Raw genomic sequence first — 72,089 nt, 5'->3', positions numbered from 1 at the left:
TAAACTGTGAACTTGAGACATAGTTAATAAGAATACGCCAATATATAAGACAACAAAAAGTTTTCAGATTCTTTCACACCACTTTCCAGCAACTTTTATAATTTATATAAATTATTTTAGGCAATAATACATAAATTATATATTTAAACATGATATTAGTGTTTAGTGGAATGCATAAGGAGTCAAATTGTGTAAAAAGAGCGATTTTTAGAAATTTGGAAAACTACTTTTTTCTGATCATATATTATTACTAAATGGATTTTGAACGTTTTACTGAGCCAATAAATATCATTCACAATTTATTAATGAATTTTACAAAATAACACTATAAATTTTATATTTAAACATGTAAAAACTATTTGTAATACATTAGGAACAAAATAGTTGTAGAAAAACAATTTATTATAAAACCTTTGTGTTTGGATTTTTTGATTAAAAGTTTCTCAAAGGCTCTCCTGCACCATTCTCAATGCAAATCATTCCCACACCTATGGGAAGAGATAGACGAACGTTTCCTAGATGATTTGTGTTTGCTGGGATATGACTGAACCTAACCTACCCTAACCTAACCTAAACTAACATAACTAAGTCAATAATTTATGTTGTTATTATAATATAATAATAATAATTAAAATAAACCAATTGGAAACAATTTTTTGAAAATAAAGAAAATCACTTTTTCCTATTAGGCAAATCGGGCCTTGTATAGCAGGCCGAGAAGTGCGTTCTGGCTACTAGGTACGACATATGTCTATATATATATGTATATATATATACATATATATATATATACATATATATATATATATATATATATATATATATATATATATATATATATATATATATATATATATATATATAAATATATATATATATATATATATATATATATATATATATATATATATATATATATATATATATATACATATATATATATATATATTAGTATATTTTGGTAGCAGTCTTTCCTGTAGACATATATTATTAAATATGACCGAAAAAGTAAGATTAATAATTCTAACACGAATTTTCTCAATCTTTCGTACATTTCTTTTCACTGTTGGTGGTAATTCAAAAATCAATTCTCCAAAATTCATTTTTATTTCTAGTCTGACGCGACACTTGAGCGCGTTTCGTAAAACTTATTACATTTTTAAAGACTTTAGTTTAAACATACGCAACTGAATAGAACTTACACATCTCCGATTTGTTTATATCTACATTTGAGTGAGGTGGATGGGGTGAGGTGGTATTTAATAAGGTATTAATTTCATCAACACAAGACAGAACAAGACAATGGGTATTGAATAGAAGTGATTGTAGAAAGCCTATTGGTCCATATTTCTTGATGCTTCTATATTGGAGCAGAGTCTTGAGGTGGGTAGAATATAGTTGTGCATTAATTGGCTGTTGATTGCTGGTGTTGACTTCTTGATGTGTAGTGCCTCGCAAACGTCAAGCCGCCTGCTATCGCTGTATCTATCGATGATTTCTGTGTTGTTTACTAGGATTTCTCTGGCGATGGTTTGGTTGTGGGAAGAGATTATATGTTCCTTAATGGAGCCCTGTTGCTTATGCATCGTTAAACGCCTAGAAAGAGATGTTGTTGTCTTGCCTATATACTGTTTTTTTTTGAGCTTACAGTCCCCAAGAGGGCATTTGAAGGCATAGACGACGTTGGTCTCTTTTAAAGCGTTCTGTTTTGTGTCTGGAGAGTTTCTCATGAGTAGGCTGGCCGTTTTTCTGGTTTTATAGTAAATCGTCAGTTGTATCCTCTGATTTTTGTCTGTAGGGATAACGTTTCTATTAACAATATCTTTCAGGACCCTTTCCTCCGTTTTATGAGCTGTGGAAAAGAAGTTCCTGTAAAATAGTCTAATAGGGGGTATAGGTGTTGTGTTGGTTGTCTCTTCAGAGGTTGCATGGCGTTTCACTTTCCTTCTTATGATGTCTTCGACGAAACCATTGGAGAAGCCGTTGTTGACTAGGACCTGCCTTACCCTACAGAGTTCTTCGTCGACTTGCTTCCATTCTGAGCTGTGTCTGAGAGCACGGTCGACATATGCGTTAACAACACTCCTCTTGTACCTATCTGGGCAGTCGCTTTTGGCATTTAGGCACATTCCTATGTTCGTTTCCTTAGTGTAGACTGCAGTGTGGAAACCTCCGCTCTTTTCCATGACTGTTACATCTAGAAAGGGCAGCTTCCCATCCTTTTCCATCTCGTAAGTAAAACGCAGCACGGAACTCCGCTCAAATGCCTCCTTCAGCTCCTGCAGATGGCTGACATCAGGTACCTGTGTCACTTAACGAATGATGATTGGAAGTATATATTAAGTAGACAGACTATGGATCACATATCCAAGAAAGGTCAAGGGATTAAGACCGCAGCTGCTTAGCCAAACTAATAATTCCTGGAGAGAGGACTCAGGCTTTTAGGAACAAGGTTACCGCTTCTAGGGATAAAGTTAATCAGATTATACCTTCCTTGAGAGGCGTGGTGAAATGTTTGAGGCCAGGGCAGACTGGAGGCAGTCTTGTTGTGGGAGTGGAACTGGCAAGTCCTCCGAGGTCTCCGTTTGTGGCAGCAGCGAAGTGTAGCAGACAGCTATGCGAGAGCCTGAGGTGATCTTAGTGACCAAGTTAAGTCTGCAGTATGTGAGTATTGAATGAAAGACTAACTGGGTGTGGAGCGTTGTAGTAATTATTCCGTATTAGGGACTTAGGCGGAAGTTACGAGTGTGGGTGGTGACCACGGAGGTCAAGTGGTCTATGGGTATTGGAAGTGTATTTACCTAATAGAGTATGTTAATATGTTATTATTTGTCAGAGTCTATTCTTAGTAATTAAATGACAAAACCCGACGGCCTTTAAATATCTTCCATCTGTCCCCTCATAGTGTTCCTGGTTTGGTTGGTGAGGGAATGTTAGGGAATTGGTAGACGACATATTTGGTGGCAGCGCAAACAGGTTTTGGAACACTTTGAGGGATGAAGGAAGAGTGTTACTGGTTTAGTTGGTGAGGGAATGTTCGGGAAATGGTAGACGTCGGGTTGTGTTGAGAACGGTGGTTACTAGACGAAGGAAAGAAGGGTCAGGTGAGACCAGGTCAGAGGAGTTAGTTAATTAAAGGGACTAGGCCATTGTGGGGCACATGTGGGGTTTATTTCCTTCTTTCCAGATTCCTGCAACGAGAGACGGCTAAGATGCAAGTCTGGATCACTGAAGCATCGGGAACCAAAACAAGTGCAGTGTTCGTAGTGCTGATTATACAGAGTGGTGAGGGAAACTAGCGCGGGTGAATGTGGGCCAGCGTGGGCCATGTGCGGGCTAAGCGATGGGTGGGCCAAGCGAGCCACACCATGGAGTTTGTTTTATATCGTCGGTATGGTGGTAATAGTGAGAAACTGTTGCTAAGGACAAATCAAGCGTGAAAACTACTGAAACTGGAGTCAATTAAATATCATGTAAAGTGTAGATCAAATATTTTAAAGATAATTAAATATTACGTAAAGATTTGAGCGAGTTCCGGCGTTGTCAGACGTAGATACAGAAAATAGGCGCAGTGAATTATGGACGCCTGGGCATAGCGAGCGATGCGTAATTTGCCGTCTGGGGTTCGACGTCTAGAGTACCGTGGAGCGGTTCATGGAGATTTTTTGTAGGTGCAGGTAGCATTATGGAGAGTGTTACAGGGGGACACGGGGAGCGTGTCCCGTTCGTGGGGGTGTGTGGCGTCCAGAGGTGGCGACGCAGTGTGTACTGGCGTTTGGACACCAAGTGTAGTGCATGGTTGTGTATTGGCGTTTGTACGCCGGGGTATGTAGTATAATGCACGTGTAGTGGCTTATTAAACGTAATGCATAGTATTTACTGTAGTGAAATGTGCATGTTTTGACTGTTGATATTATGGATGTAGTATAGTGCATGACATTGTTGGCATTGTAGCGATTAGGTGTAGCATGTGTAGCATTAATGGTAATTGTAACGCCTGGTGTTGTGTTGATGGCATTGGGGACGCCGTGTGTTGTGTTGATGGCGTTGGGGACGCCGTGTGTTGTGTTGATGGCGTTGGGGACGCCGTGTGTTGTGTTGATGGCGTTGGGGACGCCGTGTGTTGTGTTGATGGCGTTGGGGACGCCGGGTGTTGTGTTGATGGCGTTGGGGACGCCGTGTGTTGTGTTGATGGCGTTGGGGACGCCGTGTGTTGTGTTGATGGCGTTGGGGACGCCGTGTGCTGTGCTGATGGCATTGGGGACGCCGTGTGTTGTGTTGATGGCGTTGGGGACGCCGTGTGTTGTGTTGATGGCGTTGGGGACGCCGTGTGTTGTGTTGATGGCGTTGGGGACGCCGTGTGTTGTGTTGATGGCGTTGCGGACGCCGTGTGTTGTGTTGATGGCGTTGGGGACGCCGTGTGTTGTGTTGATGGCGTTGGGGACGCCGTGTGTTATGTTGATGGCGTTGGGGATGCCGGGTGTTGTGTTGATGGCGTTGGGGACGCCGTGTGTTGTGTTGATGGCGTTGGGGACGCCGTGTGTTGTGCTGATGGCATTGGGGACGCCGTGTGTTGTGTTGATGGCGTTGGGGACGCAGTGTGTTGCGTTGATGGCATTTTGGACGCCGTGTGTTGTGTTGGGGACGCCGTGTGTTGTGTTGATGGCGTTGGGGACGCCGTGTGTTGTGTTGATGGCGTTGGGGACGCCGTGTGCTGTGCTGATGGCATTGGGGACGCCGTGTGTTGTGTTGATGGCGTTGGGGACGCCGTGTGTTGTGTTGATGGCGTTGGGGACGCCGTGTGTTGTGTTGATGGCGTTGGGGACGCCGTGTGTTGTGTTGATGGCGTTGCGGACGCCGTGTGTTGTGTTGATGGCGTTGGGGACGCCGTGTGTTGTGTTGATGGCGTTGGGGACGCCGTGTGTTATGTTGATGGCGTTGGGGATGCCGGGTGTTGTGTTGATGGCGTTGGGGATGCCGTGTGTTGTGTTGATGGCGTTGGGGACGCCGTGTGTTGTGCTGATGGCATTGGGGACGCCGTGTGTTGTGTTGATGGCGTTGGGGACGCCGTGTGTTATGTTGATGGCGTTGGGGACGCCGGGTGTTGTGTTGATGGCGTTGGGGACGCCGTGTGTTGTGTTGATGGCGTTGGGGACGCCGGGTGTTGTGTTGATGGCGTTGGGGACGCCGTGTGTTGTGTTGATGGCGTTGGGGCCGCAACTGGGTGGTGTAGGGTGGTGGCGTTTGGACGCCTGGTATGGAGTGTGGTGTTGTGGAGTATATAATGGCGCAGGGGGGCCAGATAGTGCACCATCTGGTCACCACTTGGTCCGGGAGACATCTCCCGTCACGCTGGGTGCAGTCGCACCTCCACTGATCTCCAGTATCATCTATTGATACTGGTGATGGCTCAAAAGGGCCACCACTTACGAGCTATTCATGCCCGTGCCACCTTTTGGGTAGCTTCATCTTCATCTTAACACATTCACAAGGGAGACATCTCCCGTCATGCAGGGTGCATTCGCACCTCCACAGATCTTCAGTATCAGCTCTTGATACTGGTAATGACTTAAAAAGGCCTCCACTTACGGGCTATTCATGCCCGTGCCACCTTTTGGGTGGCTTAATCTTCATCAATCAATCAATCAATCAATCCAGATAGTGGTCGGTAAGGTGAGTATCGGCATAGCAAGGTCGGTGCATTAGGACGCAGGAAGTGGTTGTGGGGATGTGTGGCGTTATAATGAGGTCATGAGTGGTAATGATGACCAGAGGTGATGGTGTGTCGGAGTGGGTAAGTCTTATGGATAAGACGCAATGTGGATAATTGCAGGAGTTGGTGGCTGCAGTAGGCGAGCCAAGTTGATATATCTAGCAACACTCATAAAAGACTAACAAAAATTCATTATTTTCATTAAAATTTTCATTAATTAGTCGGAGTGGGTAAGTCTTATGGATAAGATTACAAGGTAGAATTTCAAAATTTCAGGTGTTGGTGGTTGCAGTGGGCGAGCCAGTGGCAGTATGATGCTTTAGTGACATTAGTTGTGGAATTATTTTAATGAGGTATTTATTGTGATAATGTATGTGCATGTATATACTGTATATTACCTCATCGGCACCATTACTGAGTGTTAGGCTTGAGAAGGTCCCCGGGATCATGTCACAGAGCTTCAGGTAGAGTAGAAGGGAAGCCATGAGGCTACACTCAGTAATTCTAGAAAAAAAAGGGGGAGGAAGTGAAGCCAACGTGACGTTATAGGCGAAATTCGCCCCCTGACATCAATGCAGGGATAAGGGTCAGCTGCAATGGCTTTGCAGTTGCGCTCAGGCTATGTACAGGGAGAGAGTAAGGAGCCGAGGGGGTGTCATGTAATAATGGGATCGAGCCAGGGGGCTCCGATGAAATATTTTGCAGGTACAGCGGTCGGGAAGGTGTGAATACAGGTGGACACACTCTGGGCAGATGGGCCTAAAGTAATGTGCTACAGCTGTGGTGAGCACAGCAAGGAAGGATGACCAGAGAGCTGTGAAGTATCTACATCGTTCTGGGGTTGGTGGCCTGGAACGAGACGGCAGGATAGACCCGAGGGGACATGACCCTGGGGTAGGAATCTTCGTTGCTCTGGGGGCCAGGATCACGTTAGCTCAGAGCAACGATGAGACATTGACAACATTCACCAGGCTGGACTGCCTGGGTTTTGTCTGGGTCATGGAGGATCTATGACCTAGCAACCATTGGACACGAAGACAAGAGAAGTGATGCTGCCAATTGTGGAGGAGGCCAGGAAACATTGTGTGACCATTGTAAGCCCTTATGTCAACAGTACAGGGCAAGATGTTAAATTGTTATTAACTTGTTACTAAGGATGAAGAACCTTAGATATATATGTGTTGTGTATATATTAATGACTACTGTCATTTCTGTTTAAGTGCCAGCATTCTGGTCCATGTAATTTTATGGTTATGTTTGTATGTAATTATATGTCAGCAGTTTAGGTATATGTGCATTGTTAGAGATGGGAAAAAATATTACAGACTATTTTACCTATGCTATGATGTGAATATAATGTACATGTTGTAGAAGTGTTGTGAGTCATGTCGGGGAAAATTTTAATTTAGTTCATCGTGTGCATGATGACCTTATTGGATGAATTTTTAGTTGTACACATATGGTGGGTGCATCCTCCAGGTCCTTGCACCAATGGAACCATTGCAATGATGCATATGGTGACATATGCGTGTTTAAGGAGGGGAGTGGTGTTGTAATCCACAAGTTAGTAGGGATTATTAGCTAGAGGATCATTACTACAACACTTAAGGAATGATGATTGGAAGTACATGTTAAGTAGACACACTATGGATCACATATCCAAGAAAGGTCAAGGGATTAAGACCGCAGCTGCTTAGCCAAACTAATAATTCCTAGAAAGAGGACTCAGGCTTTTAGGAACAAGGTTACCGCTTCTAGGGATAAGGTTAATCAGATTATACCTTTCTTGAGAGGCGTGGTGAAATGTTTGAGGCCAGGGCGGACTGGAGGCAGTCTTGTTGTGGGAGTGGAACTGGCAAGTCCTCCGAGGTCTCCGTTTGTGGCAGCAGCAAAGTGTAGCAGACAGCTATGCGAGAGCCTGAGGTGATCTTAGTGACCAAGTTAAGTCTGCAGTATGTGAGTATTGAATGAAAGACTAACCGGGTGTGGAGCGTTGTAGTAATCATTCTGTATTAGGGACTTAGGCGGAAGTTACGAGTGTGGGTGGTGACCACGGAGGTCAAGTGGTCTATGGGTATTGGAAGTGTATTTACCTAATAGAGTAAGTTAATATGTTATTGTTTGTCAGAGTCTATTCTTTGTAATTAAATGACAAAACCCGACGGCCTTTAAATACCTTCCATATGTTCACTCATTGTGTTCCAGTACAGACCTAGTGGTACGCCTCAAGGGTCTGGTGTGTGTAGGAGTACACGGTGGTAGTAACGGTTGCTGAGGCAAGGTGTTATGTGTTGTGTAATCGCTGTGTTCGGAATGAACCGGGGTTCAGCGTCACGACAATATATGTCGTACCTAGTAGCCAGAACACTCTTCTCAGCCTACTATGCAAGGCCCGATTTGCCTAATAAGCCAAGTTTTCATGAATTAATTGTTTTTCGACTACCTAACCTAACCAAACTTAACTTTTTCGGTTACCTAACCTAACGTAACCTATAAATATAGGTTAGGTTCGGTCATATATCTACGTTAATTTTAACTCCAATTAAAAAAAAAATGACCTCATACATAATGAAATGGGTAGCTTTATCATAAGAAAAAAATTAGAGAACATATATTAATTCAGGAAAACTTGGCTTATTAGGCAAATCGGGCCTTGCATAGCAGGCCGAGTACGACGTTCTGGCTACTAGATACAATATATATATATATATATATATATATATATATATATATATATATATATATATATATATATATATACATATATATATATATATATATATATATATATATATATATATATATATATACATATATATATATATATATATATATATATATATATACATATATATATATATATATATATATATATATATACATACATATATATATATATATATATATATATATATATATACATATATATATATATATATATATATACATATATATATATATATATATACATATATATATATATATATATATATATATATATATATATATACATATATATATATATATATATATATATATATATATATATATATATATACATATATATATATACATATAAATATATATATACATATACATATATATATATATATATATATATATATATATATATATACATATATATATATATATATATATATACATATATATATATATATATATATATATATATATATATATATATATATATATATATATACATATATATATATATATATATATACATATATATATATATATACATATATATATATATACATATATATATATATATATACATATATATATATATATATATATATATATATATATATATATATATATATATATATATATATATATATATATATATATATATATATATATATATATATATATATATATATATATGTCGTACCTAGCAGCCAGAACTCACTTCTCAGCCTACTATGCAAGGCCCGATTTGCCTAATAAGCCATGTTTTCATGAATTAATTGTTTTTCGACTACCTAACCTACCTAACCTAACCTAACTTTTTCGGCTACCTAACCTAACCTAACCTATAAAGATAGGTTAGGTTAGGTTAGGTAGGGTTGGTTAGGTTCGGTCATATATCTACGTTAATTTTAACTCCAATAAAAAAAATTGACCTCATATATAATGAAATGGGTAGCTTTATCATTTCATAAGAAAAACATTAGAGAAAATATATTACTTCAGGAAAACTTGGCTTATTAGGCAAATCGGGCCTTGCATAGTAGGCCGAGAAGTGCATTCTGGCTACTAGGTACGACATATATATATATATATATATATATATATATATATATATATATATATATATATATATATATATATATATATATATATATATATGTCGTACCTAGTAGCCAGAACTCACTTCTCAGCCTACTATGCAAGGCCCGATTTGCCTAATAAGCCAAGTTTTCAAGAATTAATAGTTTTTCGACTACCTAACCTACCTAACCTACCTAACCTAACATTTTCGGCTACCTAACCAAACCTAACGTATAAAGATAGATTAGGTTAGGTTAGGTAGGGTTGGTTAGGTTCGGTCATATATCTATATTAATTTTAACTCCAATAAAAAAAAATTGACCTCATACATAATGAAATGGGTTGCTTTATCATTTCATAAGAAAAAAATTAGGGAATATATATTAATTCAGGAAAACTTGGCTTATTAGGCAAATCGGGCCTTGAATAGTAGGCCAAAAAGTGCGTTCTGGCTACTAGGTACGACATATATATATATATATATATATATATATATATATATATATATATATATATATATATATATATATATATATATATATATATATATATATATATATATATATATATATATATAACATTAATTCATGAAAACTTGGCTTATTAGGCAAATCGGGCCTTGCATAGTAGGCTGAGAAGTGCGTTCTGGCTACTAGGTACGACATATATATATATATATATATATATATATATATGTCGTACCTAGTAGCCAGAACGCACTTCTCAGCCTACTATGCAAGGTCCGATTTGCCTAATAAGCCAAGTTTTCATGAATTAATGTGTTTTCGACTACCTAACCTACCTAACCTAACCTAACCTAACTTTTTCTGCTACCTAACCTAACCTAACCTATAAAGATAGGTTAGGTTAGGTTAGGTAGGGTTGGGTAGGTTCGGTCATATATCTACGTTAATTTTAACTCCAATAAAAAAAAATTGACCTCATACATAATGAAATGGGTAGCTTTATCATTTCATAAGAAAAAAATTAGAGAAAATATATTAATTCAGGAAAACTTGGCTTATTAGGCAAATTGGGCCGTGCATAGTAGGCTGAGAAGTGCGTTCTGGCTACTAGGTACGACATATATATATATATATATATATATATATATATGTCGTACCTAGTAGCCAGAACGCACTTCTCAGCCTACTATGCAAGGCCCAATTTGCCTAATAAGCCAAGTTTTCATGAATTAATTGTTTTTCGACTACCTAACCTACCTAACCTAACCTAACCTAACTTTTTCGGCTACCTAACCTAACCTAACCTATAAAGATAGGTTAGGTAGGGTTGGTTAGGTTCGGTCAAATATCTACGTTATTTTTTAACTCCAATAAAAAAAATTGACCTCATACATAATGAAATGGGTAACTTTATCATTTCATAAGACAAAAAATAGAGAAAATATATAAATTCAAGAAAACTTGACTTATTAGGCAAATCGGGCCTTGCATAGTAACCCAAAAAGTGCGTTCTGGCTACTAGGTACGACATATATATATATATATATATATATATATATATATATATATATATATATATATATATATATATATATATATATATATGTCGTACCTAGTAGCCAGAACGCACTTCTCAGCCTACTATGCAAGGCCCGATTTGCCTAATAAGCCAAGTTTTCATGAATTAATGTTTTTTCGACTACCTAACCTAACATTTTCGGCTACCTAACCAAACCTAACGTATAAAGATAGATTAGGTTAGGTTAGGTAGGGTTGGTTAGGTTCGGTCATATTAATTTTAACTCCAATAAAAAAAATTGACCTCATACATAATGAAATGGGTTGCTTTATCATTTCATAAGAAAAAAATTAGAGAAAATATATTAATTCAGGAAAACTTGGCTTATTAGGCAAATCGGGCCTTGCATAGTAGGCTGAGAAGTGCGTTCTGGCTACTAGGTACGACATATATATATATATTATATATATATATATATATATATATATATATATATATATATATATATATATATATATATATATATATATATATATATATATATATATGTCGTACCTAGTAGCCAGAACGCACTTCTCAGCCTACTATGCAAGGCCCGATTTGCCTAATAAGCCAAGTTTTCCTGAATTAATATATCTTCTGTAATTTTTTTCTTATGAAATGATAAAGCTACCCATTTCATTATGTATGAGTTCAATTTTTTTTATTAGAGTTAAAATTAACGTAGATATATGACCAAACCTAACCATCCCTACCTAACCTAACCTAACTTATCTTTATAGGTTAGGTTAGGTTAGGTAGCCGAAAACGTTGGGTTAGGTTAGGTTAGGTAGGTTAGGTAGTCGAAAATACATTATTTCATGAAAACTTGGCTTATTAGGCAAATCAGGCCATGCATAGTAGGCTGAGAAGTGCGTTCTGGCTACTAGGTACGACATATATATATATATATATATATATATATATATATATATATATATATATATATATATGTCGTACCTAGTAGCCAGAATGCACTTCTCGGCCTACTATGCAAGGCCCGATTTGCCTAATAAGTCAAGTTTTCATGAATTAATTGTTTTTCGACTGCCTAACCTACCTAACCTAATCTAACCTAACTTTTTCTGCTACCTAACCTAACCTAACCTATAAAGATAGGTTATGTTAGGTTAGGTAGGGTTGGTTAGGTTTGGTCATATATCTACGTTAATTTTAACTCCAATAAAAAAAATTGACCTCATATATAATGAAATGGGTAGCTTTATCATTTCGTAAGAAAAAAATTAGAGAAAATATATTATTTCAGGAAAACTTGGCTTATTAGGCAAATTGGGCCTTGCATAGTAGGCTGCGAAGTGAGTTCTGGCTACTAGGTACGACATATATATATATATATATATATATATATATATATATATATATATATATATATATATATATATATATATATATATATATATATATATATATATATATATATATATATATATATATATATATGTCGTACCTAGTAGCCAGAACTCACTTCGCAGCCTACTATGCAAGGCCCAATTTGCCTATTAAGCCAAGTTTTCATGAATTAATTGTTTTTCGACTACCTAACCTACCTAACCTAACCTAACTTTTTCGGCTACCTAACCTAACCTATAGAGATAGGTTAGGCTAGGTTAGGTAGGGTTGGTTAGGTTCGGTCATATATCTACGTTAATTTTAACTCCAATAAAAAAAATTGACCTCATACATAATGAAATGGGTAGCTTTATCATTTCATAAGAAAAAAATTAGAGAAAATATATTAATTCAGGAAAACTTGGCTTATTAGGCAAATCGGGCCTTGCATAGTAGGCCAAAAAGTGCGTTCTGGCTACTAGGTACGACATATATATATATATATATATATATATATATATATATATATATATATATATATATATATATATATATATATATATATATATATATATATATATATATATATATATATATATATATATGTCGTACCTAGTAGCCAGAACGCACTTATCAGCCTACTATGCAAGGCCCGATTACCTATCTTTATATATATATATATATATATATATATATATATATATATATATATATATATATATATATATATATATGTCGTACCTAGTAGCCAGAACGCACTTATCAGCCTACTATGCAAGGCCCGATTACCTATCTTTATATATATATATATATATATATATATATATATATATATATATATATATATATATATATATATATATATATGTCGTACCTAATAGCCAGAACGCACTTCTCAGCCTACTATTCAAGGCCCGATTTGCCTAATAAGCCAAGTTTTCATGAATTAATGTTTTTTCGTCTACCTAACCTACCTAACCTAACCTAACCTAGCTTTTTTTGGCTACCTAACCTAACCTAACCTATAAAGATAGGTTAGATTAGGTTAGGTAGGGTTGGTTAGGTTCGGTCATATATCTACGTTAATTTTAACTCCAATAAAAAGAAATTGACCTCATACATAATGAAATGGGTAGCTTTATCCTTTCAAAAGAAAAAAATTAGAGAAAATATATTAATTCAGGAAAACTTGGCTTATTAGGCAAATCGGGCCTTGCATAGTAGGCTGAGAAGTGCGTTCTGGCTATTAGGTACGACATATATATATATATATATATGTCGTACCTAGTAGCCAGAACTCACTTCTCAGCCTACTATTCAAGGCCCGATTTGCCTAATAAGCCAAGTTTTCCTGAATTAATATATTTACTATAATTTTTTTCTTATGAAATGATAAAGCAACCCTTTTCTCTATGTATGAGGTCAATTTTTTTATTGGAGTTAAAATTACCGTAGATATATGACCGAACCTAACCAACCCTACCTAACCTAACCTAACCTATATTTATAGGTAAGGTTAGGTAGCCAAAAAAAGCTAGGTTAGGTTAGGTAGGTTAGGTAGACGAAAAAACATTAATTCATGAAAACTTGGCTTATTAGGCAAATCGGGCCTTGAATAGTAGGCTGAGAAGTGCGTTCTGGCTATTAGGTACGACATATATATATATATATATATATATATATATATGTCGTACCTAATATATATATATATATATATATATATATATATATATATATATGTCGTACCTAATATATATATATATATATATATATATATATATATATATATATATATATATATATATATATATATATATATATATATATATATATATATATATATATATATATATATATATATATATATATATATAGGGGGTACCACATCTGGTACAATTATAGGGACCCACAGCCTCAGAGAAGGGAACACAGAGCATTCAGGGAAAAACTTATCATTTAACTCTGAATACGAGAGAGTGTTTGCTTCTCCTACCACCCCCCTTTTTTATTATGGTGTACACTTTATTATGCAAGGTTATACAGTTTCATATCTGATTTTATACAAAAAATGAACATTAAGAGGACACAAGAAAAAGTTCGCTTCCTAGAGGCTGTAAATTTCCTCGAACTCGTCCGATGCCGGGCAGGAACCGAGGATGCAGCGGGTATTTCCCCTCTGGACCGCGACACTGAGGCGCTGAAAGAGAAAACCTGCCACTCTAGGGTGTCTTGTGGTGTCAATGAGCTTGGAACCAAGATCCTTAAGAAACCTTCTTGCACTCTCACCCCATGGGCCTAGGGTCTCAGACCTTCTTGGAACGAAGTTGTACCGATGTTCTAATTGCCTGTACTTGACTGACTTTTGTCTTTCTCTGTGTGTCGCCGCAGCTCCTGCTGTGCCGGCAGAGAGGTTGATGTATGTGGTTGGCAGGGTGGATACGCAAGTATAGTCCCATTCCAACTGCCTGCCACCCTTCCACGGACGCAGTGTAATTCTGTCTGGTCGGCCGGCAAAGCTAACAGAGTCACGGTTCAGTAGGTTGTGGGGCTCTCTCTCCGCTGGACACTGAGCAGAGGCAAGGCTTCTTTTAATGATGTCATTGACTTCGTCGTGTCTAGTGTGCCAACCACCCGATTTTCCACAGTGCAGGCCATGCAATCCATATTCGTCAGCATCTGCCTCGCTGCAAATACACCTATGAACAGTGTGGATAGGAGCAGCAAGGCGGAGAGCGACTGCAATACGGAACTCCTGTGGATCAAGACGTGTGCCTGTCACAGACATGGGGACTGCCAAAAGGAAGTTCCCTGCATGGAGAGCCTGCACAGCTGTGAGGCGTGCACGATCACTGGGGGTTGTTGCTGCCTCCAGAAAGCTGTGGCTTCTTTGTCTACAATGGGGCTGTCCCAACTGGATTGTTTCTTGGCTTTCGGCATGGCTGGTCTGAGTGCTGGGTCTGCCATGGCACCCCATTTTGTGTCGCATTCCGTGTAGTGGGGGTCCTGTATCCCCGCTACATCACTCAGGGTGTCAGGTAGTATTTCCTTAACCAGATCATCTGATGCAGAGGAGGAAGACAGGAAGGCTGGGACAGCAATTTGGGTGGTGGTGTGGACAACCAAGCCATCGAGCCTAACAAGAGAAGGTTAACAACTTTTTCCAACATGGTCTCCAGTAAGAGGTCATACTCTTCAAGCTTTCGGTTGTCGTAAGATGGGGCCCACCTCAGAAAGTAGGTTAGCCTCGGAAGGAATAGGTATTTGGTGAGGAGATAAAAAGCATCGTGGGCATCGATGTCACCTATTCTGTCTTCCGTCCTCCTAAGGTCTGCGATTTTCTTGTCAAGGATCAAGGATAATGGCGTTAGACCCGAGGGAGGCTCCAAGGAGGGTGCTGTTCTCGGCCCTAATGCAACCCGTTCTCGCACTTGCTTATCTCAATATTGGCTTATTTAATAAGTGCATATGTGAGATACTAATTGTAAATATTTTAGTTTACCTTGAAAACCTTCATAGAAAACACCGACCTCACCTAACCTTCTTAGTATGTTAAGATAAGCATCTTATTGCTTCTTATTTACATTTATTACTTAACCTATCAACGGTATAGGTTAAGTAATAATTGTAATTAAGAAGCAATAAGATGCTTATCTTAACATACTCAGAAGGTTAGGTAAGGTCGGTGTTTTCTATGAAGCTTTTCAAGGTAAACTAAAATATTTACAATCAATTAGTATGTCACATATGCATTTATTAAATAAGCCAATATTGACCATAAGCAAGTGCGAGAACGGGTTGCCCTAATGACATGGGCTCCAGGCAAGGCAGACCTTATTCTAGCTACGATGTCTGGGTTGGAGGAGACTACTTCACACTTGAAAGGGGTTCAGGACGAGACCCAGGCTTACTTCTTGCTCCCTTATATACCTGATATCTGCCAAGAGGTGGTCTACGGTGCCAGCTATAATGCCATCATCCAAAAACCAGATGTTGAACTCGCTATAGACAAGCTTTCGGTGATTTCTTTTAAGACTAAGCAGAAAAGAAGGGGAGCAAGAGGATCACCTTGCTGAACACCTTCACATGATCTGATTTCATGTTCACCAAAGAGCAGTTTTGACTCACCACTGTAGCACGACAGTATGAACGGGTAGAGGGGCCGGAATTGGCGATGTACGGCAGAAAGTACTGCGTCTCTTCTGACCATGTTGAAGGCATTCTTAAAGTCCAGTTTGAGCAGGGCCTTTTCATCAGAAATGTTGGTGATGTATGCTCGTGCTGCATGGGGACCCGCTTCACAGCCTTGGGAGATTCCAAATCCTAGCTGAATTAGTTTCAGCAATTCAGCCACTTGCTGGCTGACAACCCTCGTAGCAGCCTTGGCAATCAGGCGTCCGAGAGTGTTGCCAACAGCGATTGGCCTGATTCCTTCGTCCTTTTTTTTTAGAGCACAGAGGGAGGCACCAAAAAAGAGGGGCTTGATGACCTCAGGTATATCACCAGCCAGGCACATGTTGACGAACCTTGTGAGTTCCATACGAAGATCTTGTGCAGCATCACCAACCGCAGGATTTAACATTTGCTTGATGTGTTGAGGTTTTAACCTTGTAAAGCCGCCTGCTGACCCAGGTGGAAAAGAAAAGGCTGCTATGTAGACCTTAGATTCACCAACAGTTAATGGGTCTGAAATGGTGTCGGCTGATGGCGAAACGAAGTTGTCGCCTTGAGGGGCTCTGGGTGGGTGCTTGCTTTGCAGGGCCCGTGCTGTGGCTGAGTTTCGAGGAGCAATTTTCTCGTCACTGGTGAGGACTCTAATAGCACTTGCGGTATTTCCTTCTTCAATTTTGTTGGTGATTTGTGCTCTAATTTTGTACGTTCCTGGTATGTTGTTGTTGCCATTTCTGCGGTGGGTGTGTTTTGCTCGGAGAGGCAGGCGAACTAGGTTGTCCCCCCCTTGGGTATTCATTTATTGCCCTCAGGACCGAGGAAGCCAATAATTTGTCCCTCCTTGGAGGGACGGTGAGGCATACATTGCCAAACAAAAGGACATTATGCCACGCTTGAATGTTTTCCGTGGCATAATTGACCCTTTTCAGAAGATTACAGAGTTTGGTTGCTGCATTTCGGCGGACTGCTTTTGGGATGTGTGGTAATGTTCTAGCAGACGTCGCTATGATCGCTTGGGTGAGGTTTTCAGATGAGATTAGGTTAATGGGAGTCTCTTCCCTAACTGTTATTGACAGCTGGCCATTGCTTCCCTTTGGAAGCTGGTGGGAACCACTGCATCTTACCTCGTTGACGGTGTGAAAGCGGATAACACCACCGTTAGAGTTTATGGCGGTGTTTTTGTTGCATACTCGGCAAAAACCTCTTTTAGTAGTTGTTGGCACCTCAAGGCTTGTGCAGTCCTGCCCGACCGCTGGGACCTCTTCCATTTCAACTCGGTTGGGAGAGTTAAACTGTGCAATGTTCTATAGAGGGGGGCAAACATCCTGGGTCATGGCCAAGAAACTGCCAACAACTGGGTGTGGAGGCCGCGGCTGGTTGTGGAGGCATCAACTGGGTGTGAAGGCCGCGGCTGGGTGTGGAGGCCGCGGCTGGGTGTGAAGGCCGCGGCTGGGTGTGGAGGCATCAACTGGGTGTAGAGGCATCAACTGGGTGTAGAGGCATCAACTGGGTGTGGAGGCATCAGCTGGGTGTGGAGGCCGCGACTGGGTGTGGAGGCCGCGGCGGGGTGTGGAGGCCGCGACTGGGTGTGGAGGCCGCGGCGGGGTGTGGAGGCCGCGACTGGGTGTGGAGGCCGCGACTGGGTGTGGAGGCCGCGACTGGGTGTGCAGGCCGCGGCGGGGTGTGGGAGCCGGTGGGGCGAGGGTCACCTCAGGTAGTGAGATGCGAGGTGGATAAGGTCGGTTTGGGGGGGAGGCGTAGTATCGAGTGGGCTATACACCTGACACACAATATACATTCATATATATATGTACACCAGGGTATGTATGACACTGAGAATATTGGGTTGGCACTGTGTTATGTGTATGACACTATAAACTGGGGTTGATGCTTTGTGGTGTGTATGGCACTGAGTATCGGAGTTGGCACTTTGAGATGTATATATCACTATGGCACTATGACACTATACACACATGGTATTCACTTTGTATGTCGGGGCCGCAAAGTATACACTAAACAGAGAAATTATTCACTATCATTCACTGAGCTCACAAGGGAGGTGGTGTGGTGGTGAGGGGAGTTTGAAATGCGGCCACTACCAGCCTTCTCCGGCTTGACGGGTGAGCGTGAGCGGGTGTTCTTAGTGACGCCTTACTCTAAGGTTCACTTTCCCTCACGCGCCTCCCTCCTCTCCCGCCCCGGCCGTTAAGGTGGGAGGCCTCCCTCACTGACACTGTTGCTGGTGAGTTCAAGCTTAGAAAGTCGGAGAAAGCCGGAGAAAATTGTAAAATACCGCGTTGACTGGGACGATGGAGGGACTTCACACGCTGAAGATGTCTTGTAATGATGTTCACATATGTCCTGACCAACGCCCCACCTGCTTGGCCTCACTGTTTTGTGATAAAGTATGAAGGTAGCCCGGAGCTCCACGGTGCGTCCGGTCTCCACGGTACCCCATGTGATTACATATATATACATATACATATATATATATATATATATATATATATATATATATATATATATATATATATATATATATATTGGTGTATACTGGCAGCAGGTTTTCTTTCAAACATGTTTCATTGAATATGACCGCATATTCTGTATTTATTATTTTCTGGTTTAGGGCTTCTATCCCTCTAACTATTTTCTTAGCATCAGGGCTTAATTGAAATAGGAGTTCTCCAAAACTCATTTTCGTACTTTTAAGGTGAAGAAAAGAAGTGATTTACTATAGAGTGTATTACACTTATTGGTATAATTTGCACGACGTTTCGAACCTCCATGGTTCATTCTCAAGTGAACAGATCTTACAATACTAGTTGATTTTATACCCGCATTAGGTCAGGTGATAATACAATGAAGGTGAAAACATGGGGGGATACATAAGGGATAAATGTGAGGTGAAACATAGAGGCTGCAGAAGGCTTATTGGCCCATACGAGGCATCTCCTATCTAAACACAAAGATTAATCCAGTGAAATTGGCCTGTTATGTTGGACATTGTCTTCTGTGTTGGCATCGATATGTTCTTGTCTTGTCCTTACTCTCATGGTGGGTAGAGTCTACCCACCATGAGAGTAAGGACAAGACAAGAATATATATATATATATATATATATATATATATATATATATATATATATATATATATATACATATATATATATATATATATATATACATATATATATATATATATATATATATATATATATATATATATATATATATATATATATACATATATATATATATATATATATGTCGTACCTAGTAGCCAGAACGCACTTCTCAGCCTACTATACAAGGCCCGATTTGCCTAATAAGCCAAGTTTTCATGAATTAATTGTTTTTCGACTACCTAACCTACCTAACCTAACCTAACTTTTTCGGCTACCTAACCAAACCTAACCTATAAAGATAGGTTAGGTTAGGTTAGGTAGGGTTGGTTAGGTTCGGTCATATATCTACGTTAATTTTAACTCCAATAAAAAAAAATTGACCTCATACATAATGAAATGGGTAGCTTTATCATTTCATAAGAAAAAAATTAGAAAAAATATATTAATTCAGGAAAACTTGGCTTATTAGGCAAATCGGGCCTTGAATAGTAGGCCAAAAAGTGAGTTCTGGCTACTAGGTACGACATATATATATATATATATATGTCCATATATATATATGTCCGCGGCCTCCATATATATATATATATATATATATATATATATATATATATATATATATATATATATATATATATATATATATATATATATATATATATATATATATATATATATATATATATATATAGGTAGGGTTGGTTAGGTTCGTATATGGTTAGGTTATATATATATATATACATATATATATATGTCCGCGGCCTCCATATATATATATATATATATATATATATATAGGTAGGGTTAGTTAGGTTCGTATATGGTTAGGTTATATATATATATACATATATATATATATATATATATATATATATATATATATATATATATATATATATATATATATATATATATATATATATATATATATATATATATATATATATATATATATATATATATATATATATATATATATATATAATGTTATTAAATATGACCGAAAAATTCAGATTAATAATTCTAACACGAATTTTCTCAATATTTCTTATGTTTCTTTTTACTGTCAATGGTAATTGAAAAATCAATTCTCCAAAGTTAATTTTTATTTCTAGTCTGATGCGACACTTGAACGCATTTCGTAATAACTTATTACATTTTCAAAGACTTTAGTTTACACACACACAACTATAACCTGCAAACACTAAACAGAGTTCTACTATGGTATCATCTAAACAGCTTTCATCTTATATACCCGCATTTGGGTGAGGTGATATGTTACAACAGTTTTGAATGAGGTGAACAAAACTTTCAACACAAGATAGAGAAAACTTTCAACACAAGACAGAACACGGTGCAATGGGTATAAATTGGGTAAATTAAAGGGAAGGATGGAAGTAACTGCAAAGGGCCTATTGGCCCATATTTCTTGATGCTTCTATATTGGTGCGGAGTCTTGAAGTGGGTATAATATAGTTGTGCATTAATTGGCTGTTGATTGCTGGTGTTGACTTCTTGATGTGTAGTGCCTCGCAGATGCCAAGCCGCCTGCTATCGCTGTATCTATCGATGATTTCTGTGTTTGTTAAGACTTCTCTGGTGATCATCTGGTTGTGGGAAGAGATTATATGTTCCTTAATGGAGCCCTGTTGCTTATGCATCGTTAATCGCCTGGAAAGAGATGTTGTTGTCTTGTCTATATACTGAGTTCTTTGAGGCTGCGTTCTTTGGAACGCAACCTCAGGGAAGGAGGCTGGCAGTCACGCTCTGGCTCAGACACACAAACAAAACAAAGATGGCTCCTCACGACAAGCACAACTTGTCAATGGATCCACAACGATCCGACCAACCCTCAATAACAAAGAGAAGAGCAGCTTAGTTCCCGACTCCCATTACATCTTTTATTGGTAGTGATCACTATTAAATATAGGATAGGTAGTTGGTTAAGCTGCAGACGAAGCCCCACAACAAAGTGAGTAGTGTTTTACTCAGCACTACACACACACAAATAATTCATGTCAAACCTGTACTTTATATGTTAATGGAATCGTTATTAATCCCATTCTTTGGTAGGTAAGTTTGTGAGTTGAAGATAATGAGGTGAGCTGGGCAACATAACTTGTGATGTTCTTGCTTACCCTAGCTGTTCCACAGACGCCACCTGAGTGCCAGCCCCCATTTTACAACTGGACCACATGTAGCCACACTCTAACAGCTATCACACTGCCTAATCAGGCCATACCTACATCATGGCTAAGATCTCACATTTGTACTAACCCATGTTTACTATAAGATTGAGTAGTACTAACCATACTGTAGATTAATTACCACCATATATGGCATAATTTATATTATAATAAGGTAAATGTTTATAGCTTATTATATGACCACCCAATTGTTGTATAAGGTGTAAACGTCCCTCCAACTATGTGCAGGTAAATTCTGGCGGCTGAATCAAATATACAGTCCACTTAGAATCATAATCATCAATATTGAAGTGATAAAAAATAGAAAATAAATGTTCACAAAGAATAAAAACAAATAATTGCTTGCTAGGATTATCCAACACCCCCACCCAGAGCACGGAGGGGTGCTCCTGGCCCAGGACGGGGTAACAACGACGACAACAACAAGCACTTCACTCTCGCATCACAACATCAACAACAACAACATCACTATAACAACACATCATCAACAAGAACATCAACAAAGGAACATCATCAACAACAACATCAACAAAGGAACATCAACCACAACAACAACAACAACAAGAGCCAGCATGACAACATTTGAGGGGATTACCATGAACAAAACGGGAAAATTTTTCCGAGATATTATCTTACACATCACCTCAGGTGGTGTTGTTGACCCTTGTGGACGCCTGCTGGTAGATCCTGGTCCGGCGGTGGGGAGGGTCGGCGGTGGGGAGGTGTAACGGGGGGTGGGGGAAATAGCTCTATCTTGTCCATTATTCCACCCCCCAGTTAACTAACGAGGCCGGGGGAAACAGCTCTCTCTAGTCCGTTATCCCGTCCCCAGTTAGCTAACTATTCTAGAGCACCTCCAGAGTTCCTAAGGCAGCCTCTCTCGTTCAACACCTTGTAAACCTAGGTATTTGACTACCTAGGTGCTAAGACTACAAGGCGCCGTAACTGGATCAGCTACCCGAAACTCTAGAGAGAACTCTAGAATACAGAATCATTGCCACAAACGTATAAGAGAAAACGAAAGGAAAGAAATGAATAGTGAAGTAATTAGTGAGGGCTTGGGGGTGAGAGGGAGAGAGGTGGGAGGAGCGAGGAGGGTCATTAGTTGAAAGTGAGAGTTTAGAGATGGGTGGAGGGAGAGGTGTAGATAGGTAGAAGGAGAAGAGTAGATAGTAGAAGAGTAGATAGTAGAAGACGAAATGCTGCCACCATCCATTCATGATCATTACATACAAGACAAGGAATGGAACTTGCCTGTATCACAAAATTCTCAAAAGATGTTATCATGAGTTCATTATTAGTATGTTCCCTCTGTACCATGTATCAACTCCAAACATGTACTCGTTAATATCATGAAACCAGTAACCACAGAGGCTTTCTCACCTCAACTCAAAGCTCTAGGGAACAAAGTTAAACACAATTTAAATAATAAATTCATAATTATATTTCCCATGAAGTATCATAATTTAGCAATTCAATTAAAATGTTCCAGTTTAATATGCAAAGTGAGTCATCATCCAAGAATTCGAGAACCCTACAACTTGACTGCCCCTGATCGTCACACAACACTTGTAAAACACGACAAGTCACCTTAATGTTCACTCACCGAGGACTGAGTCTAAGTTGAATAGAGAGGGGGGGGGGTCTGTAGTTGACAGAGACTGTCTCGCCCCTGCCGGCCGACAGCCTCCCTGGTAGGGACGTCGTCTCTGCTCTCGTCTGCTGTTCTGTCTCTTAATGCTCTCTGGTGGATAGCTCTCCGAGTTTATATTGGGGAACCTAGTAGCTAACTCCGCCCACAAGTAGATAGCCTCCGGCACTACCAAGCCACTCCTTAAACGTCGGCATGTTTGAAGGCTACCCGGCTCCAATTATACGCTTAGCGGAAGCAAGGTGAAATTATCATGATCTGACCTCAGGTCACTTGGGGTCATTAACGGTTAGAGGTGTGAGATCTCAGGCAGACAACTGGCGCCTCTCAGATCCTTGTCTGTGACTCGTGTACTCTATATATATTTTAAATAAACTAACCCAAACACTTTTACAGTGTTACAGAGGGTCGGCGGTGGGGAGGGTCCGCGGTGGGGAGGGTCGGCGGTGGGGAGGGTCCGCGGTGGGGAGGGCCGGCGGTGGGGAGGGTCGGCGGTGGGGAGGGTCGGCGGTGGGGAGGGTCGGCGGTGGGGAGGGCCGGCGGTGGGGAGGGTCCGCGGTGGGGAGGGCCGGCGGTGGGGAGGGTCCGCGGTGGGGAGGGCCGGCGGTGGGGAGGGTCCGCGGTGGGGAGGGCCGGCGGTGGGGAGGGTCCGCGGTGGGGAGGGCCGGCGGTGGGGAGGGTCGGCGGTGGGGAGGGCCGGCGGTGGGGAGGGTCCGCGGTGGGGAGGGCCGGCGGTGGGGAGGGTCCGCGGTGGGGAGGGCCGGCGGTGGGGAGGGTCCGCGGTGGGGAGGGCCGGCGGTGGGGAGGGCCGGCGGTGGGGAGGGCCGGCGGTGGGGAGGGTCCGCGGTGGGGAGGGCCGGCGGTGGGGAGGGTCCGCGGTGGGGAGGGCCGGCGGTGGGGAGGGTCCGCGGTGGGGAGGGCCGGCGGTGGGGAGGGTCGGCGGTGGGGAGGGCCGGCGGTGGGGAGGGTCCGCGGTGGGGAGGGCCGGCGGTGGGGAGGGTCCGCGGTGGGGAGGGCCGGCGGTGGGGAGGGCCGGCGGTGGGGAGGGTCGGCGGTGGGGAGGGTCGGCGGTGGGGAGGGTCGGCGGTGGGGAGGTTCGGCGGTGGGGAGAGTCGGCGGTGGGGAGGGCAAGCGGTGGGGAGGAGACAGGGAGGGAGGAGACAGGGAGGGAAGAGACAGGGTGGGAGGAGACAGGGTGGGAGGAGACAGGGTGGGAGGAGACAGGGTGGGAGGAGACAGGGGTGGGAGGAGACAGGGTGGGAGGAGACAGGGGTGGGAGGAGACAGGGTGGGAGGAGACACGGTGGGAGGAGACAGGGTGGGAGGAGACAGGGTGGGAGGAGACAGGGTGGGAGGAGACAGGGTGGGAGGAGACAGGGTGGGAGGAGACAGGGTGTGAGGAGACAGGGTGGGAGGAGACAGGGAGGGAGGAGACAGGGCGGGAGGAGACAGGGAGGGAGGAGACAGGGTGGGAGGAGACAGGGTGGGAGGAGACAGGGTGGGAGGAGACAGGGTGGGAGGAGACAGGGTGGGAGGAGACATGCAGGGTGGGAGGAGACAGGGAGGGAGGAGACAGGGTGGGAGGAGACAGGGTGGGAGGAGACAGGGGTGGGAGGAGACAGGGTGGGAGGAGACAGGGGTGGGAGGAGACAGGGTGGGAGGAGACACGGTGGGAGGAGACAGGGTGGGAGGAGACAGGGTGGGAGGAGACAGGGTGGGAGGAGACAGGGTGGGAGGAGACAGGGTGGGAGGAGACAGGGTGTGAGGAGACAGGGTGGGAGGAGACAGGGAGGGAGGAGACAGGGCGGGAGGAGACAGGGAGGGAGGAGACAGGGTGGGAGGAGACAGGGTGGGAGGAGACAGGGTGGGAGGAGACAGGGTGGGAGGAGACAGGGTGGGAGGAGACATGCAGGGTGGGAGGAGACAGGGAGGGAGGAGACAGGGTGGGAGGAGACAGGGGTGGGAGGAGACAGGGGTGGGAGGAGACAGGGGTGGGAGGAGACAGGGGTGGGAGGAGACAGGGTGGGAGGAGACAGGGTGGGAGGAGACAGGGGTGGGAGGAGACAGGGGTGGGAGGAGACAGGGGTGGGAGGAGACAGGGTGGGAGGAGACAGGGTGGGAGGAGACAGGGGTGGGAGGAGACAGGGTGGGAGGAGACAGGGGTGGGAGGAGACAGGGGTGGGAGGAGACAGGGTGGGAGGAGACAGGGTGGGAGGAGACAGGGTGGGAGGAGACAGGGGTGGGAGGAGACACGGGTGGGAGGAGACAGGGTGGGAGGAGACAGGGTGGGAGGAGACAGGGGTGGGAGGAGACAGGGTGGGAGGAGACAGGGTGGGAGGAGACAGGGTGGGAGGAGACAGGGTGGGAGGAGTCTGGGTGGGAGGTGTATATAAGAAATGCTGCCTAGTTTTTTCCGACACTGTTGGCCACACCATCGTCAGCTGTTGTCTGCTGCTGCTGCTGCTGCTGCTGTTGTCTGCTGCTGCTGCTGTTGTCTGCTGCTGCTGCTGTTGTCTGCTGCTGCTGCTGCTGTTGTCTGCTGCTGCTGCTGCTGCTGTTGTCTGCTGCTGTCTGCTGCTGTTGCTGCTGTCGGTCTCTGCTGCTGCCGTGGTCTGCTTGTCTGGTTCTCTCGTCGATACAGTTGTGAGGTAATTATACATGGCTTGTACACGATCAGTTGCCGGAGTATTTGGCCATATTCTACCCCCCCGCACTCACCATATTCTACCACCACCATATTCTACCACCACCATATTCTACCACCACCATATTCTACCACCACCATATTCTACCACCACCATATTCTACCACCACCATATTCTACCACCACCATATTCTACCACCACCATATTCTACCACCACCATATTCTACCACCACCATATTCTACCACCACCATATTCTACCACCACCATATTCTACCACCACCATATTCTACCACCACCATATTCTACCACCACCATATTCTACCACCACCATATTCTACCACCACCATATTATTGGGAGCAGCGCCAAGTATTAAGTTGAACAGGAAATAGTGTTTAAAAATAATCAGCGCTGCAATCTGGGGAGGCCAGGCTGTGGAGGCCAGGCTGTGGAGGCCAGGCTGTGGTGAACAGGCTGTGGAGGCCAGGCTGGGATGAACAGGCTGTGGAGGCCAGGCTGGGGTGAACAGGCTGTGGAGGCCAGGCTGTGGAGGCCAGGCTGTGGAAGCCAGGCTGTTTAGGCCAGGCTGTGGAGGCCAGGCTGTGGAGGCCAGGCTGGGGTGAACAGGCTGGGGAGGCCAGGCTGTGGAGGTCAGGCTGTGGAAGCCAGGCTGTTTAGGCCAGGCTGTGGAGGCCAGGCTGGGGAGGCCAGGCTGTGGAGGCCAGGCTGTGGAGGCCAGGCTGTGGAGGCCAGGCTGTGGAGGCCAGGCTGTGGAGGCCAGGCTGTGGAGGCCAGGCTGTGGAGGCCAGGCTGTGGAGGCCAGGCTGGGGACGCCAGGCTGTGGAGGCCAGGCTGTGGAGGCCAGGCTGGGGTGAACAGGCTGTGGAGGCCAGGCTGGGGAAGCCAGGCTGTGGACGCCAGGCTGGGGAGGCCAGGCTGTGGAGGTCAGGCTGTGGAAGCCAGGCTGTTTAGGCCAGGCTGTGGAGGCCAGGCTGTGGAGGCCATTTTGTGGAGGCCAGGCTGGGGAGGCCAGGCTGTGGAGGCCAGGCTGTGGAGGCCAGGCTTTGGAGGCCAGGCTGTGGAGGCCAGGCTGTGGAGGCCAGGCTGTGGAGGCCAGGCTGGGGACGCCAGGCTGTGGAGGCCAGGCTGTGGAGGCCAGGCTGGGGTGAACAGGCTGTGGAGGCCAGGCTGGGGAAGCCAGGCTGTGGAGGCCAGGCTGGGGAAGCCAGGCTGTGGACGCCAGGCTGGGGAAGCCAGGCTGTGGACGCCAGGCTGGGGAGGCCAGGCTGTGGATGCCAGGCTGGGGAGGCCAGGCTGTGGAGGCCAGGATGGGGAAGCCAGGCTGTCGACGCCAGGCTGGGGAAGCCAGGCTGTGGACGCCAGGCTGGGGAGGCCAGGCTGTGGATGCCAGGCTGTGGACGCCAGGCTGTGGATGCCAGGCTGGGGAGGTCACACTGGGGAGGCCTGGCTGGAGAGGCCAGGCTTGGGATGTCATGGTGAGGAGGCCAGGCTGGGGAGGCCAGGCTGAGCAGGCCTGGCTGGGGAGGCCTGGCTGAGCAGGCCTGGCTGGGGAGGCCTGGCTGGGGAGGCCTGGCTGGGGAGGCCAGGCTTGGGATGTCATGGTGAGGAGGCCAGGCTGGGGAGGCCAGGCTGAGCAGGCCTGGCTGGGGAGGCCTGGCTGAGCAGGCCTGGCTGGGGAGGCCTGGCTGAGCAGGCCTGGCTGGGGAGGCCTGGCTGGGGAGGCCTGGCTGGGGAGGCCAGGCTTGGGATGTCATGGTGAGGAGGCCAGGCTGGGGAGGCCAGGCTGGGGAGGCCAGGCTGAGCAGGCCTGGCTGGGGAGGCCAGGCTGAGCAGGCCTTGCTGAGCAGGCCTGGCTGGGGAGGCCTGGCTGGGGAGGCCTGGCTGGGGAGGCCAGGCTGAGCAGGCCTTGCTGAGCAGGCCTGGCTGGGGAGGCCTGGCTGGGGAGGCCAGGCTTGGGATGTCATGGTGAGGAGGCCAGGCTGGGGAGGCCAGGCTGAGCAGGCCTGGCTGGGGAGGCCAGGCTGAGCAGGCCTGGCTGGGGAGGCCTGGCTGGGGAGGCCTGGCTGGGGAGGCCAGGCTGGGCAGGCCTGGCTGGGGAGGCCTGGCTGGAGAGGCCTGGCTGGGGAGGCCTGGCTGGAGAGGCCAGGCTGGGGAGGCCTGGCTGGGGAGGCCTGGCTGGGGAGGCCTGGCTGGGGAGGCCTGGCTGGGGAGGCCAGGCTGGGGAGGCCAGGCTGGGGAGGCCTGGCTGGGGAGGCCTGGCTGGAGAGGCCAGGCTGGGGAGGCCAGGCTGAGCAGGCCTGGCTGGGGAGGCCTGGCTGGGGAGGCCTGGCTGGGGAGGCCTGGCTGGGGAGGCCAGGCTGGGGAGGCCAGGCTGGGGAGGCCTGGCTGGGGAGGCCTGGCTGGGGAGGCCAGGCTGGGGAGGCCAGGCTGGGGAGGCCTGGCTGGGGAGAACTGGCTGGGAAGGACAGACTTTGGAGGTCAGGCTTGGGATGTAAGGCTGAGGAGGCCAGGCTGGGGAGAACTGGCTGGGGAGGACAGGCTGGGGAGGTCAGGCTGGGGAGGCCAGGCTGGGGAGGCCAGGCTGGGGAGGCCAGGCTGGGGAGGCCAGGCTGGGGAGGCCAAGCTTGGGAGGACAGGCTGGGGAGGCCAAGCTTGGGAGGCCAGGCTGGGGAGGCCAGGCTGGGGAGGCCAGGCTGGGGAGGCCAGGCTGGGGAAGCCAAGCTTGGGAGGGCAGGCTGGGGAGGCCAGGCTGGGGAGGCCAGGCTGGGGAGGCCAGGCTGGGGAGGCCAGGCTGGGGAGGCCAGGCTGGGGAAGCCAAGCTTGGGAGGACAGGCTGGGGAGGCCAAGCTTGGGAGGACAGGCTGGGGAGGCCAAGCTTGGGAGGACAGGCTGGGGAGGCCAAGCTTGGGAGGACAGGCTGGGGAGGCCAAGCTTGGGAGGCGAGGCTGGGGAGGCCAGGCTGGGGAGGCCAGGCTGGGGAGGCCAGGCTGGGGAGGCCAGGCTGGGGAAGCCAAGCTTGGGAGGGCAGGCTGGGGAGGCCAGGCTGGGGAGGCCAGGCTGGGGAGGCCAGGCTGGGGAGGCCAGGCTGGGGAGGCCAGGCTGGGGAAGCCAAGCTTGGGAGGACAGGCTGGGGAGGCCAAGCTTGGGAGGACAGGCTGGGGAGGCCAAGCTTGGGAGGACAGGCTGGGGAGGCCAAGCTTGGGAGGACAGGCTGGGGAGGCCAAGCTTGGGAGGACAGGCTGGGGAGGCCAAGCTTGGGAGGACAGGCTGGGGAGGCCAAGCTTGGGAGGACAGGCTGGGGAGGCCAGGCTGGGGATGCCAGGCTGGGGAGGCCAGGCTGGGGAAGCCAAGCTTGGGAGGGCAGGCTGGGGAGGCCAGGCTGGGGATGCCAGGCTGGGGAGGACAGGCTGGGGAGGCCAAGCTTGGGAGGCGAGGCTGGGGAGGCCAGGCTGGGGAGGCCAGGCTGGGGAGGCCAGGCTGGGGAAGCCAAGCTTGGGAGGGCAGGCTGGGGAGGCCAGGCTGGGGAGGCCAGGCTGGGGAGGCCAGGCTGGGGAAGCCAAGCTTGGGAGGACAGTTTGGGGAGGAGAGGCTGGGGAGGCCAGGCTGGGGAAGCCAAGCTTGGGAGGACAGTTTGGGGAGGAGAGTCTGGGGATGCCAGGCTGGGGAAGCGAAGCTTGGGAGGACAGTTTGGGGAGGAGAGGCTGGGGAGGCCAGGCTGGGGAAGCCAAGCTTGGGAGGACAGTTTGGGGAGGAGAGGCTGGGGAGGCCAGGCTGGGGAGGCGAGGCTGGGGAGGCCCCGTCAAGAAAAGGAAGGAGGGAATTAGATTCCCATTCAACTTTGAAATGGATGGAAGGAGCCAGATTGTTACGAGAGGAGAGGAAAGGCTGGAAAAGACTAAGGTCATGAGGCCATGAAGCAAAATGTTATCAACATAGCGAAGCCAGAGAGAGGGACGAGTATCAATAGAAGGAAGAAGAACAGTTTCAAAGTATTCAACGTAGAGATTGGCAAGATCAGGGCAAAGAGAGGAACCCATATATGGTGTGTATGTGTATATATATGTGTGTGTGTGTGTGTGTGTGTGTGTGTGTGTGTGTGTGTGTGTGTGTGTGTGTGTGAGTAGTGGGTGAGTGTGTGGGTGACTGTGGTAGGTACTTACCTAGTTGTGCTTGCAGGGATTGAGCTCTGGCTCTTTTGTCTCGTGTCTCAACTGTCAGTCAACTAATGTACAGGTTCCTGAGTCTACGGAGCTCTATCATATCTACACTTGAAGCTGTTTATATGGAGCCTCCACCATATCACTTCCTAATGCATTCCATTTGTCAACTACTCCGACATTGAAACAATTCTTTCTAATGTCTCTTTGGCTCGTTTGGGCACTCAATTTCCACCGGTGTCCCCTAGTGCGTGTGCCTCTTGTGTTAAATAGTCTTTCTTTATCTACCCAATCAATTCCATTGAGAATCTTGTATGTGATGATCATGTCCCCCCTAACTCTTCTATCTCCCAGTGACGTGAGGTTTAATTCCCGTAGTCTCTCCTTGTAGCTTATACCCACTCAGTTCGGGTACTTGTCTGGTGGCAAACCTTTGAACCTTCTCCAGTTTTGTCTTATCCTTGACTAGATATGAACTCCATGCTGGAGCCGCATACTCCAGGATTGTCTGACCTATGTGGTATACAAAGTTCTGAATGATTCCTAACACAAGTTTCTAAAGGCCGCTCTTATGTTAGCTAACATGGCATATGCCGCTGATGTTATCCTCTTGATATGGGCTTCAGGGGACAGGTCTGGCGTGATATCTACCACCAAGTCTTTCGCTCTGTCTATGACTCTTGAAGAATTTTATCTCCCAAATGATAACTTGTATCTGGTCTCCTGCTCCTTTCACCTATCTTCATTACATTACATTTGCTTGGGTTAAACTCTAACAACAATTTATTTGACCTTTCCTTCAGTTTGTCCAGGTCTTCTTGAAGCCTCAAGCCATTCTCCTCTGTCCTAATACTTCTCATAATTTTGGCGTCGTCAGAAAACATTGATGGGAATGAGTCTATACCCTTTGGGAGATCATTTACGTATATCAGAAACAGGATTGGCCCGAGTACAGAGCCCTGGGGACTCCACTGGTGACTTCACGCCAATCTGAGGTCTCACCGCTCACTGTATCTCTCTTCTTCCTATTACTTAGGTACTCCCTTATCTACTGGAGCACCCTACCAGTTACTCTTGCCTGTTTCTCCAGCTTATGCATCAACCTCTTTTGGGGCACTGTGTCAGAGGCTTTCCGGCAGTCAAAGAAAATGCAGTTCGCTCATCCTTCTCTTTTTTGTTTAATCTTTGTCAACTGATCATAGAATTCTATTAAGCCTGTAAGGCAAGATTTACCCTCTCTGAACCCCTGTTGATGGGTTCTCACAAAGTCCCTTCTCTCCAGATGTGTTACTAGGTTTTTTCTCACGATCTTTTTTATCATCTTGCAATATATTCAAGTTAAGGACACTGGCCTGTAGTTCAGTTCCTCTTGTCTGTCACCCTTTTTAAATATTGGGACTACATTAGCCGTCTTCCATATTTCTGATAGGTCTCTCGTTTCCTGTGACCTACTATACACTATGACAAGTGGCAAGCAAGTAGCAATCTATGGCAAGTAGCAAGCAAAGTGCTTCTGCACACTCTTTCAATATCCATGGTGAGATTCCACATGCGACAAGAGCCTTTCTCACGCCCAGATCCAACAGATGCCTCTTGACCTCATCTCTTGTAATTCCGAACCCTTCTAAGGCCGCCCGGTTTACTGCACCTCTCCTAGGGCAGTGACCTCACCTCGCTCTATTGTGAGGACCTCCTGGAACCTCTTGTTGAGTTCTTCACACACCTTTTTGTTATTTTATGTGTACCTGTCCTCACCCGTTTAATCACCTGTTCCTTCACTGTTGTTTTCCTCCTGATGTGACTGTGGAGTATCTTTGGTTCGATCTGGGCTTTATTAGCTATATAATTTTCAAACTTTTTCTCAGCTTCTCTTCTCGCAGTAACGTTCCCGGTTCTCTGGTATCTCTCTGCCTTCTGTTGTTCTGTTATTTCGGAAATTCCTACATGCCCTTTTGTTCAGTTCCTTTGCTTCCATATATAGCCTATTAAACTATGGTTTATTTTTTTGCTTTTCGGTTTTTCCTTTTGGTGAGGGACAAACCTGTTTACTGCCTCCTGACACTTTTGGGTAGCACAGTCCATCATGTCTTGTACAGACTTAATTCTGAGTTCTGTGTCCCTTGGTATATCCCTTAGGAATTTTCTCATCTCATAATTTCCCTTTCGGTACGGCAGCCATTTTATTTCCTATTTTTTTTTTGTGGGGGGGGGGGGGGGGAGGGCAGATAAATCCTAGCTCTACCAAGTACTCATATATTAATACACTGTGATCACTCATTCCCAAGGATGCTTCCAATTTAACTTCCCTTATATCCGTCTCATTTAGAGTAAATATCAGATCAAGCATGGCTGGTTCATCCTCTCCTCTCATTCTTGTCGGTCCCTTGATGTGTTGGCTTAGAAAGTTTCTTGTTGCCACGTCCAGCAGCTTAGCTCTCCATGTGTCTGGTCTTCCATGTGGGTCTCTGTTCTGTCAATCTATCTTCCCATGGTTGAAGTCTCTCTTGATTAGTAGTCTGGATACGTTCCTGATAGCGACAGAAGCTGCTCTCTCTATTATATTAATAGTGGCCATGTGGTTTCTACCATATTCCTGTCTGGGTCTTCTGTCGTTTGGTGGAGGGTTATATATGACTACTACTATAATTTTTTTTCCTCCAATTGCTATGGTACCTGTTATGCAGTCACTGAAATCTTCACAGCCCTGAATAACCATCTCCTCAAAACTTCAGTATTTTCTTATCAGCGGAGCTACACCACCTCCTCCTCTTCCTTCTCTCTCTTTCCTCACTACATAGTAGTCCTGTGGTAACACTGCATTTGTTATGGTTTTCATCAGCTTTTCTTCTGTGAGTGCTATTATGTCTGGGTTTTCTTCTAGTGCCCATTCTCTAAGTTCGCTTGTTTTATTTGTAATACCATCTATGTCAGTGTACATTGCCTTGAAGCTCACTTCTGTTCATTCTCATGTTCCATTCTTGGTGAGTGTTCTGCTGATGGAGGAAGCTGTTCCATTGGTGTGAGGATTTGTGAGGTGGTTAACAGGGTCTCAGAGGATACTGGGTGAGGGATGGGGGTTCAAGGGAAGGTGGGAGAGGGAGGGTATTGGGTAAGGAGGGAGGGGGGGATATAGAGGATATGGAGTGAGGGGGAGGGGTGATAGGGAGGGTATGGGATGAAGGGGAAGCGGGGACAGGGAGGGAAAGTGGGAGGGGGGACATGGTTGGAATGGGGTAGGGATGACAGGGTCAGTTCGGGGTGAGAGGTCTCACATCACGGGTATTTGAGCTGGTTGTGGATTTTAAAACCCAAAAATGATCTCTGGTCATTGCACCAGACTGTTACTTGCATACAGGTGGACAGCGTTCTCAATCACTCCCCGACAGAAATAAACAGCCAACCTCGGCAGCCACTCTCCCGCTACCGTCGGTTGACCAGCAATGGACACTTAGGTGCTTGTAATTTACCTAGGAGAGTACTCTGTATGCATCTTGATCTTGGGGAGTGGTTCAGCGTCACCTACTTAGCGGTGTGGCTCCCAAACTGGCCTCGTTGTCTTGTGTACACACACCCTACTCGAGCTGCCGTGACTCCCCACTCTCTCCTTGTTTGGAATGATCTCCTAAATACCCCTTTTGTGAATTAGTGTCTACTGTCACATATCTGCAGCCATGACCATCTTTCTTTCTCTCCCTTTCTGGGAAACCTCACCAGCACAAGAGCAAAAGCCACCTAACATTTATTATACAAAAAAAAGTACATAATTCATGACATAAAATTGAACATCACCATACAACGGTCTAAGCTGCTACAACCCAGTATCGCTCCAAATCATATCCTGGCTTCACCAGCTCTCCATATCAAGTGGCTGCACAACTCTTGGCATTCCACTTACTACTCCCTCACTGTTTGAGGCGGAAATCCTGTGACAACATTACTGTATCCTCAACCCTAAAATTATATGAAACTTTGAGGCTGAAATACCTGAAACATCTATATAAGTACCCCCCATCAAAAGAAGAAATCAATCTCTCGCCTTACTCTGCGTCTTACATGCCAATACGCACTCAAGCACTCCCTTATACAATCATGTGTCCACAATGAACCTCTGTTCTTCTCTTAGAGGCACCTTAATCAATGCGTATATCTGGGTCCTCCAAAACATCAGGAAAGACACTTCTGCAGTTCTCCCAGTCTACTGCAAAACGAAGTCCTGCTCCAACATCAGTGATGCTTCTCCACTGATTCTATAAGGAAACGTGTAGCTTCCCTACATTGCTTGAAGTCAACTCCTCACTATGGAGTTCTGCTCTACCACAGAGTTCAGCATACACTTCTTCTCCGACCTCGAAGTTCCTCCATTAACTTCTTTTTCAACCTCGAAGTTCCTCCAATCACTTCTTCCCAAACAAACCTGCAATTCCATTACCAAGCCAAGAAAAATGTTTACCTGACAAAACATAAGTAATAAACCTTTATCTTAGTACTAAAACTTGCTCTCTGACAACGCTCCGCGCTGTCCAACCGTGATGGGTGCTCCCCCATCCTGGTCGGATCCAAATTGGAAACATGTCTTGACATGCCACGGAGTTTCCCTCCGGCCGTGTCACTGGGGGTCGTTGCTCCTCAGTTACTCACCAGACACGGGAGTGTGAGGGGTGCATCGCTCCTCCCGCCAGCATGTCCACTCAACTCCAACACCCTATATTTGCTAACTGGCTCAATAAAATTACTACCCAACATATATACATATGTTCACTATGATCGTTGGGCACATGATCAAACACTGATTGCTATTCTAACAACTGATTAAACAGGCTTAATGCAGGGATCTATGACGCAGGGTGCTCACTCCCTGGTGCTCAACATGACGCTCACACAGGCCGCTCACACAGGAAAGCAGAATAACTCTCCCTGAGTAGACTCGCTCCACCATGCTACATGGGGTTATAATAGGGGGAAGGGAGGGTTGACTGAGCACTTGAGTGGGGGCAGGGAGGGTGAGGGGTAGGGATGGTTTCTGTGTGGCGGAGGATGGTGGTATTGCCCTCCCTCTGGTGTTGCTGGGAAGCTGGTTGTGGGTTTACCCCTTGCCTCTGGGAATGTTGTGTTGGGGGCTGTGATTTCCTGGTTTTCTCCTCACACACTGCACTTCATCCTTGCTTCTGTTGCCATGGCTCTCTCCTCCCTCGACCTGTCCCTCTGGAGGAATACTTTTTTGTATTCTCCCACATATTGCAGATGACTCTTCCTTTCTAGAATATCCTCCTTTATGGTCTTGTTTACAAACACTATCTTTATCAGGTCGTCTCTGTCCTTGTTGTACCAGCCCAACCTGAAAAACCTCCTCAATGTTTTTTGGCCCCTTTCCATTTTTAACCCCTTTAGCATTCCATTCACTGCCTCTCTGTCCTTACTATTCCATTCTTGCCTATTGGAGCCTTCCTGTTACACACACAAATCACAATAGTGTGATGCATCAAATGAACAAATCCACAAGGGCCGTGATGAGGGTTTGCACCTACATCTCAGCAGATCTCAGATGCTGCCTTAATCGACTAGGCCATGACATGGTCAAAAGAATTGCAACCAGGAGTTCATTTTCCTTCTCATGGATCCTGCAGTCTCTCCACGACACAAACCAGGGTTTTACACAATTCCCCCATGCACTCGGGCTCTGTCAGATCCTCTCAGACATAGGTTCGAACCCTCATCATGGCCTTTGTGGATTTGTTCATGAGCCTTCCTGTTCTCTGATGCCCACAGCTACCACTGATCTTTTTCTTTCCAGCAGCTGACTGGTACACCTTGCTGCTTCCTGTGAGGTAGCTGCTTGCATGGCTACCTCCCTCACTGTGGCCATTGCTTCTGAGCTCTTTTTCAGTATTTCTGCAAATGTTTCACGTACAGAGTTGTTCCTTTCCGATGAACCATTGCCATCATCCCTTTAGATGATTATCTGAGGTTCAGTCTCCATATTGTTCTCACTGAGGGTTTTTAATCTCCTCCTTTGCTGGGTCAACTCGCTTTGCAGGTTGTTTATTTTATACTTCATTTCATGCATCTCCTTCCTGATTTCCTCCCAAACTTGGGAGAACATTTCCTTCATTAGGTCAATTTGACTTTTCCCTGTGCTCTTGGTGTGTGTACTTACCTAATTACTCACCTAGTTGTGTTTGTTGTGGTTGAGCTCTGGCTCTTTGGTCCCGCTTCTCAACTATCAATCATCTTGTGTGGGAAATTATAATTGGCGGGAAACGCTGGCGGGTGGCACCAGCACCGACACTGCTGCAGAAAATTCGTGTTAATTTCGTCTTCACTCAACGTTGCATAGCATAACTGCTGCCCAGCACGAGTTAAGTGCATGGAGACTTAATATGCCATAACTCACAGCGAACCTCAACAGTAATCAACCAAAATTAACCAATTTTCGCCTGCCTATCTACGACCCTTCTGCCAAGCGTTCACTATACGCCTATCCCCACTATAATTCTCCAAGTATCTACCTCTAGGAACACTACCAAGAATCTATCGACGAAAACATGCCCAAACATAGCAACAAGCAAGGTAGGGGTGCCTCTCGCTCTGCATCCATTACTCCTAGAGATCTGAATGGAACACTGGCAACGCTGCAATCCTCGCCGATGTTGGTAAACACAGCATCCGCTCCCCCTCCTCACTCCCCCCCTTCAACTCAACTCGAATCTCAAGCTCTAGAATTCATTCAATCTATGGCTCCCTGTCTAAACTTCAAACCTCTCAGAAGTAACCCATGGCTGCAGAAACTGCACAACCTTGTGCTAATGCAATCTGAAGCTATTTCGGCCCTCCAAGCCACAGTCACCCGACAACAACAAACCATAGACCGCCTCCTTGAATCGTTGACGAACAACAACCAAGAAATTCTCAACTTACAAACTGTTGCAAATGATGCAATGGATCAAATACGTAAGATTCAGGCCGAGGAAACCCTCTCAGCTCAAAGTGACCGCCTTCAAAAGCTGGAAAAACAGATCAATCTCCTTCAGATTCACCAGGCGGCTTCCGAAGATGACCAAGAGCAACAACAACTTCATGACTCCCTGATAATTAGCTCTACTGATCTACCTGATGAACAACAAGGTGAGAATTGTTGTAACATAGCCCACACCCTAATTAATTCAAAGATCAAAGTCAATGTTGATATCAAATCAGCTATCAGGATAGATAAAAACAGTCCCCGTAGCAGTAGGAGAATGCTCATCAAACTTGCAAATCCCTCTGTTAAGTTTGACCTCATACAATCAGCTGCTAAGCATAAAACCAACCTCTATATAAATGAGTGTCTTACAAAGCAGCGTGGATCCCTCCTCTTCAGACTGCGTCAAATTCGCAAACTAAACCCTGGTCTTATCAAGCAGTGCTACACTAGGAATGGAACGATTATTGCAAAGAAGGAAAGTGCAGGAAAAAGATATGAAATAAAGTGTGACCAACAACTCCTGGCCTTCTTTAGTGATTGTGGTATATCTGAAAACCTGAACCCGACCAATGCCAGTACTTAAAATAACTCGTTCAGTGCCTGAGCCTAACCTAACTTAATCTAACTTTGTCTAAGGTGCTGTCTCTCCCTTACCATTTACCTAATATTCTCTCATTCATATAATTTCCTAAATAATCCATCAAGTCTCCATGCACTTATGCAAGCATCTACCTCAGTTTCATTGTAAAATTTTACTCTTAAATCTAATCTTACCCTATTCCTTTTAAATTTTCAATTTAATTGTATTGATCTACGTCATTTATTGAAATCAATTATTGATCTCATTTTGTTCTCTTAATTAAGTTCATACTAATTATAGGTTAAAAACTAAGCTAAATGGAATTTATTATCTTTAAGATTATTTTACTTTACAATTATCATTTTTCAAATTTTTTATATATTCATCTTGACAGTCTCTACTGATTTTTTGTTCTCTCCACCAAACTTGTGTATCCTCCATGGCTATCTAGTGACCTTTATTCTACCTCTAATTGTTTCAAACCTTTTGTTTACTTGCATTTATTGTTGTGTTTTGCCATAATTATTCTCTAATTTTAGTAGACTCAATACTTTGTAAGCTCTTATTGTATTGTTATATTTTTGTATTGTTGTGTTTTGCTCTAATTACTTTCTATTTTACAGCAGATTTAGTATTTATATGTTCCTGTAATTGCTTAACTTACTGTATCGTAACATTATTTTATCTATATGCTTACTGATACTGATCCTGATCGAAATCTTCTGTCCCATATCCACACAAATCAGCACATTGATGATCATTATTGCAGGTATTACACAGCAAATATTGCAAAAAACAAACTCCTAAATAGCACCTGCTTATCAGTTTACAACCAAAATGTTAGGTCACTTGGTAAACATTTTGATGATATAAATGCACTACTTACAGCACTAGGAACTAAATTATCATTCATCATTTTAACAGAAACTTGGCTAAGTAATGACTATACCCAACTCTACAATTTAGCTGGTTATAAAGCCCTTCATAACTGCAGGCCTAATAAAAAAGGTGGTGGTACAGCAATATATTACAAAGATACCTTCATTTGCAATAGTGTTATTAGTGATAGAGACGACTATTGTGAATATACCTTTGCCAAGTTCTCCAGTAAATCCCTTAAATCCTCCCTGACTATCGGTGCCATCTATAGATTTCCTAATACCAACATAGCTTTATTCTCTGACAATGTAAGGAATCTTATCATAAATAACAATCTCAACAAAAATCACATCATTCTGGGAGGTGATTTCAATATTGACCTGGGTTTTCAAAACAACCCTCAAGTTGACTATTTCCGTAACAGCATGCACTCCTGTATGCTAATCCCCACAATCACCAAGTCCACCCGAGTCACTCAAACATCTACCACTACCCTGGATCACCTATGGACTAATATAACAGCTCCCCTTACATCTGGGGTAATTTATGACAGAACAACTGACCACTAACCTACCTTCCTCATAGCAAACATGGACACATCACCACCAGAGACCAAGAAACTCTCATTCAGGCTACATAGTGAATCAGCTTTAGGCAGTCTCTCTACTGCACTTCACAATATTAACTGGGAATCTGAATTTAATAATTCACAGGATATAAACTCATCAACTAACCTCTTTCTCTCCAAAACTCTAAGCCTCTACAACACTCACTGTCCCCTCCTTACCAAACAAGTAACTGATAAAAGAAAAAATAACCCGTGGCTCACAAGTGGCATAATTAAATCAATCAACAAAAAACATGAATATGAAAATTTTTTTAGGAGTGGCCTAGTTTCAATGGAAGTAGTTAAAAGGTACTCATCAGTGCTTACCAGTATCATAAGAAAAGCAAAACTTTCATATTATGAGACTAGATTCAAAGAAGCAAAAGGCAACATGAAAAGCACATGGAATACCATCTCTAATATCCTGGGAACTAAACAACACTCCCACAACCAGATAACATTCTCTAAGGATGGCCTTACACCGTCATCTGACTTAGAAATGGCGAATGAATTTAATAGCTTCTTTTCATCGATTGGTGCTAACCTTGCATGTAAAATCCCACAGACTCAGACACATATCAACACATATCTCTCAGGCAGCTATCCAAACTCTCTTCTCCTCTCACCAGTCAGCCCGTCAGATGTTGTGTCCATCATACACTCACTAAAAACCAAAGCTGGGAACATCAGTGAAATCCCATCCATTGTATACAAGAGCGCCTCCCATGCCCTTGCCCCACCTATAGCTCTGCTGTTCAACAAATTCCTTGAGTGTCATACCTTCCCTGATATCCTTAAAAAAGCAAGAATAACGCCAGTTCATAAAGGAGGTAATCCGGCAGACATAAACAACTATAGACCAATATCGAACCTACCCATACTATCAAAAATATTTGAAAAAATTATCTACAAACAGCTCTACTCCTATCTCGTAAAATTCGACATTCTTAGCCCCTGTCAGTTTGGCTTCCGCTCTCAAAAGAGTACCAACGATGCAATTATTAGTCTCCTTGATATAATTTACTCAGCCCTTGACAAAAATGAGTTTCCGATTGGACTCTTCATTGACCTGAGAAAGGCCTTTGATACTGTTAATCACGATTACCTCTTATGTAAACTCCATCATTATGGAATCCGAGGCCATGCACTGGACTATATCCAATCCTATCTTCGTGATAGACACCAATGTGTAGCCATCAATAATATAACCTCTCCCATTCTACCATTAACTGTTGGAGTGCCACAGGGCAGCATCTTGGGACCTCTTCTATTTCTTATATACATCAATGATCTGCCTAATGTCTCTAACATTCTGAAACCTATTTTGTTTGCTGATGATACTACCCTCATCTACTCCAACCCCAACCCACATACACTAAATGATGTTGTTAATAATGAACTAAAAAAAGTCCACTTATGGATGTCAACCAACAAACTAACACTTAACATAGAAAAGACCTACTACATCCTATTTGGAAGCAAATCTACAAATGCAATTCAGCTTCAGATAGACAATGTAAACATTAGCAATAAAAATGATGGAAAGTTTCTTGGCCTATTCCTAGACAAGAGACTCAACTTCAGTACCCACATACAACACATAACTAAGAAAGTCTCTATAACAGTTGGTATGCTCTCCAAAATCAGATATTATGTACCTAACTCTGCTCTCATCTCTCTATATTATGCACTAATCTATCCCTATCTCAACTATGGTATCTGTGCATGGGGTTCAACCACTGCAAACCACCTCAAGTCCATCATTACCCAGCAAAAATCTGCTATCAGAATAATAACAAATTCTGCTTTCAGATAACACACAGCCCCCTTGTTTAACTTCCTAAACATGCTAAACATAATCTCACTCCACAAATTCTCTTGTGTCAACTACATTTACAAAACCCTGTTCTTAAATGCAAATCCTGCTCTGAAACTCTTCCTGGACAGATGTAATAGGACCCATTATCACCACGCCAGAAATAAATATCTCTTTGATATCCCCTGAGTTAAACTTAATCTGTGTAAACACTCTATGCAAATAAAGGGACCCAGTTTATGGAACTCACTCCCTACTGAATTGAAAAGCTGTCCAACTTTTACATCATTCAAAATCAATACTAAAAAGTACCTAATTTATTCTTCATAGTTTTTCACTTTTTGCCTTAAAATTGCACTGTATCTATTGCTACCCAATCTCCCAACCTTTATGTTCCCAATTTGAACATCTTTACCATTGTGATCATTGCTGTCTTCTTATATGTGCTGCCAATCTGTTGTATGGTGTTTATAAATCTTGTTTATCTGTATCTTTTGCTACCCAGTCTCCCAATCTTTATGTACCCAATCTGAACATCTTTACCATTGTGATCATTGCTGTCTTATATGTGCTGTCAATCTGCTGTATGGTGTCTATTAATTTTGTTTAAATTACTTATCAAGCTGTCAATGTAATCAATCAGAGCTTTAATAAAACAATGTGCTTTAATATACTTACTAAGCTCTCTCATCTCATTTTTCTCTTGCAATGTATCTTTATCATTTATCAATTCTGATAGAAATTACCTACTTAAAATTATCTGTTAGATTAAGGACCTGCCCGAAACGCTGCGCGTACTAGTGGCTTTACAAGAGTGTAAATACTGTACTATCCAATGTATTCTCACAAACCCCATGTACCTTCTTGTATATATATAAATAAATAAATAAATAAATAAATCTGATGTACAGATTCCTGAGCCTACTGGGCTTCATCAATATCTACATTTGAAGCTGTGTTTGGAGTCTGCCTCCACCACATCACTGCCTAATGCATTCCACCTGTTAACTACTTTGACACTGAAAAGTTCTTTCTAATGTCCCTGTGGTTAATTTTGGCACTTAGTCTCCACATGTGTTCCCTTGTTCCTGTACCTCCCATGTTAAAAAATTTAACCTTATCTACTCTGTCAATTCCTCAGAGAATTTTGTCGGTAGTGATCAAGTCTCCCCTTACTCTTCTGTCTTCCAGTGTCACCGTGTGTGTGTGTGTGTGTGTGTGTGTGTGTACTCACCTATATGTACTCACCTATATGTGCTTGCAGGATCGAGCATTGACTCTTGGATCCCGCCTTTCTAGCTATCGGTTGTTTACAGCAATGACTCCTGTCCCATTTCCCTATCATACCTAGTTTTAAAAGTATGAATAGTATTTGCTTCCACAACCTGTTCCCCAAGTGCATTCCATTTTTCTACTACTCTCACGCTAAAAGAAAACTTCCTAACATCTCTGTGACTCATCTGAGTTTCCAGTTTCCACCCATGTCCCCTCGTTCTGTTATTATTACGTGTGAACATTTCATCTATTTCCACTTTGTCAATTCCCCTGAGTATTTTATATGTCCCTATCATATCTCCTCTCTCCCTTCTTTTCTCTAGTGTCGTAAGGTTCAGTTCCTTCAGCCGCTCTTCATATCCCATCCCTCGTAGCTCTGGGACAAGCCTCGTCGCAAACCTCTGAACCTTCTCCAGTTTCTTTATGTGTTTCTTCAGGTGGGGGCTCCATGATGGCGCGGCATACTCTAAGACGGGTCTCACGTAGGCAGTGTAAAGCGCCCTAAAAGCTTCCTCATTTAGGTTTCTGAATGAAGTTCTAATTTTCGCCAGTGTAGAGTACGCTGCTGTCGTTATCCTATTTATATGTGCCTCAGGAGTTAGATTAGGTGTCACATCCACTCCCAGGTCTCTTTCTCGAATCGTTACAGGTAGGCTGTTCCCCTTCATTGTGTACTGTCCCTTTGGTCTCCTGTCACCTGATCCCATTTCCATAACTTTACATTTACTGGTGTTAAACTCCAGTAGCCATTTCCCTGACCATCTCTGCAGCCTGTTTAAGTCCTCTTGGAGGATCCTACAATCCTCGTCTGTCACAACTCTTCTCATTAATTTTGCGTCATCTGCAAACATTGACATGTATGATTCCACTCCTGTAAACATATCATTTACGTAAATTAGAAAGAGGATTGGTCCCAGCACCGATCCTTGAGGTACTCCACTTGTTACTGTTCGCCAGTCCGACTTTTCGCCCCTTACCATTACCCTCTGGCTCCTTCCTGTTAGGTAGTTCTTCACCCATACTAGGGCCTTTCCGCTTACTCCTGCCTGCCTCTCAAGTTTGTATAGCAGTCTCATGTGCGGTACCGTATCAAAGGCCTTTTGGCAGTCAAGAAATATGCAGTCTGCCCAGCCTTCTCTGTCCTGCCTTATCCTTGTTACTTTATCATAGAATTCTAAAAGGTTTGTTAGGCATGATTTCCCTGTCCAGAACCCATGTTGGTGCTTGTTTACAAACCCAATGCTCTCCAGGTGCTCAACAAGTCTTAGCCTAATTATTCTTTCAAGTATTTTGCAGGGGATGCTTGTCAGTGATACGGGTCTGTAGTTAAGTGCCTCCTCCCTATCACCCTTTTTGAAAATCGGTACGACATTTGCCTCCTTCCAGCAACTGGGCAATTCTCCCGACATAAGTGACTCATTAAAGATCATTGCCAGAGGCACGCTGAGAGCCTGCACTGTACTCACCTAGTTGGTACTCAGCCTGGTACTCACCTAGTTGTGCTTGTGGGGGTTGAGCTCTGGCTCTTTGGTCCCGCCTCTCAACCGTCAATCAACAGGTGTACAGGTTCCTGAGCCTATTGGGCTCTATCATATCTACACTTGAAACTGTGAATGGAGTCAGCCTCCACCACATTACTTCCTAATGCATTCCATTTGTCAACCACTCCAACACTAAAAAAGTTCTTTCTAATATCTATGTGGCTCATTTGGGCACTCAGTTTCCACCTGTGTCCCCTAGTGCGTGTGCCCCTTGTGTTAAATAGACTGTCTTTATCAACCCTGTCGAATCCCTTGAGAATCTTGAATGTAGTGATCATGTCCCCCTGACCCATCTGTCTTTCAACGAAGTGAGGTTTAATTCCCGTAGTCTCTCCTCGTAGCTCATACCTCTCAGCTCGGGTACTAGTCTGGTGGCAAACCTTTGAACCTTTTCCAGTTTAGTCTTATGCTTGACTAGATTTGGACTCCATGCTGGAGTCGCATACTCCAGGATTGGTCTGACATATGTGGTATATAATGTTCTGAAAGATTCCTTACACAAGTTTCTAAAGGCCGTTCTTATGTTAGCCAACCTGGCATATGCTGCAGATGTTATCCTCTTGATATGAGCTTCAGGGGACAGGTCTGGCGTGATATCAACCCCCAGATCTTTCTCTCTCTCTCTCTGACTCTTGAAGTATTTCATCTCCCAAATGATACCTTGTATCTGGTCTCCTGCTTCCTACCCCTATCTTCATTACATTACATTTGCTTGGGTTAAACTCTAACAGCCATTTGTTCGACCATTCCTGCAGCTTATCCAGGTCTTCTTGAAGCCTCAAGCTGTCCTCCTCTGTCTTAATCCTTCTAATAATTTTGGCGTCGTCAGCAAACATTGAGAGGAATGAGTCTATACCCTCTGGGAGATCATTTACGTATATCAGAAACAGGATACGTCCACGTACAGAGCCCTGTGGGACTCCACTGGTGACTTCACGCCATTCTGAGGTCTCACCCCGCACTGTAACTCTCTGCTTCCTGTTGCTTGGGTACTCCCTTATCCACTGGAGCGCCCTACCAGTTACTCCTGCCTGTTTCTCCAGCTTATGCATCAACCTTTTATGGGGTACTGTGTCAAAGGCTTTCCGACAGTCCAAAAAAATGCAGTACGCCCATCCTTCTCTTTCTTGCTTAATCTTTGTCATTTGATCGTAGAATTCTATCAAGCCTGTAAATCAAGATTTACCCTCCCTAAACCCATGTTGATTGGTTGTCACGAAGTCTCTTCTCTCCTTATGTGTTACTAGGTTTTTTCTCACAATCTTCTCCATCACCTTGCATGGTATACAAGTTAAGGACACTAGCCTGTAGTTCAGTGCCTCCTGTCTGTCACCCTTTTTGTATATTGGTACTACATTAGCAGTCTTCCATATTTCTGGTAGGTCTCCCGTTTCCAGTGACCTACTATACACTATGGAGAATGGCAAGCAAAGTACTCCTGCACACTCTTTCAATACCCATGGTGAGATTCCGTCCGGCCCAACAGCTTTTCTCACATCCAGCTCCAATAGGTGTTTCTTGATTTCATCTTTTGTAATTTCGAACCTCTCCAAGGTCACCTTATTTGCTGCCACCTCTCCTAGCGCCGTGACTTCTCCCTGTTCTATTGTAAAGACCTTTTGGAACCTTTTGTTGAGTTCTTCACACACCTCTTTGTCTTTCTCTGTGTACCTGTCCTCGGCCACCCTAAGTTTCATCACCTGTTCCTTCACTGTTGTCTTCCTCCTGATGTGACTGTGTAGTAGCTTTGGTTCAGTCTTGGCTTTATTAGCTATATCATTTTCATACCTTTACTCAGCTGCTCTTCTCACATTAACATACTCGTTCCTGGTTCTCTGGTATCTCTCTCTCTTTTCTGGTGTTCTGTTATTACGGGAGTTCCTCCATGCCCTTTTGTTCAGCTCCTTTGCTTTCATACATTCCCTATTAAACCACGAATTCTTCCTTTGCTTCTCTGTTTTTTCCTGTCGGGATGGGACAAACCTGCTTACAGCCTCCTGACATTTTTGCGTGACATAGTCCATCATGTCTTGTACGGACTTGGTTCCGAGTTCTGTGTCCCAATGTATATCCCATAGGAATTTGTTCATCTCCTCATAGTTTCCCTTTCGGTACGCCAGCCCTTTGTTTCCCAGTTCTTTTTTTTGGGGGTGATAATTCCTAGCTCAACCAGGTACTCAAAGCTCAATACACTATGATCACTCATTGCCAAGGGGACTTCCAACTTAACTTCCCTTATATCCGACTCATTTAGGGTAAATATCAGATCAAGCAAGTGTGCGTGCATGTGCGTGTGTGCGTGTGTTTAATTTTGCGTGTGCGTGCGTGTGTGCTTGCAAACGTACGTGTGCGTGCGTGCGTGTGTTACGGGGGTCCCGTAAGCGTTAACTTCTACCTAAAATGAGCCACTTTGAGATTTTTAAATATATATATGATATCATGAACAAGAATTTGATAATATTTTACCTCAATCTGTACACCTGATTAGTTGACCAGTGAGGGGTACATACCAGTCTGCCTCCCGCTCACACAACCAGATGAATAATGACGATGTATGGATGACGAAGGTAATCCGTCGTTGTCTCCCACTTGGTGATTCACTAAGTGCTAGTAGATTGATGATGGCGGTTTTGCTTTGTCTACACAAAGCTCTGGAGTCAGTCAGTGTATCGTTGTGTTACAGTTCACTAGTTTACTGTACCACTGATCACAGTCACCACCCAACACTGGTATGTGTGTGTGTGTGTGTGTGTGTGTGTGTGTGTGTGTGTGTGTGTGTGTGTGTGTGTGTGTGTGTGTGTGTGTGTGTGTGTGTGTGTGTGTGTGTGTGTGTGTGTGTGTGTGTGTGTGTGTGTGTAGTGGGTGAGTGTCTATAGTGGGTGAGTTTATAGTGCCTCACCACCACCCATCACCACCACCCATCACCACCACCCGTCACCACCATCTATCACCACCACCCATCACCACCGTCCATTACCAGCACCCCATCACCTGCACCCATCACTACCATCCATCACCACCACCCCGCACCCCGCTCCCCCCCCCCCCACCCTCCATCACCACCACCTATCATCAACAAAACTATTACACCACAACTCTCCTCACACGACTGCGAGCTTCTACTTGTATAAATATTTAATTCAATAAGATATTGGTATTTGTAATATAATAGTCATCAGTGTTGGTGGAGCGCCGCTGCTACAATCCTCTTCCCCACAGTATGAGGAAGCTGTGGTGTGCAGCAGTGTTGGTGGTGACGCTGGTGAGTGTGGTGAGGCCTCAGTGTATCTCCAACAATGACAAGCTGGTGGTGACCTCCCCACCTGACCTGGCCCACATCACCCCCTTCAGCTTGGACCTCTTCAAGCAGCTCTCTCCACCCACCGCCACAGGAAACTTTTTCTTCTCGCCCTACAGCGTGTGGACCGCCCTGGTCCTGGCCTACTTTGGGTCTGCTGGCAGGACTCGTCAGCAGCTGCAGGACACCCTTCGTCTCAGAGACCCTTCAACCACTCTGGTTACCTACAGGGCCCTCGACCATCTGTGAGTCCACTCACATTCCTTACTTGTCATCTTAATTATTATATGTATAATTGAATATTTGAGTCCTCTTTAACTTGTTATTTATGAGCGTTTATAAACGCATGTATTATATATAATAATTAAGATGCCCCTACAGAACCGCAGAGAGACAGAGCAACACGAGTGACTATGTGATAGACTTGGCCAACAAAGTGTATGTGAAGAGCGGCTTACCTCTTCGGGACTGCATCAGAGATGTCCTTAAGAAAGAGGTGGAGAACATCGACTTCTCACAGGTCAGTCTATTTTTGCATATCACCTTCTGTCTATATATATTTGTGAAATATTATAATTCACATGAAGCCTCCTGGTCTCGTCCTCAGTGTAACAGCAGGGTAGAGTACTTCAAGAGTCCCTCAATGCCTCGTCAACAGTGTGACAACAGGGTAGAGCACTTCAGGAGTATCTCCTAGCCTCGTCAACAGTGTGACAGCAGGGTAGAGAACTTCTAGAGTGCAGACGAGGAGTCACAATAACGTGACTGAAATATGTTGACGAAACCCACACACTAGAAAGTGAAGGGACGACGACGTTTCGGCCCGTCCTGTACGGGCGCCAGACAACTGAGTGGATAGCGCTTCGGATTCATAGTCCTGAGGTTCCGGGTTCGATCCCCGATGGAGGCGGAGACAAATGGGCAAAAAGTTTCTTTCATCCTGATGCCCCTGTTACCTAGCAGTAAATAGGTACCTGGGCCCGTACCTGCTGGGTACGGGCCCAGGTATCCGCAGGGCCCCCATGCCCCCAGAAACAGCCTGTAGCAGCCCAGCTGCTACGGGCTACTTCCTGGGGGGTATGTAACAAAAAGGAGGCCTGGTTGAGGACCGGGCCGCGGGGACGCTAATCCCTGAAATCATCTCAAGATATCCTAGATATACCATTCTCAAGTCGATTGTGATGAGAGAAGGAGGCGAAGGCAATAAATTGGCAAGAGAGAGATAAGGAGAAGGAAATCATAGAGGAGGAAAAAGCAAGGCAAAAGGTACGAAAGGTAAAGTATAATAAAGGAATAAGAATAATTCTTAAAAAATAAAGGAATAACAAATAATTAAAATATAATAAAGGAATAAAAAAAAGGATCGTTACAGAAAACAAGGAAAAAAAAGAAAGAAGCAAACTAAGATAAATGTAAGGGTAAGCCTACATTAGGTCACGCTTGTTAGAAAGTTTAGAGCAGTTGAGTATATACTGTGAAAGGTGAGAGTCAACAGCAATAAAACCAGGACTCAAGTTCATGTTGATTATGTTGTGTATCAGAGCCGATTCAACACGACGGCGTCTGTGTAGAGGCAGGAAAGATTATTTTGAAGGAAGACCAGTCAATAGAATGATTAGAATCCCAAACATGACAGAAGAGAGCATTGTTTGTGTCTGCAGACTTAACACTTCTCTGTGTTCTTTAAGTCTGTCATTAAGTGTACGGCCAGTTTCACCAAAGTATTGGAGAGGACAAGACGAACAGGAAATAGATTAGACACCAGCGGCATTAGAAGCAGGAGGAGCAGTGTGAACTAGATTGCTGCGAAGTGTGTTAGTTTGTCGAAAGGTGAGTTTTATGCCAAGAGGACGAAAGGTATTAGTAAACGTTTTGAGTTCAGATATGAAGGGAAGGCAGAGCACAGTGCTACTAGAGTTGGAAGCAGGTTTAGCATGAAAGAAATTTCGATTAGCTTGAGAGTAGGCACAGTATATAAAATACAAAGGGTAACCAAGGCGAGAGAATGATTTGTAGATAAAGGCAATTTCAGAATCAAGAAACTGAGGGTCGCTGATGCGTAGAGCGCGGAGGAAGAGAGAGACGAGGACACTTTTCTTAACAGAAGGAGGATGGTAGGAAAAGAAGTGAATGTACATGCCGCTATGCAGTGGTTTGCTGTAGACAGAGAAAGAGAACCCGGACACAGAGCTGTGAACGTGAACGTCAAGGAAAGGAAGGAGGGAATTAGATTCTCATTCAACTTTGAAATGGATGGAAGGAGCCTGATGGTTAAGAGAGGAGAGGAAAGGCTGGAAAAGACTAAGGTCATGAGGTCATAAAGAAAAAATGTTATCAACATAGCGAAGCCAGAGAGACGAGTATCAATAGAAGGAAGAAGTAAACGAAGAACAGTCTCGAAGTATTCCATGTAGAAATTGGCAAGAACAGGGGGAGAGAGGGGGAACCGATAGCGACACCGAAAGTTTGAGTGTAATATTTACCGTTGAAAGAGAAGGAGAGTCAATACAGAGTCTAATGAGTTTAAGGAAAACGTCAGTGGGAAGCGGGAGAGGAAGAAGGACCCCAGTAGCCTTCTGTCTAAGGAAAGAGAGAACGTCATCGAGGGGAACATTAGTGAACAGAGAGTCGACATCAAGACTAAGCATCTTACAGGATGGCTGCAGGCGCAGTCTTTCTATTAAGTCCTGAGCGTGATGAAGGTGGGGAGGAGAAAAAGTGCCAAGGTAAGGCGTCAGGGTTTTAGCGAGCCAGTAGGCAAGAGGATAGCCGACAGAGCCCCGTGAATAAATGATTGGACGAAGAGGAACACCAGGTTTATGAGTCTTAGATAGACCCTAAAAATAAGGAAGAGAAGGGCAGATGACACAAAAACGTTTATTGAGATCGAAGTCAGGAGGACAAAGACTAGAGAGCTGTCTTAGTTTGCGGTTAAAGGAAGTTTTAAGGCGATCCAAAGGGTTAGAAGTCAGTGGGCATAAGTGCGGGAGTCAGAGAGCAGGACATCTGCTTTCTGGAGGTAGTCCTCACGGTCAAGGACAACTACCGAATTGCCTTTGTCGGAAGGAAGGATAAGAATAGGTTGTTAGATTTCAGGGAGGCAAGGGCAAGCTGGAAGCGACGAGGAAGGTGGTGATTTTTAGAAAAGCTGTCAAGTGGTGCCTCGTCACCTTTGTGACAGTAGGGTAGGGTTCTGCCAGAGTCTCTCAAGACCTCGTTACCAGTGTGACAGCAGGATAGAGTACTTCAAGAGTATCTCCTGGCCTCGATACCAGTGTGACAGCAGGATAGAGTACTTCAAGAGTATCTCCTGGCCTCGTTACCAGTGTGACAGCAGGATAGAGTACTTCAAGAGTATCTCCTGGCCTCGATACCAGTGTGACAGCAGGATAGAGTACTTCAAGAGTATCTCCTGGCCTCGATACCAGTGTGACAGCAGGATAGAGTACTTCAAGAGTATCTCCTGGCCTCGATACCAGTGTGACAGCAGGATAGAGTACTTCGAGAGGATCTCCTGGCCTCGTTACCAGTGTGACAGCAGGGTAGAGTACTTCAAGAGTATCTCCTGGCCTCGTTACCAGTGTGACAGCAGGGTAGGGTACTTGATGGTGGGGGATGGTAGGGTGATGAGTGTGAGGGGGTGGGTAGGGTGATGCGGGTGAGGGGATGAGGGTACGGTAGGGTGTTGGGTGTGAGGGGGGGAGGGTAGGGTGAGGGGGGGGAGGGTAGGGTGAGGGGGGGAGGGTAGGGTGAGGGGGGAGGAGGAGGGTAGGATGATGAGGGTGCGGGAAAGGTAGGGCGATGAAGGTGACAGGGCAGGGTAGGGTGTTGGGTGTGATGGGGGAGGGGAGGATAGGGAGATAGTGTGAGATGGGGAGGGTAGGGTGGTAATGTGAGGGGTAGGGTAGGGTTGTGGTGTGAGGCGGGAGGGTAGGGTGATTGTGTGAGGGTGAGGGTTGAGTGGTGGATGTGAGGGGGGGGAGGAGGGGAGGGTAGGGTGATGGTGTAAGGGGGAGAGTAGGGTGATTGTGTGAGGGTGAGGGTAGGATGATGGTGTGAGGGGAAGGGTGATGTTGTGAGGGGGAGGGTAGGTTGATCGGGGTGAGGGGAAAGGTAGGGTGATGGTGTGAGGGGGAGGGGAGGGTGATGTTGTGAGGGGGAGAGGGTAGGGTGATGGTGTGAGGGGGAAGGTAGGGTGATGGTGTGAGGGGGAGGGGAGGGTGATATTGTGAGGGGGAGAGGGTAGGGTGATGGTAAGAGGGGGGGTAGGGTGATTGTGTGAGGGGAAGGGTAGGTTGATGGGGGTGAGGGGGGAGGGTAGGGTGATGGTATGAGGGGGAGGGTAGGGTGATGGTATGAGGAGGGATGGTAGGGTGATGGTATGAGGAGGAGGGTAGGGTGATGGTATGAGGGGGAGGGTAGGGTGATGGTATGAGGAGGGATGGTAGGGTGATGGTATGAGGGGGAGGGTAGGGTAATGGTATGAGGAGGAGGGTAGGGTGATGGTATGAGGGGGAGGGTAGGGTGATGGTATGAGGAGGGATGGTAGGGTGATGGTATGAGGGGGAGGGTAGGGTGATGGTATGAGGAGGAGGGTAGGGTGATGGTATGAGGGGGAGGGTAGGGTGATGGTATGAGGGGGGAGGGTAGGGTGATGGTATGAGGGGGGAGGGTAGGGTGATGGTATGAGGAGGGATGGTAGGGTGATGGTATGAGGGGGAGGGTAGGGTGATGGTATGAGGAGGAGGGTAGGGTGATGGTATGAGGGGGAGGGTAGGGTGATGGTATGAGGGGGAGGGTAGGGTGATGGTATGAGGGGGGAGGGTAGGGTGATGGTATGAGGGGGGAGGGTAGGGTGATGGTATGGGGAGGGATGGTAGGGTGATGGTATGAGGGGGAGGGTAGGGTAATGGTATGAGGAGGGATGGTAGGGTGATGGTATGAGGGGGAGGGTAGGGTAATGGTATGAGGGGGGAGGGTAGGGTGATGGTATGAGGAGGGATGGTAGGGTGATGGTATGAGGGGGAGGGTAGGGTGATGGTATGAGGGGGGAGGGTAGGGTGATGGTATGAGGGGGGAGGGTAGGGTGATGGTATGAGGAGGGATGGTAGGGTGATGGTATGAGGGGGAGGGTAGGGTAATGGTATGAGGAGGAGGGTAGGGTTATGGTGATGGTCGTGTATCATCACCCCACCCGATGGTTGGGGAGACAAGGATGGTGACACACGACACCATGTTATGGTGTCTTGTGCACCATCACTAAGGTCTTGTCTGAACACCTGAGCTGTGGTCACCACCATGTTATGGTGTCTTGTGCACTATCACTAAGGTCTTGTCTGAACACCTGAGCTGTGGTCACCACCATGTTATGGTGTCTTGTGCACTATCACTAAGGTCTTGTCTGAACACCTGAGCTGTGGTCACCACCATGTTATGGTGTCTTGTGCACTATCACTAAGGTCTTGTCTGAACACCTGAGCTTAGATTCTCTATAACAGTTAACTTCCAATCCTCTGAAATTGGATTCAGAAAACTTTTTTCTTAAAATCCAAAGAACTTCTTTATGTTACTTCTCTAACTCTCCCCCCTTGAAAGGTCGGTAGAAACTATTGTCAGCTTATAATGTGATGGATTGAAGAGTCACGTAAAGGCACTGAGCTTAATCTTATCGTTATTTTGACAGGCGGATAAAGCAGCTGCGACAATCAACCAGTTCGTGAACAAAACAACGCGAGGCAAGATCCCAACTGTGGTGACAGAGAGCGACGTGGCACCGACACTGATGGCGTTGGTCAACGCCGTCTACTTCAAAGGTTTCTGGTTGAATCAATTCAACCTAACCCAAACAACCAAGCAGAAGTTCTTCACCACACCGAGCCAACACAGCCTTGTTGACATGATGACCCAACTTGGAAAATTCAGATTTGGTAAGGTTATATATACATATGCATATGTAAATGCATATGTATATATATATATATATATATATATATATATATATATATACATATATATATATATATACATATATATATATATATACATATATATATATATATATATATATATATATATATATATATATATATATATATATATATATATATATATATATGTATATGTCGTACCTAATAGCCAGAACGCACTTCTCAGCCTACTATTCAAGGCCCGATTTGCCTAATAAGCCAAGTTTTCATGAATTAATGTTTTTTCGTCTACCTAACCTACCTAACCTAACCTAACCTAGCTTTTTTTGGCTACCTAACCTAACCTTACCTATAAATATAGGTTAGGTTAGGTTAGGTAGGGTTGGTTAGGTTCGGTCATATATCTACGTTAATTTTAACTCCAATAAAAAAAAATTGACCTCATACATAGAGAAAAGGGTTGCTTTATCATTTCATAAGAAAAAAATTATAGTAAATATATTAATTCAGGAAAACTTGGCTTATTAGGCAAATCGGGCCTTGAATAGTAGGCTGAGAAGTGAGTTCTGGCTACTAGGTACGACATATATATATATATATATATATATATATATATATATATATATATATATATATATATATATATATATATATATATATATATATATATATATATATATATATATATAAATTTGTGAGGGTACCACCTCTGGTGCCAATGTGGGGACCCATAGTCTCGGAGAAGAAAATAAAAAGTATTCAGAGGAGACCTTGTGGTCTCCTTGTGGTCACTGAACACTAATATTATCTTCTCCTACCACCCCCATTCTTTTGTATGTACACATATATATTTGCTTTATTTGAACCTTGTTACAAAAAAGAAGTTACATATAGGTTACAAAGATGGTTATCATAGGTTGTCGAGTTCCTCCAGCTCCTCAGATGGCGGGCAGGAACCCTGGATGCAGTGCGCATTTCCCCTCTGTATCGCCACGCTGAGGCGCTGGAAAAGAAAGCTGGCAGCTCTAGGGTCCCTTGTTGTTTCAATGAGCCTAGAACCCAGTTCCTTCAAAAAACTGGTAGCACTTTTACCCTAGGCGCCGAGTGTCTCAGAAGCAATGGGGACAAAATTGTAGTGGTGATCCAGTTCTCTATATTTACGGGATTTGGCTGCTTCCCTGTGGGTGGCAGCGCCACCTGGTTCTGCAACACTGAAGTTAATGTAGGTGTTAGCCAGAGTTGATACGCACGTGTAGTCCCATACCAACTGCTTGCCATTCTTCCAGGGGTTCACTGTGATACCATCCGGGCGACCAATAAGAGCATCAGAGTTACGGGGCGTTAGGTAACGGGGCTCTCTTTCAGCTGGGCATCCAGTTGTGGTGAGGCTCCTCTTGATGATGTCGTTAACTTCACTGTGCCTCGAGTGCCATGCCCCTGTGCTTTGGCAGAGTAGGCCATGGTGGCCGTACCTGTCAGCCACCACCTCGCCGCAAATACACCTATATCTGGTGTGGATTGGGGCAGCAAGGCGGAGGGCCACAGCAATTCGGAGGGCTGAATTGTGCTCAAATAAATACATATATATATATATGTATATGAATGAAAACTCACACCCCAGAAGTGACTCGAACCCATACTCCCAGAAGCAACGCAACTGGTAACTACAGGGCGCCTTAATCCGCTTGACCATCACGGCCGTCAAAAGGAAGTGATAGCCGAGGCTATTTGAGCCACTTCCCCGACGGCAACTCGGATGGTAATCTTGGGCATAGCATTTCACCAAATCACCTCATTCTTTGGGGCACACGTGAGGAACACAAATGCGAACAAGCCTGAATGGTCCCCAGGACTATATGCGAATGAAAACTCACACCCCAGAAGTGACTCGAACCCATACTCCCAGAAGCAACGCAACTGGTAACTACAGGGCGCCTTAATCCGCTTGACCATCACGGCCGTCAAAAGGAAGTGATAGCCGAGGCTATTTGAGCCACTTCCCCGACGGCAACTCGGATGGTAATCTTGGGCATAGCATTTCACCAAATCACCTCATTCTTTGGGGCACACGTGAGGAACACAAATGCGAACAAGCCTGAATGGTCCCCAGGACTATATGCGAATGAAAACTCACACCCCAGAAGTGACTCGAACCCATACTCCCAGAAGCAACGCAACTGGTAACTACAGGGCGCCTTAATCCGCTTGACCATCACGGCCGTCAAAAGGAAGTGATAGCCGAGGCTATTTGAGCCACTTCCCCGACGGCAACTCGGATGGTAATCTTGGGCATAGCATTTCACCAAATCACCTCATTCTTTGGGGCACACGTGAGGAACACAAATGCGAACAAGCCTGAATGGTCCCCAGGACTATATGCGAATGAAAACTCACACCCCAGAAGTGACTCGAACCCATACTCCCAGAAGCAACGCAACTGGTAACTACAGGGCGCCTTAATCCGCTTGACCATCACGGCCGTCAAAAGGAAGTGATAGCCGAGGCTATTTGAGCCACTTCCCCGACGGCAACTCGGATGGTAATCTTGGGCATAGCATTTCACCAAATCACCTCATTCTTTGGGGCACACGTGAGGAACACAAATGCGAATAAGCCTGAATGGTCCCCAGGACTATATGCGAATGAAAACTCACACCCCAGAAGTGACTCGAACCCATACTCCCAGAAGCAACGCAACTGGTAACTACAGGGCGCCTTAATCCGCTTGACCATCACGGCCGTCAAAAGGAAGTGATAGCCGAGGCTATTTGAGCCACTTCCCCGACGGCAACTCGGATGGTCATCTTGGGCATAGCATTTCACCAAATCACCTCATTCTTTGGGGCACACGTGAGGAACACAAATGCGAACAAGCCTGAATGGTCCCCAGGACTATATGCGAATGAAAACTCACACCCCAGAAGTGACTCGAACCCATACTCCCAGAAGCAACGCAACTGGTAACTACAGGGCGCCTTAATCCGCTTGACCATCACGGCCGTCAAAAGGAAGTGATAGACGAGGCTATTTGAGCCACTTCCCCGACGGCAACTCGGATGGTAATCTTGGGCATAGCATTTCACCAAATCACCTCATTCTTTGGGGCACACGTGAGGAACACAAATGCGAACAAGCCTGAATGGTCCCCAGGACTATATGCGAATGAAAACTCACACCCCAGAAGTGACTTCCTTTTGACGGCCGTGATGGTCAAGCGGATTAAGGCGCCCTGTAGTTACCAGTTGCGTTGCTTCTGGGAGTATGGGTTCGAGTCACTTCTGGGGTGTGAGTTTTCATTCGCATATAGTCCTGGGGACCATTCAGGCTTGTTCGCATTTGTGTTCCTCACGTGTGCCCCAAAGAATGAGGTGATTTGGTGAAATGCTATGCCCAAGATTACCATCCGAGTTGCCGTCGGGGAAGTGGCTCAAATAGCCTCGGCTATCACTTCCTTTTGACGGCCGTGATGGTCAAGCGGATTAAGGCGCCCTGTAGTTACCAGTTGCGTTGCTTCTGGGAGTATGGGTTCGAGTCACTTCTGGGGTGTGAGTTTTCATTCGCATATAGTCCTGGGGACCATTCAGGCTTGTTCGCATTTGTGTTCCTCACGTGTGCCCCAAAGAATGAGGTGATTTGGTGAAATGCTATGCCCAAGATTACCATCCGAGTTGCCGTCGGGGAAGTGGCTCAAATAGCCTCGGCTATCACTTCCTTTTGACGGCCGTGATGGTCAAGCGGATTAAGGCGCCCTGTAGTTCTGTAGTTACCAGTTGCGTTGCTTCTGGGAGTATGGGTTCGAGTCACTTCTGGGGTGTGAGTTTTCATTCGCATATAGTCCTGGGGACCATTCAGGCTTGTTCGCATTTGTGTTCCTCACGTGTGCCCCAAAGAATGAGGTGATTTGGTGAAATGCTATGCCCAAGATTACCATCCGAGTTGCCGTCGGGGAAGTGGCTCAAATAGCCTCGGCTATCACTTCCTTTTGACGGCCGTGATGGTCAAGCGGATTAAGGCGCCCTGTAGTTACCAGTTGCGTTGCTTCTGGGAGTATGGGTTCGAGTCACTTCTGGGGTGTGAGTTTTCATTCGCATATAGTCCTGGGGACCATTCAGGCTTGTTCGCATTTGTGTTCCTCACGTGTGCCCCAAAGAATGAGGTGATTTGGTGAAATGCTATGCCCAAGATTACCATCCGAGTTGCCGTCGGGGAAGTGGCTCAAATAGCCTCGGCTATCACTTCCTTTTGACGGCCGTGATGGTCAAGCGGATTAAGGCGCCCTGTAGTTACCAGTTGCGTTGCTTCTGGGAGTATGGGTTCGAGTCACTTCTGGGGTGTGAGTTTTCATTCGCATATAGTCCTGGGGACCATTCAGGCTTGTTCGCATTTGTGTTCCTCACGTGTGCCCCAAAGAATGAGGTGATTTGGTGAAATGCTATGCCCAAGATTACCATCCGAGTTGCCGTCGGGGAAGTGGCTCAAATAGCCTCGGCTATCACTTCCTTTTGACGGCCGTGATGGTCAAGCGGATTAAGGCGCCCTGTAGTTACCAGTTGCGTTGCTTCTGGGAGTATGGGTTCGAGTCACTTCTGGGGTGTGAGTTTTCATTCGCATATAGTCCTGGGGACCATTCAGGCTTGTTCGCATTTGTGTTCCTCACGTGTGCCCCAAAGAATGAGGTGATTTGGTGAAATGCTATGCCCAAGATTACCATCCGAGTTGCCGTCGGGGAAGTGGCTCAAATAGCCTCGGCTATCACTTCCTTTTGACGGCCGTGATGGTCAAGCGGATTAAGGCGCCCTGTAGTTACCAGTTGCGTTGCTTCTGGGAGTATGGGTTCGAGTCACTTCTGGGGTGTGAGTTTTCATTCGCATATAGTCCTGGGGACCATTCAGGCTTGTTCGCATTTGTGTTCCTCACGTGTGCCCCAAAGAATGAGGTGATTTGGTGAAATGCTATGCCCAAGATTACCATCCGAGTTGCCGTCGGGGAAGTGGCTCAAATAGCCTCGGCTATCACTTCCTTTTGACGGCCGTGATGGTCAAGCGGATTAAGGCGCCCTGTAGTTACCAGTTGCGTTGCTTCTGGGAGTATGGGTTCGAGTCACTTCTGGGGTGTGAGTTTTCATTCGCATATAGTCCTGGGGACCATTCAGGCTTGTTCGCATTTGTGTTCCTCACGTGTGCCCCAAAGAATGAGGTGATTTGGTGAAATGCTATGCCCAAGATTACCATCCGAGTTGCCGTCGGGGAAGTGGCTCAAATAGCCTCGGCTATCACTTCCTTTTGACGGCCGTGATGGTCAAGCGGATTAAGGCGCCCTGTAGTTACCAGTTGCGTTGCTTCTGGGAGTATGGGTTCGAGTCACTTCTGGGGTGTGAGTTTTCATTCGCATATAGTCCTGGGGACCATTCAGGCTTGTTCGCATTTGTGTTCCTCACGTGTGCCCCAAAGAATGAGGTGATTTGGTGAAATGCTATGCCCAAGATTACCATCCGAGTTGCCGTCGGGGAAGTGGCTCAAATAGCCTCGGCTATCACTTCCTTTTGACGGCCGTGATGGTCAAGCGGATTAAGGCGCCCTGTAGTTACCAGTTGCGTTGCTTCTGGGAGTATGGGTTCGAGTCACTTCTGGGGTGTGAGTTTTCATTCGCATATAGTCCTGGGGACCATTCAGGCTTGTTCGCATTTGTGTTCCTCACGTGTGCCCCAAAGAATGAGGTGATTTGGTGAAATGCTATGCCCAAGATTACCATCCGAGTTGCCGTCGGGGAAGTGGCTCAAATAGCCTCGGCTATCACTTCCTTTTGACGGCCGTGATGGTCAAGCGGATTAAGGCGCCCTGTAGTTCTGTAGTTACCAGTTGCGTTGCTTCTGGGAGTATGGGTTCGAGTCACTTCTGGGGTGTGAGTTTTCATTCGCATATAGTCCTGGGGACCATTCAGGCTTGTTCGCATTTGTGTTCCTCACGTGTGCCCCAAAGAATGAGGTGATTTGGTGAAATGCTATGCCCAAGATTACCATCCGAGTTGCCGTCGGGGAAGTGGCTCAAATAGCCTCGGCTATCACTTCCTTTTGACGGCCGTGATGGTCAAGCGGATTAAGGCGCCCTGTAGTTACCAGTTGCGTTGCTTCTGGGAGTATGGGTTCGAGTCACTTCTGGGGTGTGAGTTTTCATTCGCATATAGTCCTGGGGACCATTCAGGCTTGTTCGCATTTGTGTTCCTCACGTGTGCCCCAAAGAATGAGGTGATTTGGTGAAATGCTATGCCCAAGATTACCATCCGAGTTGCCGTCGGGGAAGTGGCTCAAATAGCCTCGGCTATCACTTCCTTTTGACGGCCGTGATGGTCAAGCGGATTAAGGCGCCCTGTAGTTACCAGTTGCGTTGCTTCTGGGAGTATGGGTTCGAGTCACTTCTGGGGTGTGAGTTTTCATTCGCATATAGTCCTGGGGACCATTCAGGCTTGTTCGCATTTGTGTTCCTCACGTGTGCCCCAAAGAATGAGGTGATTTGGTGAAATGCTATGCCCAAGATTACCATCCGAGTTGCCGTCGGGGAAGTGGCTCAAATAGCCTCGGCTATCACTTCCTTTTGACGGCCGTGATGGTCAAGCGGATTAAGGCGCCCTGTAGTTACCAGTTGCGTTGCTTCTGGGAGTATGGGTTCGAGTCACTTCTGGGGTGTGAGTTTTCATTCGCATATAGTCCTGGGGACCATTCAGGCTTGTTCGCATATATGTATATATATATATATATATATATATATATATATATATATATATATATATAATATTTAGACAGTCCTGAGAGTAAACACTGGTTACAGTGGACTGTGGTTGCAGTAGACTAGTGTGACAGTCCTGAGAGTGAACACTGGTTACAGTAGACTGTGGTTGCAGGAGACTAGTGTGACAGTCCTGAGAGTGAACACTGGTTACAGTAGACTGTGGTTGCAGGAGACTAGTGTGACAGCCCTGAGAGTGAACACTGGTTACAGTGGTCTGTGGTTGCAGGAGCCTCGAGTGAGCTGGGAGCGACAGTGTTAGAGATGCCGTACAAGGGGAAGGCGGCGTCCATGTTGGTGTTGCTGCCTGACAACACCCCCGACGGCGCCCCTGGCAACTCCGCCACGCCCCTGGACGCCATGCTGCGGCGCCTCTCCCACGACACCCTCCACCACGCCCTCACCAACCTGGAAGAGGTGGAAATAGAACTTTACTTCCCAAGGTTCAAACTGGAGCAGACAATCACTGAGGAACTTAAGGCGGTGAGTAGTCAGGATGTTTTACTTGCATCTCTATATAAATGTTGTCAGTGAAAAGGTAAACATTTAAGGAATGTGAGTGTGAGTGTGACACAGACAAGGAGATGACTCATTGCTTCTAGGAACGCAGACTCCTGAGGCGATAATACTTTAAGTAACGTTTTGGTCGAGAGAACTAATGAGCACCATTACACAAGGCTGTCTACTATTAATTTAAGGAGTAAATAACAAATATAAGTAAAACCAAACCATAATTTTTATAGGCCGAATCTTGTATATATATATATATATATATATATATATATATATATATATATATATATATATATATATATATATATATATATATATATATATATATATATATATATATATATATATATATATATATATATATATATATATATATATATGTACTGTATTAGGCCTAGGATTGCTGGTGGAGGTTAGTATTGGTAAGGTCTTATACTAAGACATGAGCTGTCTTACCAGTAAGGGTTGAGGGGCCACAGGGCTATCAACACTACAGACCAGGCATCGCGGGACGGATCTCATCGACACTTAAAATACTTAACAAATTGTAAAGCTGTTTATCCAGACAATTCCTTCAAAAGGTCAGATGTAAGACAAACAAGGAGCAACGGGTTCAAGCTCAACAAGCCACATTGTGGAACACAAAACTGGAGATGCTTTTTGACCCTCAGGTAATAAATCCACGGAACCGCTTACCCGCAGAAGGCGTAAATCCCAAAACTCTTTTGAACTTTAAAATCCAGTTTGAAAAATCACCAGGACAATTGTGGGTTCCTTTGACAAGTCACCGGCTTCCTGTCCTCGTCGAGGCCACTAGAGTGTTAGTGTTCCTCAAGTAAATTCAGGTAAAGTTATGTTGCGGGTAAAGAAGTTTTAGGTGTGTCCAACTTCAATAATACAAATTTAACTTTCTGGTGGTCTATCACTACATATTGATACTTCCTGGTGGTCCAGCACTACATATTGGTACTTCCTGGAGGTCTATAGTAGTAGGATTGACAGCTTAGGAATAATTTTTTATTTATTTATTTTTTTTTGGAAGATCATATCTGCGGACCATGGTATTGAGCGAACTCCCAAAAAATTCTCGGTGCCGACCACCAGATTGAATGAACTCCCAAAAGTCAGTGCTGCTGACCACTGTATTTAGCGAACTCCCAAAAAATTCTCGTTGCCGACCACCAGATTGAATAAACTCCCAAAAGTCACTGCTGCTGACCACTGTATTTAGCGAACTCCAAAGAAGTCATCGCTCTGTCACATAGTTTCAGGCTGATTTTTTTCAGAGTTCAATTTGAGACCAAATTTTTTCAAAGTCCATTTAAAGACCGAAATTTGTCAGCGACTAGTTTATGGCCGATTTTTTTCAGTTTTAATCCTCGCTGCAGTCTTAAAAGAGTTCTTACGGATATAATTAAACTCTACAGACTTGAGCAGATATTTCTTAAAAGTTCATCAGAAGTTAGTTCTTGGACCCGATTCAATATATATTTATAAGTGTAGTTTTGCTATTAACCAATCAATTTCCCTGAAATTTAAAACATAGTTATTTTAGACAGAAAATAATAAAATATATCATAATTCAACCCATCCTCTTGTTTAGACTGTAGTTATTGTAGCTATGTACACCATAGTATAAATATTGACGTGCTAAGCAATTATATAGTAGAATTTGGTACTATTCATTATATAGTTATAATAAAATTAAGCAATTTTTTTTAAATATTCCTATGCCTAGTATAGCACACATATGTACTATATTAGGCCTCAGTTAGCGTGTATTAGTCCTAGGAATGTTTGGTAAGGTGAGTTTAGGTTGTCTTAGCAACATAAATACAAAACCTTTTCCGGTTCGTCCAAATTCAATAGAACAGATTTCTACTTTAGGTTTGCGTTGTAAGTCGATATATGTACTGTACATCGTTACTATAAGTACTATTAAAACAGGAAGAGGGGCTGCATAATTAGACTGGAAAGATGTTTTGGCCAAGCTGATGGAACGAAGCTTTAATGTTAAAACATTAACATATTCTCTGTCACGAGTGTACAGGATTAAAAGACTCTGAGCCATCCTGACCCAAAACCTAACTTGTAATACAAGTTACCTCAACATAGATGATATGAATAAAAGCCTAATAAATATTAAGAATACCTATAGAGACACTGACATATTTTACATGATCATACTATATTTACAATGACATACTTTACATGATCATAGTATACTTGTCGGAAAACCGATACCATTTACTAACTTTTAATACATTATGCAGATAATATTGCTGCCTTTTTTGTAATAAACAAATTAACTCATAGAAGATGTAGCACAGATTATTTTCTTCAGTAGAAAACGGGGAATATAATTGCCACATGTCGCTATTAATTTTACCACCAATAATGGGAAACATTCTTAATACATCAGTCTTTGGACTGTAAACATCATAAAAATATTTCCATTTAATCAACTTAATTATCAGTACCAAAATAGAGTAAATATGGGCCCTCTTACCCTCGTGAAGACATCTAGACAAAACAGAGAAGGCATCAGTGGGAGAAGGCCACAGTGAATCACCATTTAAATCTAACAAGTCTCACCAGGGCAAATCGAGCTCCAATAAATTTTCCCTTGGAAAACTGTGTTATGGGTTGTAAAGTGCTCCCATTATCAACACGATCTTTGTCTACAGATTAGGGAGGTGTCCTTACCTGAAACCCATTTATTATCTTTACATTCCTGGCCAGTTATAAATAAAATAAATAAATAAATGTTTATTTAGGTAAGGTACATACATACAAGAAATATTTACAAAGATTGGTTGACTTATAGGTAGAGCTAGTACATACAATGCCTAAAGCCACTATTACGCAAAGCGTTTCGGGCATGAAAAACTTAAATGACAAGCTTAATACTAATTGAACACTTTATGTTAGGTAGATATAGGGTGAGTCGGTTAGAACACTAGTCGAGACAAAATAGGGTGAGCAATATTCTCAGATCTTTATTTAAAAAATTATAATAGTTCCCTGATATAGCTGTCATGTTAGGTTACTGCTATTATTTGTGAGTGCCCTATGACAGGTGTAATTGAAGAAGAAGAAGCACAGTTAACAACTACTTGGCACAACCAGTACATGTGTTGATGCCAGCCTCAACCACGAGGAGTGTTCATCCATATCCATATCTGCTTGTCTAGGTATCATCCATAAAGATAAGGCCTCCCACATTTAGTTACTAAAATATATAGTCGAACACTGTATTGAATGCACACTTTACATGACTATACTATACTTACACTGACATACTCTACATGACCATATTATACTTAAACTGACACTTTACATGACCATATTATACTTACACAGACATTTTACATGAGCATACTATACTTACATTGACATTCCATCTGTTAACTACCCGGACACTGGAAAAATTGATTTCTAACGTCCCTGTGCCTCATTTGGGTACTCAGTCTCCATCTGTGTCCCCTTATTCGCGTACCACCCATGTTAAACAGTTTATCCTTATCTACCCTGTCAATTCCCCTGAGGATTTTGTAGGTTGTGATCATGTCTCCTATTACTCCTCTGTCTTCCAGTGTCGTGAGGTGCATTTCCCGCAGCCTTTCCTCGTAACTCATGCTTCTTAGTTTTGGGACTAGTCTAGTGGCATACCTCTGAACTTTTTCCAGCTTCGTCTTGTGCTTGACAAGGTACGGGCTGCTTGCTGGGGCCGCATATTCCAGGATTGGTCTTACATATGTGGTACACAAGATTCTGAATGATTCCTTACACTGGTTCCTGAAGGCTGTTCGAATGTTAGCCAGCCTCGCATATGCTGCAGATGTAATTCTTTTTATGTGGGCTTCAGGAGACAGGTTTGGTGTGATATCAACTCTTAGATCTTTCTCTCTGTCCGTTTCACGAAGCACTTTATCTCCTATTCTGTATCCTGTGTCTGGCCTCCTGTTTCCACCGCCTAGTTGCATTACTTTGCATTTACTCGGGGTTGAACTTTAGCAGCCATTTGTTGGAGAATTCATTCAGTCTGTGTTGGTCATCTTGTAGTCTCCTACTATCATCCTCTGTTTCAATTCTCCTCATAATTTTTGCATCGGCAGCAAACATTGAGAGAAACGAGTCTATACACTCTGGGAGATCATTTACATATATCAGAAACAGTATAGGTCCATGGACTGACTCCTGCGGGACTCCACTTGTGACGTCTCGCCAATCTTAGACTTCGCCCCTCACAGTGACTCGTTGTCTTCTGTTGCTTAGGTACTCCCTTATCCAATGGAGTACCTTCCCTTTCACTCCAGCCTGCATCTCCAGCTTTTTCACTAGCCTCTTGTGTGGCACTCTGTCAAAGGCTTTCTGACAATCCAAAATTATGCAGTCTGCCCACCCCTTTCTTTCTTGCCTGATTTTTGTTGCCAGGTCGTAGAATTCCATTAACCCTGTGAGGTAGGACTTGCCATCCTTGAATCCATGTTGATTCTGTGTTACAAAGTTCTTTCGCTCCAGATGTTCCACTAGCTTTCTTCACGCATTCTTCTCCATCAGCATCCATGGTATGCAGGTTATGGACACTGGCCTGTAGTTCAGTGCCTCCTGTCTATCCCCTTTCTTGTATATCGGGACTACATTAGCTGCTTTCCAAATTTATGGCAGTTCCCCCTGTTGCCAGTGATTTGCTATATACTATAGAGAGTGGCAGGCACAATGCTTCTGCTCCTTGCTTTAGTATCCAAGGGGAGATTCTATCTGGGCCTATAGCCTTTGTCACATCCATCTCTAGTAAAAACTTCCTTACTTACCCACTGGTAATCTCAAACTTTTTTAGTGGTTCCTGGTTAACTATTCCCTCTCTTATCTCTGGAATTTCTCCTTACTCTAAGGTGAAGACCTCCTGGAATTTCTTATGTGTACATTCTTATGTGCACAATTTTTTAAGTGTACATATGTGTACATTGTGTGTGTGTGTGTGTGTGTACTCACTTATTTGCATTCTTTGAGTACATATAGGTGAGGGGTGTACAAATTTGAGTTTTTGGCTCTTTGGTCCCGCCTCTCAACTGTATATCAACTGGTGTACAGATTCCTGAGCCTACTGGGTTCTATCATATCTGCATTTCAAACTGTGTATGGAGTCAGCCTCCACCACATCACTTCCTAGTGCATTCCATTTACTAACTTCCCTGACACTGAAAAAGTTCTTCCTAATGTGTCTGTGGCTCATTTGGGTACTCGGCTTCAACTGTGTCTCCTTGAGCGTGTACCACCCATGTTAAATAATGCATCATTGTCAACCCTTTTTCTTCCCCTGAAAATTTTGTATGTTGGTGATCATGTCTCTCCAAACTGTCCTGTCTTCCAGCGACGTGAGGTGCAGTTTGTGATCTATCTGGTACAGCAAAGCTTGTGTATCTAACCGCACTGGAAACGTATCTAGGGGTACCGTAGAAGCATGCATGTATTTGATACACTAGAATGCTCCTATAGTAGACACAATTGAAATAAAAATGGATAATCAAAACAAACGTATATATATATATATATATATATATATATATATATATATATATATATATATATATATATATATATATATATATATATATATATATATATATATATATATATATATATGCGAACAAGCCTGAATGGTCCCCAGGACTATATGCAACTGAAAAAAATATGCAGGCGGGGAAGTGGTTCAAATAGCTTCGGCTATCACTTCCTTTTGTCCGGCCGTGATGGTCAAGCGGATTAAGGCGCCCTGTAGTTACCAGTTGCGTTGCTCCTGGGAGTATGGGTTCGAGTCACTTCTGGGGTGTGAGTTTTCAGTCATATATATATATATATATATATATATATATATATATATATATATATATATATATATATATATATATATATATATATATATATATATATATATATATATATATATATATATATATATGTCGTACCTAGTAGCCAGAACGCACTTCTCGGCCTACTATGAAATGCCCGATTTGCCTAATAAGCAAAGTTTTCCTGAATTAATATATTTTCTCAAATTTTTTTCTTATGAAATGATAAAGCTACCCATTTCATTATGTATGAGGTCAATTTTTTTTTATTGGAGTTAAAATTAACGTAGATATATGACCGAACCTAACCAACCCTACCTAACCTAACCTAACCTATCTTTATAGGTTAGGTTAGGTTAGGTAGCCGAAAAAGTTAGGTTAGGTTAGGTTAGGTAGGTTAGGTAGTCGAAAAACAATTATTTCATGAAAACTTGGCTTATTAGGCAAATTGGGGCCTTGCATAGTAGGCTGAGAAGTGCGTTCTGGCTACTAGGTACGACATATATATATATATATATATATATATATATATATATATATATATATATATATATATATATATATATATATATATATATATATATATATATATACACACACCAGACTGACTGCATTTTTCAGTCAGTCTGGTGTTGACAAAGGCTTTAACAAGCCGAAACGTTCACCTCCTTTCATATTTCCCTTTTAATTTTCCGCATAAAATGATCAGTGTTTTGTGATCGTCAATTGCATATATATATATATATATATATATATATATATATATATATATATATATATATATATATATATATATATATATATATATATATTTATATATATATATATATATATATATATATATATATATATATATATATATATATATATATATATATATATATATATATATATATTAGTATATTTTGGTAGCAGTCTTTCCTGTAGACATATATTATTAAATATGACCGAAAAAGTAAGATTAATAATTCAAACACGAATTTTCTCAATCTTTCGTACATTACGCTTCACTGTTGGAGGTAAATAAAAAATTAATTCTCCAAAATTCATTTTTATTTCTAGTCTGACGCGACACGGGCGCGTTTCGTAAAACTTATTACATTTTCAAAGACTTTAGTTCACAAATACACAACTGATTAGAACTTAGTAAGTTCTAATCAGTTGTGTATTTGTGAACTAAAGTCTTTGAAAATGTAATAAGTTTTACGAAACGCGCCCGTGTCGCGTCAGACTAGAAATAAAAATGAATTTTGGAGAATTAATTTTTTATTTACCTCCAACAGTGAAGCGTAATGTACGAAAGATTGAGAAAATTCGTGTTAGAATTATTAATCTTACTTTTTCGGTCATATTTAATAATATATATATATATATATATATATATATATATATATATATATATATATATATATATATATATATATATATATATATATATATAGGTGTATACATATATATATATATGTATGTATACAAATAGACACCCTCCCAGTAGTTGAATCGAACCCAGAGAGTACAGGTGTTCACGCAGCTGTCATAACTGGTACGTCTTAACCGACTACACCAACTCAGAGCCCTTATATCAAGAAAACTGAGTTTGCTGAGTTTGTTTGAGGGGTCTGAGTTGGTGTAGTGGACACAACACTACCATGACTGGTGACTGTGGTGGTATACTGTTGGTGTAGTGGACACAACACTACGATGACTGGTGACTGTGGTGGTATACTGTTGGTGTAGTGGACACAACACTACCATGATTGGTGACTGGTGGTATACTGTTAGTGTAGTGGACACAACACTACCATGACTGGTGACTGTGGTGGTATACTGTTAGTGTAGTGGACACAACACTACCATGATTGGTGACTGTGGTGGTATACTGTTGGTGTAGTGGACACAACACTACCATGACTGGTGACTGTGGTGGTATACTGTTAGTGTAGTGGACACAACACTACCATGACTGGTGACTGTGGTGGTATACTGTTAGTGTAGTGGACACAACACTACCATGACTGGTGACTGTGGTGGTATACTGTTGGTGTAGTGGACACAACACTACCATGACTGGTGACTGTGGTGGTATACTGTTAGTGTAGTGGACACAACACTACCATGACTGGTGACTGTGGTGGTATACTGTTAGTGTAGTGGACACAACACTACCATGACTGGTGACTGTGGTGGTATACTGTTAGTGTAGTGGACACAACACTACCATGATTGGTGACTGTGGTGGTATACTGTTGGTGTAGTGGACACAACACTACCATGATTGGTGACTGTGGTGGTATACTGTTAGTGTAGTGGACACAACACTACCATGATTGGTGACTGTGGTGGTATACTGTTAGTGTAGTGGACACAACACTACCATGATTGGTGACTGTGGTGGTATACTGTTAGTGTAGTGGACACAACACTACCATGATTGGTGACTGTGGTGGTATACTGTTGGTGTAGTGGACACAACACTACCATGATTGGTGACTGTGGTGGTATACTGTTAGTGTAGTGGACACAACACTACCATGACTGGTGACTGTGGTGGTATACTGTTAGTGTAGTGGACACAACACTACCATGATTGGTGACTGTGGTGGTATACTGTTGGTGTAGTGGACACAACACTACCATGATTGGTGACTGTGGTGGTATACTGTTAGTGTAGTGGACACAACACTACCATGATTGGTGACTGTGGTGGTATACTGTTAGTGTAGTGGACACAACACTACCATGATTGGTGATATACTGTGGTGGTATACTGTTGGTGTAGTGGACACAACACTACCATGACTGGTGATATACTGTGGTGGTATACTGTTGGTGTAGTGGACACAACACTACCATGACTGGTGACTGTGGTGGTATACTGTTAGTGTAGTGGACACAACACTACCATGATTGGTGACACCCTGTATTAAAAATGTTTTGTATTAGTCTTACAGAAAAATGTTGTCAGCTCCCTACTGTTGGTTTGAGCCACTTCTTAGAGTTTTTTTTTTTTTTTTTTTTTTGAGATATATACAAGAGTTGTTACATTCTTGTACAGCCACTAGTACGCGTAGCGTTTCGGGCAAGTCCTTAATCCTATGGTCCCTGGAATACGATCCCCTGCCGCGAAGAATCGTTTTTTCATCCAAGTACACATTTTACTGTTGCGTTAAACAGAGGCTACAGTTAAGGAATTGCGCCCAGTAAATCCTCCCCGGCCAGGATACGAACCCATGACATAGCGCTCGCGGAACGCCAGGCGAGTGTCTTACCACTACACCACGGAGACTGCAGACACCAATCTTCTCATCTTCTTCAAAGACGTGTTCTTTGTACTTAACAATCTTCTGTTCTTCCTTACTGACATGTAAGGAAGAACTTAGTACTTAGTGTTCAAGAACTTTCTTTTCTTCCTCACAGACAAGTTCTTAGTGTTCAACAGCATTTTCACCTTCATCACAGACGTGTTCTTAAGTGTTCAAGAACCTACTTATCTTTCTCACAGACATGTTCTTAGGATTCACCTACCTTTCTCTCAGACATGTTCTTCTTGTTCACCCACCTTTCTCACAGACGTGTTCAAAGTGTTCACTCACCTTTCTCACAGAAGTGTTCACTCACCTTTCTCACAGACATGTTGTTAGTGTTCACCCACCCGTCTGACATGTCCTTAGTGTTCACCCACCCGTCTGACATGTTCTTGGTGTTCACCCACCCGTCTGACATGTTCTTAGTGTTCACCCACCCGTCTGACATGTTCTTAGTGTTCACCCACCCTTCAGACATGTTCTTAGTGTTCACCCACCCGTCTGACATGTTCTTAGTGTTCACCAACCTTTCTCACAGACATGTTCTTAGTGTTCACCAACCTTTCTCACAGACGTGTTCTTAGTGTTCACCCACCCGTCTGACATGTTCTTAGTGTTCACCACGCTTCCTATCTTCCTGACAGGCCCTAGAAGCTCTGGGGATCGAAGACCTGTTCTCGAGCCGCAGTGATCTCACCAACTATGTCCGGGGCACCAACCTGAGTGTGGACACCGTCATCCACAAGGCCGTGGTGGAGGTGAACGAGGAAGGCTCCGAGGCTGCTGCTTCCACAGTCATCGTCTTCAAAGGTGGCCCTGAACCCAGAGTGTTCAGATGTGACCGCCCCTTCGTCTTCTTCATCAGGGACAACCACACTAACACCATACTCTTCATGGGCGTCTACAGGAAGCCCCAACACCATACTCTTCATGGGTGTCTACAGGAAGCCCTAACACCATACTCTTCATGGGCGTCTACAGGAAGCCCTAACACCATACTCTTCATGGGTGTCTACAGGAAGCCCTAACACCATACTCTTCATGGGTGTCTATAGGAAGCCCTTATCTTGAGGTTATCTTGAGATGATTTCGGGGCTTTTTTTTTTTTTAGTGTCCCAGCGGCCCGGTCCTCGACCAGGCCTCCACCCCCAGGAAGCAGCTCGTGACAGCTGACTAACACCCAGGTACCTATTTTACTGCTAGGTAACAGGGGCATAGGGTGAAAGAAACTCTGCCCATTGTTTCTCGCCGGCGCCTGGGATCGAACCCAGGACCACAGGATCACAAGTCCAGCGTGTTGTCCGCTCGGCCGACCGGCCCTAACACCATACTCTTCATGGGCGTCTACAGGAAGCCCTAACTCCATACTCTTCATGGTTGTCTACAGGAAGCCCTAACACCATACTCTTCATGGGCGTCTACAGGAAGCCCTTGCACCATACTCTTTCTGGGGGTGTCTACAGGAAGCCCTAACTCGATACTCTTCCTGGTTGTCTACAGGAAGCCCTAACTCCAGAGACCTTAACTTTGATGTCAAAGAATTATGAACAACTCGCAAACTTAAGTTTCAGACGAGTATATGTTGCTTGAAGAAGTGAAGGATGACGTCTCTTCACAGCAACCGTCATAGAAAACACATATATACACACACACACATGTATATACCTGCCTCACACATATTACTCACATTCACACTCTCGTAGGTGTATACTTCCTCTTTCTCTCATAATACATATATGCACATGTATACCTCCTCTCTCTACTACATCACTTACTTGTGTCAACACTTTCAAGTGTCAACACTCACTTATGTGAACTCTAGTTAGTGTAAACATTAGTTGTGACAAACATTAGGTAGTGTAAACAATAGCTGTGATAAACACTAGTTAGTGTAAACACTAGCTGTGATAACCTCTAGTTAGTGTAAACACTAACTGTGATAAACACTAGTGTAAACATTAGCTGTGATAAACACTAGTTAGTGTAAACAATAGCTCGAGTAAACACTCGTATGTGTAACAGTTAACCGCTGAAGAAGTTCATCTTAGTAAACGTTCACTTATTGTTGTCCTCGAGTTTCATGTTTAATAAAGTATTGTCACAAGTTATTGTTCGTATCTATATCATCTATACTATAAGAGATAATGTCTGTTCAAAGTTGGCGGTAACAAGGTTGAGGCTACCGTCACCCAAATTAAATTTGCAGAGGGAATGGTCTTGCGTAAGGGATAAACATAGGCTGGTCGGGGTCGCATAAGTCAAAAGAGAACAGCGTGCTAACGCCACCTCCTCCTTCTCTATAGATTTGGGCACTGGCGGACATCTACATATCTATATTTTAAAAACAAAATCTTTTCGTCCTCAAAAAAATCTTAAAGTAATATTTACCATT

General features: G+C 44.1%; 1 protein-coding gene across 2 annotated transcripts; it reads left to right on the top strand.

Annotated features, from left to right (window-relative positions):
• The first annotated feature begins 25,957 nt into the window (after positions 1-25,957).
• On the top strand, positions 25,958-71,805 carry LOC123750164 (leukocyte elastase inhibitor-like). 2 transcript variants are annotated; one of them, XM_069323550.1, is made up of 6 exons: positions 25,958-26,092; positions 47,237-47,560; positions 47,697-47,835; positions 52,999-53,242; positions 60,254-60,507; positions 70,342-71,805. In XM_069323550.1, the coding sequence occupies exons 2-6, from the start codon at positions 47,238-47,240 to the stop codon at positions 70,723-70,725; spliced, it is 1,344 nt and encodes a 447-aa protein (XP_069179651.1). In that variant the 5' UTR covers positions 25,958-26,092; position 47,237; the 3' UTR covers positions 70,726-71,805. The 2 variants fall into 2 exon arrangements, with proteins under 2 accessions (XP_069179651.1, XP_069179650.1); XM_069323549.1 differs by having other exon boundaries at positions 26,052-26,184.
• The last annotated feature ends 284 nt before the right edge of the window (positions 71,806-72,089 follow it).

This window comes from Procambarus clarkii, chromosome 13 (genome assembly GCF_040958095.1).
Source record: "Procambarus clarkii isolate CNS0578487 chromosome 13, FALCON_Pclarkii_2.0, whole genome shotgun sequence".
Lineage (NCBI taxonomy): Eukaryota > Metazoa > Arthropoda > Malacostraca > Decapoda > Cambaridae > Procambarus > Procambarus clarkii.
The sequence above is the reverse complement of the archived record's forward strand: the minus strand, read 5'-3'. Positions and strand labels throughout refer to the sequence as shown.

Excerpts from the sequence above, each read along its gene's own strand:
- LOC123750164 (XM_069323550.1), top strand. The coding sequence starts at position 47,238 with ATGAGGAAGCTGTGGTGTGCAGCAGTGTTGGTGGTGACGCTGGTGAGT. Across the intron at positions 47,836-52,998 it reads AGAACATCGACTTCTCACAG|GCGGATAAAGCAGCTGCGAC; the intron begins GTCAGTCTATTT and ends TTATTTTGACAG. Across the intron at positions 53,243-60,253 it reads ACTTGGAAAATTCAGATTTG|GAGCCTCGAGTGAGCTGGGA; the intron begins GTAAGGTTATAT and ends CTGTGGTTGCAG.